This window comes from Arvicola amphibius, chromosome 3, assembly GCF_903992535.2.
Source record: "Arvicola amphibius chromosome 3, mArvAmp1.2, whole genome shotgun sequence".
NCBI classification, from domain to species: Eukaryota; Metazoa; Chordata; class Mammalia; order Rodentia; family Cricetidae; genus Arvicola; species Arvicola amphibius.
The window spans coordinates 126,468,734-126,538,731 of record NC_052049.1 but is presented as its reverse complement, the minus strand read 5'-3'; the positions used below and the strand labels follow the sequence as shown (position 1 = coordinate 126,538,731).

Sequence of the window (69,998 nt, the reverse complement as noted above, 5' to 3'; positions counted from 1 at the left end):
CATTTCACCGGGTTTAATGAAGCTGCAGAAAGAAGGCTTAGTGTGGGGCTCACTGCAGACCACAGGCTTTGGAGACTTTGGAGGGGACAGCTCCAGCTGAGGGAACAGATGGGGTAAGGGAAGCATGCTCTATGCCCTCTGGAGAAGCAAAACAGGGTCCTGAAAGCACGCATTTATAAAATCTGTAGGCTTTTTACCGAGCCCCATTCGTACCTTAGCTTTCTGGAGCCTACACAGGTTTAGAAGATAGAGTTTGCTAGGGGAGAACAGAAAGCTGTGGCGTAAAGGACCCCTCTTCAACCTTGACTTTTGCAGGAGTCGTGATGGATCCCTTCGGAGCCCTGTGTTTGGCCTGGGCTTTGCTAGGAGTGGCCAGAGCCTGTCCTGAGCCTTGCGCCTGTATAGACAAGTACGCCCACCAATTCGCAGACTGTGCCTACAAGGAGCTGCGCGAGGTCCCGGAAGGACTGCCAGCCAACGTGACCACGCTTAGTCTGTCCGCCAACAAGATTACGGTGCTAAGGCGGGGGGCCTTCGTCAACGTCACGCAGGTCACTTCGCTGTGGCTGGCTCACAGTGAGGTGCGCACCGTGGAGTCAGGGGCATTGGCGGTGCTGAGTCAGCTCAAGAACCTCGACCTAAGCCACAACCTCATATCCAACTTCCCTTGGAGCGACCTTCGTAACTTGAGCGCCCTGCAGCTGCTGAAAATGAACCACAACCGCCTGGGATCGCTGCCCCGGGATGCACTCGGCTCGCTGCCCGACCTGCGCTCTCTGCGCATCAACAACAACCGGTTGCGTACCCTGGAGCCTGGCACGTTCGACGCACTGAGCGCGCTGTCTCACCTGCAACTCTATCACAACCCTTTCCACTGCAGCTGTGGTCTCCTGTGGCTGCAGGCCTGGGCGGCGAGCACCCGGGTCTCCTTACCCGAGCCAGATTCTATTGCGTGCGCCTCGCCTCCTGAGCTGCAGGGCGTGCCGGTCCACCGCCTGCCTGCCCTGCCCTGCGCACCTCCCAGCGTGCGTCTGAGCACGGAGCCGTCGCCTGAGGCGCCTGGAACCCCTCTGCGTGCAGGCTTGGCTTTCACGTTACACTGCGTCGCCGAAGGCCACCCCACACCCCGCCTGCAATGGCAACTTCAGATCCCGGGTGGCACTGTAGTCTTAGAGTCACCGGTTCTCAGCAAGGAAGAAGATGGAGGAGAGAAGGCAGAGGATGGGGAGAGTGATGGAGATGAGGACCCGCCTACACAGACTGAACCACCAACCCCGACTCCAGCACCTGCTTGGCCAGCGCCTCCAGCCACCCCGCGCTTCCTGGCCCTCGCAAACGGTTCTCTGTTGGTGCCCATCCTGAGTGCCAAGGAGGCAGGCGTCTATACATGCCGTGCACACAATGAGCTGGGTACCAACTCAACGTCAGTACGGGTGAGCGTGGCTGCAGCGGGGCCGCCAAAACACGCTCCTGGAACAGGGGGAGAACCTGACGCGCAGGCCCCGACCTCGGAGCGCAAGACCACTATTAAGGGCCGTAGCAACAGTGTCCTGCCCTACAAGCCTGAGGGCAAAACCAAAGGCCAAGGTCTGGCCCGGGTCAGCGTCCTCGGGGAAATCGAGGCGGAGCTGGAGGAGACGGATGAAGGAGAGCAGGTGGGAGGTCAGATGCCTACAGATCCCAAGGGGGAGAAGCACTGTGGCCATGGGGACCCCTCTCGGTATGTGTCTAACCATGCATTCAATCAGAGCTCAGAGCTCAAGTCGCACGTTTTTGAGCTGGGTGTCATCGCGTTGGATGTAGCTGAGCGTGAAGCTCGGGTGCAGCTGACGCCCCTTGCTGCGCGCTGGAGCCCTGGGCCAGATGGTGCTACCGGAGCTCGGCGGCCTGGAAGGCGGCCCCTGCGCCTACTCTATCTGTGCCCTGCGGGTGGTGGCGCGGCAGTACAGTGGTCACGCGTTGAGGAAGGGGTCAATGCCTACTGGTTTCGCGGCCTGCGGCCTGGCACCAACTACTCTGTGTGTCTGGCACTGGCGGGCGAGGCGTGCCACGTGCAAGTGGTGTTTTCCACCAAAAAAGAGCTGCCATCCCTGCTGGTTATCGTGACAGTGAGCGTATTTCTCCTGGTGTTGGCCACCGTGCCCCTGCTGGGCGCCGCCTGCTGCCATCTACTGGCCAAACACCCAGGCAAACCCTATCGCTTAATACTGAGACCTCAGGCCCCCGACCCTATGGAGAAGCGCATCGCCGCCGACTTTGACCCGCGTGCCTCCTACCTTGAGTCTGAGAAAAGCTACCCTGCCCGTGGCGAGGCCGGAGGTGAGGAACCGGAGGAGGCCCCGGAGGAGGGCCTCGATGAAGACGTGGAGCAGGGGGACCCAAGTGATGACCTGCAGAGAGAAGAAAGCCTGGTGGGTTGCTCGTTGGTGGAGTCTCAGTCCAAGGCCAACCAAGAAGAGTTCGAGGCTGGCTCTGAGTACAGCGACCGGTTGCCCCTGGGAGCAGAGGCCGTCAACATCGCCCAGGAGATAAACGGCAACTACAGGCAGACTGCAGGCTGAGCCCCCAGCACGCCTGGCCTGCCCACCTCTACCTTGGGTACCTTGTAGCCTAGGGACGGCAGGACTTTATCATCCTCACGGGACCCCACCCCACCCCCAAGCCTCCTCCTCAGCCCTCCCTAGGCGTCACTACTAAGGATTTCCAGGAGTGGGCCGAATTCAGTGGTCTCTCGCTAGTCACCGTCATCCTCTTGGCGGGTATGAATCCCCACCCCTCCCCACAAAGCACAGAGACAGGCGCCTACTTCCTCTCAGACACCACCCACAGACAGCGAAAACCGTCTATGCCTTCCATTCCACCGCGACGATGATGATCAACGAAACCCACCTCTCACCCCCTGGGTGGAGGCAAGGGGACCGCGCTAGTCGTTGGCTACATCTGCTGATAATAATGGGGTTTGTTCTGGGCTTTCCCGCGATCCCCAGGACAGGTTCCCAGCGTGGAGCGCTGTGGCTCTCACCTTGACCCCACTCCGCCTTTTCAAGGTTGCATGTGCCAGAAGCCGGCTAATTTTTAGTCTCAAAGTACCTTCCCTACAATGATCCAAATCCTTGCCTCCCTCCATCCCTACCCTCTGCCTGCCCCATTTCTGTACAGTTGGAGCCAAGGTGGGGGTTCTGGGACGCCTTTCAACTTAGCGCACTGATTTTCTTATTTTCATTGTTATCAAAGACAGCGACATTCATGGGTCTGGTGCTAACACAACCTTCCCAATGTCTGGGAAACTGGGTGTAAGTGTGTCCGGTGTGAGAGTCGGAATCCGTTTTCTTCTGTCTTTCTCCTAATTTCAAGCGCTGCGGGGCCGCGCACCCCTTTTCCTCGCAGGGTGCGGGCTTGGTCCCCAGCCAGTTTCGTTGTCAATGTCTTGCAGGTGCCAGGGGCTGGTGAGCGGCGCGTCACAGTGGCTCTTGCAACTCCAGGGGGTCCAGAGCCCTTAGAAACGTGCTGGGAGCGAGGGAGCTAAGTGAGACTCCCCGGGCACATATTACGAATTCCGAGGTTGCCTGACTGGGGCCAGAGCGCGGGCAGCAGCGGGTGCGGAGTGGAGGAGGGAGCCCCTGGGTCCCCTCCTCCCAGGAGAAGTGAGTTTGCCCAGCGTGTAGTCCCCACCGAGCGTGGGCTGTAGAAGTCGGTGTCCTGTAAAGCGTGAGGATGTAGTGTAGGGGGGCCGGGAGGGCGGGCGGGAGGTGGGCGAGAAAGGTGGGAGGGTGAGGGTGGGAGTGGCGCCGGGACTCGGGCGGGATCAGTTTTTAGTTCTAGGAAAGTGTCGCGCGCGGGGGAGGGGGGCAGAAGGGAAGGGGTGGCGGAAGGGGAGGGGTGTGTTTCAGGCGTCTGGACCTGAGCTCTGGCTCTGGGCGAAGTGCAGCACAAGCGTGGGTGGCCCCGGGAGGAGTTGACTCCGGAGCCCACGTCCTTTTCTAAATACTTCTGTATGTAAACTGTCAATAAAGTAATCAATTTGAACAGGATTCGTTGACTTATTTTGTGTCGGGGGAGGGGGAGATCGGAGTCCGGTGGGAAGTTAGGGGACAACAAAGGAAGGCGGCTGGGGATTGAAGAAGGAAGCCACAGAAGCCGCCCTTTGGGTCTCCTTTTGTTTTGACCGATGGCCAAGCGATTTTGCCAGGTGTTTGCTCCCGGCCCCTGCTGTGGGAGCGTCCAGCTTCTGGGTGGAAAAGTGAAAGCACATGGGGTAGGAGGGAGCTGTGAGAGGACGGCTTTCAAGGAGTGAGAGGCTGGCATCTGTGTGTGTGCACGCGCTCTTGCGCTGGAGTAAGCACGCTGTTCTCTTGGAGTTAAGGCTGTTAGTGTACTGGGATCTCTCTGTCTCAGTCTCCCCACCCTCCTCCCCCGTGTTTTCTGTTTCTCAGCACTAGCCTTTGAGTTCTCTGGAGAGATGGGGGGATGAGCAAGGAAAAGAAGAGGAATTCATAGAGTTAGGACTGCTGTGGTTTGCAGAGGGAAGTCACACCACACATTTCAGAGCAAGCAGATGACCCCAGAAAACGGGGGGGGGGGGCGGAGGAGGCTGTCTAAATCTCATTCCACAGAACAAGCTGAAGTCAGTGCAGGTGCATGTGTGTGTGTTTCTGGGGTGGGTGGGGGTGCTCAACCAGTGCTGGGCAGCTGCTAGGGGTTGCTGAGGTGCACGACAGAATCAGGCCTGAAACCACACCGACTTCCCTGTTGTACAAATGGAGCCTGGGAGACAAGGAGCAGTCAAGACTGGGTGCCACACTCCTGCTCAGCCAGTGCTGGGTTTGGGCTTCCTATGGGTTCAGTGGTGCCTGGAAAGGGCAGGATGTTGTTGGGAAGGGAGGTGGAAGAGAAGACAAACGACATGTGAGGAGAAGATAAAACTTCCATCCTTCCTAAACCTCTTTGCTTCCTTAGGTACCAATCTTCTGCTTGGACCAGTGTAGAATGCAGCACAGGCCCAGATCAGACACCAAGCATTGCATCCTAGCCCCAGGCTCCACTTTGACTTCCTACTGAACCCTTGCCCTGCAGCCCACTCAATGCCAAGCATGCTGTTTTTTAAGAAGGCTAGTTCCTTGTCCAGGTAAGGAGAAGGACTGGCTTAGTTCCCAGGACTGGTTCAATGATCAGCACAAAGGATCACACCTGCATACAGGTCTACTTGGGCCAGCGAGTGCACAATGTTTTGGTCTTTCCACATCCTCTGGCCATGTGTCTGCAGTGGGAAAGATCTACTTCCTCTTCCTCCCTGTCCCATGGATTGTTTAGGTGTTCTCTGAAGTCCTCCAGAAAGCCTGAGTGCTCAGTGGAGAAGGAACAGAGGGAGTTCAGATTTCAATCCTTTGTCTGGATCAAGCTTCCAATCAGATGAACAGACACTACTCAGCTAGGCTTAGTTCTCCCTAGGTGGAAGGCCTGCAGGCTCTGCCCCTGGAACCAAATAGATAGGTGCTGAGGCCAGGCGTCAGGATACTGGGCTTTTTGCTGGCTCTGCACATAGATAGGGCCCTCGCAGGAGCTCCCTGTTTTCTGTTTAAATGTTTGCATGTGCGTAGAACAGTCCTTAGCGTCTGCCTTCCCGCTAAAGCTCCATATCAGTTTTATTCTATTGCTGGCACCTCCTCGTTCCCCTTGCTCTCTCACAGGTTGTTCTAATTCAGTCGCCACTTCAGGTTTAACTTGTGGATCCACCTGTCCTTATCCAGCGCTCACCATTTAGCCACCACAGCCACCCATGAGCCAGTTTTTGAGCAGCCTTTAAAGTGTGTCTATGCGGCCACCCATCTAACTTGACTTCGCCACTGACTTTGCCCCTGAGAGGACTTGTCGGGGAGGGGGCTTTGAGATGCAGTCTTCTCCTCTATTCCCCATTCCAGAGTGCCACAGCACCTCAGTCAGTTTATTGTCTTTGAGCACCTCTGTGTGCTTGGGGAGCTGGGGTAACTTTGGTTCCCCTAGGGTGTGTGGTCATAATATGTATAAGGATATCACGTGAGGATGGAGTCTGATGAGTTGGAAGGCTGTGTGTGTGTATGTGTGTGCGCTCACACGTGGGGTTTTGTATGGAGGGACCTGGAAAGTGGTCAGAAAATGCAATATGACAGCAGTGGCCTCAGAACTCAGAACATCATGTCAGGAGCAATAATTCTTTGCGCTATAGAAACCAGACGCCCAGGATGTGGCCTTGAATCCAATCAGAAACCTGTCTGCAGAAGGTGATTTGAAAGGAGGCCCCCACAAGTGTTTCCTGGGGATCAGCCAGAATGAAAGCCATCCCGAGGACCTTCAGTATGAAGGCACAAAGGAAGGCAGGGCCCAGATCCGTGTCCAGGGCGTGCAGCCCTCCATCCATGATAGCTGATGACAACCAGAGCTGAATTCATGTCTTGACAAACAGAGGAGGCCAGAGTGTGGAGGTCGTTACTTCCTGACACTAGTGAGAAATTTAATTTCCCTTTTTAGTTCTCAGAGAAATGCTTTTCGGTAGGGTGGACTGTGTGTGTGGGGGGGGGGGACAACTTGCTGTGGCTCTCACTCAAGCTTTTCTTAACCAGAGAGCTCGGGTGTGGCACTCTCCAGAGAAAGAGGGCAGAAGGCATGACTTGCAGTCGCCAGGGGCAGGGGATGCCACGCCAGCATCAGCACTGAGCAGGGAAACTGGGTGGTTCTGACTCAGAAACTAAGTGCATATTGGGGGAAAGCTATGCCCGGGTGTCAGGACAGAACAAAGGCTCCATGAAGAGACAAGACTTTGCCACATTTAATCTAATAGCTGCCTTTCTCTTCTCTATCAGCAACATAAAGATATTGACAGACCAAGCTGGAAAACTGGGAGCGGAGGAGACAGGGCCATTCCATTTGTGACGCGTCAATTAATCGATTGTGTCTGAAACACACCCACCTCCACCTGTACATTTTGTGATGCGATTTTCCCTCAGGGCTCCATGGGGACTAGTGTCGCACTGGAAATGGGAAGATCTACTGTGACTGGCCTGGAGTAGACAAATTGCGTTACAAAATGTCCTGCAGTGTTAACGTGTAGTTCAAAATATGCCCAGCATTCTTAAGAAGACTTGACATTTAAAAAACCATTCGAATACCCCATGCTGAGTAGGAAAAAAAATGGAATGAATTGGGTTGAGTCAGTCAGGAAGGTTTTAGTCACCCGTTGGGAAAGTGAGCAGTTTGAAGGTGAGCTGCTTTTGAAACTGTGCTTAGTGGGTGTTCTTTGTTCGGACGAGTGAATGTAAGGTTAATAATTAGGTAGTCCATATGGAGCAAAGAGAATAGAAATGCCTATATTTTTATCAACCATTTATGATTTGAACTTTCTCCCTTGTGTAGGGAGCAATTTGGTTTTGGCAAACGAGATGCATTTTCTCTTAGAAACAGTCTATTGACCTGGCTCTCAGATTGAGTCTAGAATCCATCCAAAGTGTCCACTTGAGGGAAGAACTGCCAGGGTCACAGAAACGAGGGAAGAACTGATCAGTGTTGAAGTGGAGAGAGGTAAGGGCAGGGACTTGATTTCCAGATGTGTTTTAATTTCGGTGACTTGCTAAGTGTTCAGACTGGATAGTCTAGCCGTCTTTATCTACTATCAAATAATAATAATAATGCCATTAATTGCCAAAGCTGGCTGAATGGTCACCATATTTCCACATTCCAGGCCCATATTCTGCTTTGCAATAACATTTTCTTAATCCTTACAGCAATCCTATTATTCCAGTAGGTGTACAAAGAAACCAGAGAACAGAGAGGGTTAGTAATTTGTTGAAGGTCACACAGCTGGTGATGTTCAGGGTTGAGGTTTGTCTGGTTCTCTGATCTGTCAAGTCAAACCACTCATGATTCCTCTACTAACTGAATTTTACAAAAGATACTATGCTCTATATGTTGTTAGATTTACTGGTAGTTATGGAGTTAGCCTAGGAAAGAAGTTTGTCTTTCATTTCTCAAAATAGCATTCTATCCCTGATAATAAAAGCAATGCCCAATGTCCACTTAAGTCCAAGGCAAGAGGATTATAATTTTTGAGGCCATCCTAGGATACGTATTATATTTTAGGCTAGTCTGCGTGACATAGCAAGGCCTTGTCTACACAGCACAGCAAGACCTTGTCTACACAGCACAAAACAAACACTTCAAAAGCAACTCCTTCTCAGGCTGCTGTTGCTGCTCCTGATTTCCCACTGTAGCTTGATGGTAGAACCCTATTGCTGAAGACAAGATGCAGCACAGAGGGGAATAACCTGGAAATTTCTTCCATATTGACCACCGTGATACCAAACTTGATGTTCCAGGTCTATGGGGAGAAAAGTTCCCAGTGGACTCAGTGGTGCACTTATGAATGCACAACAGGTGTGGTGACTTACACAAGCTCTGGCTAAATAAATAAATAAAGAAATTTATTCCCTGGCAATGCTGAAGCTTGCATGGGCAACCCGTATGTGGTGGTTCTGTTGAACTTATCCACATTGTGTTTCATGGTCTAAGTTGATGAGGACGACTGACCAGGTCTCTTCCTCAAGAAGACACCAGATCTCATTACAGATGGCTGTGAGCCACCATGTGGCTGCTGAGAATTGATCTCAGGACCTTTGGAAAGGGCAGGCAGTGATCTTAACCACTGAACCATCTCTCCAGCTCAGTTAAAAATCAAGCCAGTCAGTAATTTCAGAATGAGTGGAGGAGCAATTTATGAGACTCCATCCATAGCTGAGGAGTTATTGGCATTTGATGGATGCTGGGGGGGGTCATTTTTCCTTGGGGGGATGCCAGCACTAACTGGACTCAGTGTATGATGATAAAGAAGAGGAGGAGACGCTGGGGGAAGTGCAGGGTAAAGGAAGGGGGTAGTTGGTGTGGATATTGTCAAAGAACGAATATAAAATAGTCTTTAAAAAGACAAATATGCAGTTTCTGCTTGATCTAGAACCCTTGTGTTGTTACTGAGAATGGGATGGTCGCCTCTTAGGAAATTGCTTGGCAGCATACAGAAGTTAAAGAAACCTTACAACCTAACGTACCAGTTTCACTCTTGAATATACGCCCAACAGATAGGACTAGTTAATGTCCGCCAAAAGAAGAGCCTTTGGTGTACATAAACACACTAGTGACTTTCTTTGAAATAGTCCCAAACAGTAGAGAAGAGAAGATAGCCTATCATCTACAGTGGAATGCTACTCAAACGTGGAAAAGATTAGCTGTGGCTGTGCGTAGCAGTGATGTCATCATGCCGAATGAAGGGGCCAACCACAAAGGAGAAAGCAATGCATGGTGTCACTCACAGCCAATTTTAAAGCAGGTAAGGTCGGTGGAAGAAAAATAATGTTGGAAGTCATTAGGAGGGACTCCGAAGGGATTTCTGAGGTTCCAGAAGTGTTGCAAGTCTTGATCTAAATGACAGTTGCCCGTCAAGTTACACGTTAGATGTATGCCTTCCACTGTATTTATTGTATGACAATTTTAGCATGTGTATGTGTGCATGCATATTTACATGTGTATGGTGCATATGCACATGCAGAAGAACAAAGTTCAAGTCTGGTTCTTCCTCTATTACTCTCTACTTTATTCACTGGGACAGGATCTTCAGATTGAGCCCAGAGTTTACAGCTAGACTAGTCACCCAGTTTTTTCCAGTTAGTTCCTGTGTTTACATGTGCTGGGGTTACTGGAGGCCACCACTCTTGCCCAACTATTTTTTGTTTTTTTTTTTTTTTTTTTTTTTTTTGTTTTTTTTTTTTTTTTTTTTTTTTTTTTCGAGACAGGGTTTCTCTGTAGCTTTGGAGCCTGTCCTGGAACTAGCTCTTGTAGACCAGGCTGGTCTCAAACTCACAGAGATCCGCCTGCCTCTGCCTCCCGAGTGCTGGGATTAAAGGCGTGCGCCACCACCGCCCGGCTCTTGCCCAACTATTTATGTGGGTTCAGGAGATTGATCCCGAGCCCCCATACCTCAAGTTTCCATTGAGCCTTCTCCCCAGCCCCTATATCTCAAGTTTTAAAAAAGTAAAAATAATACCTTGGGACTGAATGTGGTGGCACATGCCTTTGATAAATCCCAGCACTTGGGAGGCAGAGGCAGGCAGATCTTTGTGAGTTTGAGGTCAATCTGGTCTACCCATCAAGTTCTAGGCAATCCTGAGCTACATAGTGAAACCCTGTCTTGACAAAAAAAAAAAACAAAACAAAACAAAACAAATCAAAACAACTAAACAAACAAACACACCCTTGGGAATGTGGCAACAAAGTCCCTTGTGCTCCCTTCTGATCTGCCCTGTCCAATGCAGCACCACCAGCCACGGGAGGCTGTTTTAGCGTGTAGTCAGTTAAAATGGAGTAATCAAAATGTCAAGTGCTTCACTCACGCCAGACACACCTCAAGTGCTCACCAGCTACATGAAGCCAGCAGCTACTATGATTTAGACCGAAGCGATAGAGAAAACTGCTGAAATATACAGAAATGTCTTGAAGATAAAGTATGACTTCCCCAGCCAATGAAAGCCAGAGATAACACTTCATTTCCTCTAGACCCTTTCTAAGGCACTGTATCATATTGCATGAGTAGCCTCTGAATGCAGTTTGTCATAATACGGTAAACACCATCACCGCACTCGGGGAGCTCCCACGCAGTTCTGTTCAGTCTCCCCGAGTGCACCCCAAAGCATCCCCACCTCACCAGATTTCTAGGGCTTCTTCTCTCTTCGTCATCTCTAGCTACAGTGGCCCTAGGATACTGTAAGACAAACCAGATGGTGACCAAACACAGCACTGACAGGTGCCTCTTTCACTGAGTGTCCCCAGAGCAAGGTACCAGCTGGGGATCCAGCAGAGCTGTTTTGTTTGTCTTGTGGCCTTTTTTTCCTTCTTCCTTATTTTTTTTTTTTCTGTTTTGAGACAAGATCTCACTAGGTAGCCCAGCCTAGCCTCAAGATTTCTACTTCTGCTTCCTGAAGGCTGAGCTCGCAGGCATGCACACCCATGCTTTGCCCCAGCAGTCCTTACTCTGTGAAGACTCTATGGGAAAGGCGCCTAGGGCCCAGGGTCAGACTGAAAATAAGCCCCCGCAAGGGGGAATGTAGGAGGCGTGCAGGCTCAGCGAGCTCTTACTCCAAGGTCTTTGGCTACCTTCATGAGTGCCACCGAAGAATTCTGGAGGCTGCTGGCTCCTGTAGTGCCATGTGGCAATTCTCTCTGTGGTTGGTACATAGATTAACTGACTGTCCGGTCACTTCATCCTCCTCCCCATGTTTACCTTTTGAGTTCAGTTCCTAATTCATGAATTTTTAAGCTTTCGTCATCTGAATATACATGTGTCTAGCTATTAGTGCCTCTTAAGTACTAATCCTACAGGCCTCTGAGTCTTGATAGCTACTGTTTGCGTTGTCACTTAGTCTTAAATATTTCATTCCTACAAGATTTGTTCTGGGGTTCGTGAATAATTTAGATACATGCTTTTACAATTTTAAATGTATAGTTTTCTGTCATTTTAAAATCATGTCTTTAATACTAATTTCAGTGCCTCATTGTCATGGAATGGAGGTTGTATATTGCTCACTGTTTGGTGATTGTTAGAACATGTTCCAAGGAACAATACATAGCCGATTTCTGTAAATGCTCATTCATGTTTGAAAAGAATGTTTGTCTTGGTCCTGGGAAGATGGCTAAGTCACTAAAATGTTTGGTGTGCAAACATGCATACCTGAGTTTGTTCCCAGAGACCACAAACAAAAGCCAGGCATGCCGGCGTGCCTTTGTGATCCAATGCTGGGTGGGCAGAGATGAGCTGGTCCTTGGGGCTCAGTGGACAGCTATCCTCCAAAGCAGCGAGAGACCCTGTAGCCAAAAAACCAACAAAGCAGAAGAAAAACTACTGAGGAACAGTATCCCAGGTGGCCCTCTGGCCTCCACATGCACACATGTGCCTGCAAACCTGTGCACACAAGAGAACATTTACCATGACCTTTTGAATTCATGACTTTCATATATTCACTAGGTTTGTTATGTTATTGATTGCTTGTTCTCTAATTTTTAGTGTGGTGTGCTTGCTCTACCCGTGTCTGGGGCAAGTATTTTAGAATTTCATTCGATTTCCTTAACGACTTTGTGGATGTTGCACTGTATGTTCTCGAGGTCCTATCGTAAGAGGCATTGTTCCTTAACCAGCATAATGTACAAAAGACCCACGGCCACTAAGAGAAACACTTGCTCAGCCTTCGCCCAGACCAACAGACATAAGACGACCAGCCCCCAGCCACTGCCTCCTCTTCTTTGATCTGCTTCCCTCCCCCACAGGTCCTTCGCCGGAACTGGAACTTTGTGTAGTGGAATGGCACACTCTGTGTCCAGCTTCCGTCGCCCCTCATTCATGTCCGTGGGATTCACAGGGGTCATCCATTCTTGCTGTTGTCATTCCCTCATCCTATGGCTGACGGACATTTGTGCTGTGTCCTGTTTGGTGCTATTACAAATGACACTGTAATTAATGTTCCCCTTGTGTCTTTTGGGAAATTTATGCATTTCTGCAGGAGCGGGATTTTAAAGCTATCTGATGTGTCTATGCTCAGCTTTGGTAGAAACTCTTAGAGTTTTCCAGAATACATCGTTTTAACTTGCATCAGCCTTGAGGGTCCTAACTGTGGCTCCTGTCTGCTTTGAGCTTTAGGAGTTCTGTTGGGATGGTAGTAGCACTGTGTCTTGGTTTTAACTGCCATTATTAGCTGATGACTAATGAATTGTGGGTGTTTACTGTCCAGCCTGTATATAAAATGCCCACTGTAACTTCAAGACCAGTCAGGACTACTTATGGTGATTTTTGTCTCCAAAACACAAAATTAAAAAAAAATAAAATAAAAAGTGTCTTTCTTCCTTTTTTATTTGGTTGTATCCGTATTTTCTTTTCCTTTAATTTTTTTACTCTTGTTTAGCACACGCATGCTTCACAGCTCATACTGGTGTCGGAAGGCATGTGGGAGGCATGTCTCTACTTCCCATGAGAATTCTGAGAGTCAAGGCAGGCCATCATGCTTGGCTACACACAAGGTCTTCTCTGCCATCTGAGCCATCTTTCCAGTTCCCTCTTCCCTTTTCTTTTTAGGAGGGGTTCCATGTATTATAGGCTATAGGCTGGCCTCCAGCTCCGTATGCATCCAGGGATGGCCTGGCAGTTCTGATCAACCTGCCTCCACCTCCCAAGTACTAGGACTGCAGGCATGGACCACCATACCCTATTGGTGCTGAGGATAAAGCTGGCTTTTATGCACAGGGCTTTGTGCACCCTGGGAAAACACTCTACTTTCCTTGCTATATACCCAGCCTGGTTATCTTGTTCTTACTGTAGGAGTCAATTACATACTCTGGTTATGAATCCTTTGTATTTAAAATGTCTTTTCCTTGTCTCCGGTTTCTTTTTTTAATTTTTAAATGATGTCTTTTTATGGAGCTGGCTTTCATTATAGTGTATTTCAATTTGTCAGTTTTTCCTCCCATGGCTAGTACTTTTTCAGCCTGTGTTTAGGAAATTTTTGCCTAAGGTCTTCAAAATATTCTCTTATTTTGTCCTAAAAGCATTATTTGGCATTCATATTTGCAGCCCATCTGAAAGTAATTTGCTGTGTGTAGTGAATGGAGCCAGTTTTCCCCCATGAGAATCTTAAGGTGGCCCCCTTTTTTTTTTTTTTTTTTAATCACAAAGATTATCTTTTCCTGATCTGGACCCTTTAACCCTTTGTCTTTAGGTAGGCAGCGTCTGCATGAGCTTCTCCTGCTCCCTCCAGCCCTGCTTCTGATGCCACAGCCATTCTCTGATGCTCTCTTCTGCATCCCTCTCATACTCACGAGAATCCTGTGATTATGCTGAGCGCTGAACAATTTCCTACTTAAAAACCAACTGGCAAGCCTCTTTGCAACCTCAGTTTTACCCTTTGTCATGTAACTTAACACTTTCTTGTATTTTGGGATACACATCTTTGCTTGCTTGCTGCTTGTTGAGAAAGGGCGTCCTGTACCACTTTTAAGCTTAGGATGGCTTTGAACTAACTTCTGATTCTCTTGCCTCTGCCTCCCAAATGCTGAGATCACAGGCATGTGCCACCATGCTTGTTGGCTTATGTTTGTTTGTTTGTTTTTTTTTTTTTTGAGCCATGATCTCACTGTGTAGCCTAGGCTGACCAAGAAATCACTGTGTAACCCAGGCTTGCCTCAGACTTGTGATCTTCCTGAATTCTGAGATTACAGGTATGAGTCACCACACTTGATTAAGACGTGTATCTTTGGAGGGTCCTTGTCACACTTATTACAGTGAGTGTGATCCAGTTTCTCTGAATCATCACTAGCACTTGGGGCTGTTGCTATTTTTAGTAGGTGTGTACCAGTACCTCGTGGTGGTTTTAACTTTCCTATCCCTAGTGGGTCAAGATGTTGGGCATCTTTTTGGTGTTGTGGTATGTGCTTATAATTCCTAGCACTCAGGAGGCTTAGGCAGGAGAACCTTGAGTTCAAGGCCAGCCTAAGCTATGAAAAAAGACCCTGGCTCAAAGACCAGGTGCCCAAAGAGGCCAGAGGTATTGGATTCCCTGGATCTGGGGTTACAGGCGGATATAAATTGCCTGATGTGGGTGCTTGGAATCCAACTCAGGACCTCTGGAGAAGCAGCAAGTACTTCTAACTTCTGACCTCCATACACATTAATTAATTTTAAAAAATAAAGACCTTGCTGTGTGTATCTGATGAATGTCTGTTTCTCTGTGTGAGTGTGTGTGCACAGGCACACGTCATGGCGTGTGTGTGAGGGTCAGAGAACAACTCTCAGGAACTGGTTCTGTCTTTCCTGTGGGTCCCAGTTCAGCTTGTCAGGCTTGCCATGGAAGAGCTGGACTCAGTGAGCCATCTTGCTGGCTCAAAAGACCGATCCTAAAATAAAGCCTTCTCAAGCCTGCGGTCATTTCTAATGGGGTTGTTTATGATGTGTTCAGCATTGAACTTGGAGAGTGTCTTACAAATCCTGACCACACAGCAGCTGGGCACTTGGTTTGCAAATATCTTGTCCCATTCAGCAGCTTGCCTTTTGATCCCTTTGCCCAATCTTTCACAGGATAAGTCCTTTTGATTTTTATGAGATTAAATTGACCAAGTTTCCTTATTTTTGATGTCAGGTCTAAGAAGTCTTTGTCTAGCTCTAGATCCTAAAGATTTCCCGTCTGTGGTTTTTTTTTTTCCATTAAAGATTTAAAGTTATAGATTTTATCTACATTTCTGATCCATTTTCAGTTGATTTTTGTGGAAGGCCTGCGGTATGGTGGGAAGCGCTGCTCATTGGAAAGCTGTCTGTCCTTCTCTGAGCTCCTTTGTGTCATTGCTAGAAATCAGTTGGGCAGGTGTGGGTGGGCCAGCTTCCGGGTTCTCCAGTCTGTGCCACGGAGCTCTGAATGTGATCCTCCACACTGTATTGATTGCCTTAGAAAGTAAACCCAAATGTCAGGTGCCGCGATGCCTCCCACTTTATTTTGCCTACCACGAGGCTATTTTAGCTACTCTGAAGGCAGTGTCTGCCTTTATATATTGTAGAATAAGCAGTCTGTTTACAGAAGGGCTTGCTGAGCTTTGCATAGAGCTGTGTTAACCCACAGACATCTTTACTAATGTGAACCTCAGAATCCATAAGCATGATATTGGTTTTCCATTTATTGAAGTCAACTTTGATTTTGTAATATTTTTCATTATAGAGTATATAAAGTTTTAGTGTGTACATATATATGTGTATGTATATATGCATATATAATATGTATATTATACACACACACACATATATAAAATTTCCTTTGGGAGTGATTATAAAATGTATTGGAACTTCAGCCCTGGGGGACTCCATACCTCTGGCTTTCAAGGACATCCAAACACAGGCACATATCCACACACAAGCACAAAATTAAACAAACTACAACCTAAAAATAATCTTGGCTTCAAGAGGAAACTCAAACTAAGATGACCACTTTTTGTAGTAAAACATGCATAAGATAATTTTCCAGATATTGTGCTTTATTTAGAACCAGAGTCCAAATCACTAACGTCAGATTGTTTTAAATGCTCATTGGAGTTTCTAGCAGTGAGCATTGCATATCAAGTAAAGATGGAGCTCGCAGGAACACGCCTGCCTCTGCCTCTGGAGCGCTGGGATTAGAGGTGTGCACCACCACTGCCCAGCAAAACTTTTAATCTTTTGATATATGGCTTGAGGGTTTATGAAGGTACCATGTGGTATTTTTTTTTTGGTGTGTTTTGAGTGATTGCTTTTGTGAACCAGTTTGTTTGTTTGTTTGTTTGTTTGTTTTAATTTCAGGTGTTTAAAGAGAATACTTACTTTCTGTTGGGTAAACTATTTTAGACGACCTTTAAGATCAAGCCACTTAATTACTCCCGAATCATGCCTATATTTGCTTATTTCCTGTCTGATGTATGGACTTCTGGGAGACTTATTGAAAATCTCCCACTTTGGCCATCAGGGTGGTGCAGACCCCCAAATCCTAGCTCCTTATGAGGCTGAGACAGGAGGATCTCAAATTCAAGGTCACCTGAGCTACAGAACAAGTTCAAAGGCAACTTGGGTAAAATAAAACGGGTTTTTGGTTTTTTTTTTAATATTAAAAAACTGGGGAGACGACTCAGTTGGTACAGTGCTTACTGTAGAAACACAAAGACCTGAGTCTGATCCACACAACCCAAGTAAAAATATGCAGTGTGGTGACATGTGCTGGTAACCCTGGTGCTGGGGAGAAGGGCACACTCTAGCCTACTCATCCAGCTCAGGGCATTGAGAAACCCTGTTTCAAGGAAGTTAAAATAGAAAAGGAAAGGAGAGGCGCTGCAGAGGCAGCCCAGCGGTTAGGAGCTCTTGCTCTGGCAAGGACCAACGTTAAGATACCAACACGCACAAGGCGGTACAACAGTCTGCAACTCCTGTTCCAGGGACCCAACACCTCTTCTAGTCTCTGTGAGCATGTGGTGTGTGCGATCCCCCCCCCATACACATACACACACACTATACACACGCACACTGCAAGTGCATGGGAGAACATTAATACAAATAAAATAAAAATGAATACATTTTATAAGAAAAGCTTTAAGAGGAAAAGGAGGATAGCAGCTGAGGAGGCCCTGAAGTTGTCTCATCCAGGAGCCTGCACAATACATACAGACCTCTTACTGGGCTTGCAGATTTGTTTTCTCTTACATTTCTGCATTTCAAAGCTCTATTGTGTGAATACCTAGGCCTGTGACATCCCAGGGGGCCACAGTGTCTGCTCACACCTTCTGCTGTGTGTGATTTTACCATAAATCTGTTCTTTTTTTCTAATGTTAAGATTGCAATTTTCATTTTCTTTGTTTTATAATGTATGCCTAATATATCCTTTTTTATTATTAAAATTTATTTTTAATCAAATATTTCTCTAAGGAAAAGTTCAGCTCTTGTGCCTCTCCTCTGATTCCAGTTCCCCAGGGCAACCATTCTCAACTTTCCCTACCTCTGCTATTTCCTACCTTATTAAAAAAGACATGCTTTCCTGGATTTTTTTTTTAAGTTTTGAATTTGAGATATTGACTTCCTGTGGAGGTCAAGAATTAACAATCTCTCTCTCTCTCTCTCTCTCTCTCTCTCTCTCTCTCTCTCTCTCTCTCTCTCCCCCTCCCCCCACACTGAACATCTCCCTCCCTCCTTCTAGTATAGTTACATCGCAATTATTGCTGCAATCGATGGTCAAGGTTGCCATTATGATAATTAAGCAAACATTATTCACAGCTGGTCTGCGCATAGATCTACACTCCTGTTTCTTTTTATACAACCTTCTGTTCTTGAAGTTGATAATTACCTCATTCTTCTTGCTTGCTTATATTTTTTATTTCTATTACTGTCTCCAATTTGCTGCAGAAGTAAAAATATCGGGGTGCTGGATGTTTGATAAACTCCCATCTTCACGGTTACCAGGCAAGTACATTATCCACTGAGCCATTGCTTCAGCCCGCACTCTGTCTTTTAATGAAGCAGGTAAGGATTCTGATTTGTAAGACTTAGAATAAATGTATGTAATCAAAATGTAGAAAATTATGTATCACAGACAGAAATGTCTTTAATCTGAGAAAAGAAATAACAACAGATTGCATGTTTTGAATATTTACAATGAATACAAATTACAAATTTGTTAATTTAGAAAATTAACATTAAATTGCATGACACACATTTATAATAATTTATAATTTTTCCTGTGTCTTAGAAACTGTATTTTTAATGGTCTCGTTGTTAGTCAAGGTTCAATTAGAAGCAGATCCCACCAGGTGAACATATTTCTGTCTGTCTATCATCTACCTATTTATCCATCCATATATCTGTCTCCAGGCTCTGACAACTCCAAATCATGGAAGCTGCTTCAGTGTGCATTGCAGGGCTCTCATGCTGGAGTTTGGTGTATGCAGAGTGTGAAAGGAGACGCAAATGTAAACTAAAGAGAATAAGGATTAGCTGGAACCCAAGAGCACACACTGGGACCCCCAAGGATAGATGAGAACTCTCTCTGGCTTTGATAATGCAGGCTTCTTGCTGGAGAACCTGGTGCCAATTTCACATAGCTAATGCACACCTGGCCCAGGTGTCAGGGACACCAACGAAGATCTTAGGGGAAATTGATCGTTTTCAGATTTGCTGCACCAAGGAGGTGATCGGGCAAGAAAGCACCCAGACAGGCTGCTACCTCTCTTCCAAGGCCTTCCAAAATATCTCTGCCCACTCCAACTAAAATTATTCCAGAAGAGGAACTCTGAGAAACAGCTCAGCTCAGCTCAGCCTAGTAAGCTGGCAAATGGCAATGACTGTTCTGTTTTGTTCTTGTTTTCCTTCTCAGTCCTAGGGGTTGTTCCTGGCGTCTCAAGCATGCTGGATGGTGCTCCATCACCGCGCGGCATCGCCAGACCCCACCCTGCAGCACTTTCCATAGACTAGCAAACATAAGAGACTGAGTCAGGCTTCTCTTTAGCATGTTTGATCAAGACCCGTTATTATTAGTAGAGATTCTTAAGATGCGTGTCATCGTACCTGTCAACGTGAAGGTTTTTTGTGTTTGCAGATTTTGTTTTTGTTTCATATAGCCCAGTCTCAGACACCCCAGAGAACCAAGGATGACCTGGAACTCCTGATCCTACTGCCTCCATCCCCTGCATGCAGAGACTCCAGATGTGTGTTTTACTCAAGACTGTAGCCTTGGTTGGTCTAGAACTCAGTGTAGACCCAGCTGGCCTCAAACTTGCAGTGATCTTTTCCTATCTGTCTCTCAAGTGCTGGAGTTACAGGTGTATGCCACCACACCCAGGCACTGCTTGAAAGGTTTTGTGTGTTTTAGGTTATTATTTACTTTTATGCGTATGAATGTTTTGCCTACATGTATGTATTTGTATGTACCACATGTGTGCCTGGTACCTACAGAGGTACCAGAAGACAATGAGACAATGTTGGGTCTCCTGGAGTTACAAACAGCTCTAAGACATTTTTGGGACCTCAGGTCCTCTGCAAGAGCACCAGTTCTTTTTTCTTTTTTCTTTTTAGATTTATTTATTTATTATGCATACAGTAGTCTCAGTATTCTGCCTGCATGTCTGCCTGCAGGCCAGAAGAGGGCACCAGATCTCATTACAGATGGTTGTGAGCCACCATGTGGTTGCTGGGAATTGAACTCAGGACCTTTGGAAGAGCAAGCAGTGCTCTTAACCTCTGAGCCATCTCTCCAGCCCAAAATGAGCCATTTCTCCAGCCACCCCCCACCCCGGTGTGTGTGTGTGTTGTTTGTTTCTTGCTTTTTGCTTCTGTTTTGAGACAGGGTCTCACTATGTAGAGCAGGGTGGCCTTGAACCCTCAGAGCTCTGCCTGCCTCTGCCTCTGCCTCCCAAGTTCTGGGAGGGAAGGTGTGTGCCGGCACGAGTTGTGTTTTTACTAGCTACAGTGCTGTGTCCCGTACACACGGAGATTCTGACCAATACTATTTCATGGGATTTCCACTTAAGAAGCACCCTCAGTTTTAATTAATGGTGTTGCTGGGCTTGGAATTCTAGATTTGAGGTCGTGCTCCCTTGGTATCTTAAGGTGTTTGCTTCTTTAGCAATCCAGCATACATTTTTGATAGCGCAAGGCTTGGCTTGACTAAGCCTCAGTGAGAACGGAGCACTTTCTGACACACTGGCATACCAGGATGAAGGTGAGAAGACAAATTCTCTTCATGCTAGATTTTGTCTCTGTGCCTCAGACTACACACATTGATGCCCACTGAGTTGATCCAATGGGCAGGGGAACGCTCCCGGGCATCATTTGATAAGAGACCAAGACACTCATTACCAACAGCCAGCCATGAACTGAGGACACCTGAGACTCTCTGGTCCACTGAGTGGTCAACTGACAGCAACATTATGGCCAGCCTAGCAAGGCCAGCAGTATTGCCTGGATGGCCAAACCCATAGAATTTCAAAAAGTAGTAAACAAATCATTTCCATCTAAACACCAAGCTTTGGGAGTGTTTGTCACGTGGTAATATAGAAGGAAATACTTGTGAAGCATAGCTAATTGGATTTTAGAAATGCAGGAGGAATGCCTTTCTCTCCTTGGATAACAATGGGGTTATAATTTACTATGCTTAAAGATGTGTGTGGATGGATTTGGAACACTTTGAGTTTTCTGTCTACCATGCCCCTCCCACCTTTTTAAAACATATGATTGCGCCTCCCCACCCCCACCCCGTCATGATCTGTATCGCAACACACCCTGTGTCTGTTCTTTTGGCCCTTTCTTATTCAAGAAACAAAGGAAGATGCTGGAACTGGTTTCCTCATTTTTCTCTGACTACTGGATGTGCTTCGGATATAATTAGGTTCATTTTCCCCTCCACCATAAGGGAACCTCTGCTGAACGGCCCAGAAAACCAGGAAATACAGAAGAAAGCAATCAGAATCTCGGCAGGAAGGGAGCCCCGTGGGCCTGTCTGGACGTGGGTGTGTGAAAGGAGGGTTCCTAGAATGAGGTTGAGGACCATAATGCTTCAGCAGTCACTTTGTCTAATCAGCTACTCATCCGACGCTTGTGGCGAGCGTCAGTTCCCAAGGTGACCGCCGTCCACAGCAGCCTGCTTCTCACCCGCTTTGCCTGGCTCTGACCGGTCTGCTGACTATGTGCAGGCTCCTCTCACCCAGGCCCCCAAGCCCGGCTTTCTTCAAGCCAAGACAGAACACAGCGGAATGTGACCCCTTATCAGTTTCTCCTCGGAACTGGTGGCCACAGCTGGGGGCCCCTGTTGTTTTCTCTTGCTTCTTCAGCTTCCCTCCAAAGATTTTTGTTCCTTTCTGCTCACCCCTTCTTCACCCTAAAAGAGCAACATCTTTTTCTTATTCGATTCTGAGACTTCTCAGATTTCTTAGATGGGAGTGTCTCTCTTTCTAATAATGTCTTCCTCTTTAAGCACAGAATTGTTTTTAAGTTGACAAATGGTGTTACAGTCACTGTTTTCTAGGAATGAAAATGGATAACTTCAGAAAGCAGCGGTGTCGGAGCCTTATGGCCAGAGCACCATAGGTTCCCTGTTCTTTCCTGAACTTAACCGTAGCCAGTGTTTAAGGTGTCTTGAAGAAATGAAGCAATGAATGAAAGGAGGGAGGGAGGGAGGGAGTCAGGGAGGGAGGAAGGAAAGAAGGGTTTTCTGGATTTAATAGACAGAGAAGGAAGCTGGGAGAACTGGTGCCTGGTCCATCCTTGCCCCAGTTTGCAGCTGTCACTGCTAAAGATTCTGGAAATTTATCCTGCTGCAGTAGATACAAATGCAGTCACTAGGAGCCCAATGTTGGCAAATTGAAGTGACTTCTGAGACAGTCATCCCCTTAGAACTCTCTCTCTCTCTCTCTCTCTCTCTCTCTCTCTCTCTTTCTCTCTCTCTCTCTCTCATACCAGGGACAGAATGAGTATGAAAGCCTTGCATATGCTAGACACTGAGCTACACCCCCAGTGAGCTTGTTAAATTTTACTTCAAAACAGTCTAGCTAAGTCACCCAGGATGGTGGCCCCGAACTCACACTGCAGCCCAGGTAGGGCTTTGAACTTTCCTCCTCCTACTCCTTTGAGTAGCTGGAATTACAGGCCCAGCTGAAGCGGAGCTCTCAGACTTTGCTGCTACAGCAGTTGGTGACTGGTTGACAGTAACTGAGTCCATATGGCTAACTGTGATAGCATCACATGAAGCCAAAATAACTGCTCAGAAATAAAAGAGATATATTTGCCAGTGACTCAAGTCCTTGCCTGCTCTTGTCTTGCCTTTTCCATATTAACTACCTCATCCAGGTTCTTGCCACAGTGTGTGTGTGTGTGTGTGTGGGGGTGTGAGAGAGAGAGAGCGAGAGAGAGAGAGAGAGAGAGAGAGAGAGAGAGAGAGAGTTTCAGCACTTGGCTCATCCTGGTAACAGGCAGGAAGTTGAGCTAAGCCTTAGCATTCTTGAAAAAGCTAAGTCAACGAAAATCTTCACTTCCCCCTCCATCCCCTCTCTCCTCCCAGTCCCAGCAAGCAGACTGTTCGCAGCCCTGGCAGCTTAGCTGTATCTTTTCTCTTTATCACTCCTGACCAGCTCTGCACTATTTCTGGATTCATACCTGCCCTTTAACAAGCCAGGCATCTCTGCTAGCTTCCCGATCCCTAATTCTGCTCTAGAAGCATGGGAAAATGACATTGCTCAACAGAACCAATGCTGTGGGACAAAGGTCTTTTATCCTGTCACTTGTATTATTTTAATAAAAAACTGATTGGTCAGTAGCCAGGCAGGAAGTATAGGTGGGGCGACCAAGCAGGAAGTAGAGGTGGGACGACAAAAACAGAAGAATTCTGGGAAGAGAAAAGAATCAGTCTGCAGTCCTTACCCAGATGTAGAGGACGCAGATGAGAATGCCTTGCTGATGAAAGGTACCAAGCCACGTGGCTAACACAGACAAGAATTATGGGTTAAGAGGTAAGAATTAATTAATAAGAAGCCTAAGCTAATAGGCCAACCAGTTTATGATTAATGTAGACCTCTGTGTATTTCTTTGGGACTGAATGACTTCAGGACCTGGTGGGACAGAAACCTCTGCCAACAAACCAACATCCCACTTTTGGCAAAATGATAATAATAATAATAATAATAATAATAACCAGACTGGGCAAAGCAAATTGGGTGCCTGTGAATGCCACTAGCCTCATGTATCACATGATCTTCCCCACTAAAGTAACTTAGTCTTTTTGGGAAGCTATTGCAAGCTTGTGTGCATTCTTTAAGTATTGCTGTGGTCATATTTTCTTAATATCAATGAGCGCCTCTCCCCTTTGGTTAAGAAATCATTTAAGCCCATTTTTATCTGATTACCCCTTCTCTGTCAATGCAATTCTCCAGCAAAGGAAGGCACTTCCCTTTCAGCCAGGTGATCTTTGGGGTTGGGCTACAGGCCAAAGATGTCTAATATCCCACTGGCCTTACTGTGGCTAACCTATGGATTGATGGCCTGTCTTTCCCAGCAAAATTTTTCAAATACTTGCTTCTGCCTGTTTGTTCCAGGCTGGCACATGGCACAGCACCAAGACAAGCCAGGGAACTAAACAGAACACTTACAACAGAGTCATCAGATCTGTGTGCCCAACAGGATCCCTCTGCATGAGGTAGGCTGCCTCTTAGGAGTGGTCTCTGCTTGCCTTCCCTACCCCCATCCACCCCCAGCAGGGAGTTTTGTGCTGGTGGAACCCCAAGATCAGGCACAGCCTCCAGGACCCTTTCTCTCAGTCACGTGTGAAGCCAGGACCAGCATGGTGATTACATCAGCTCCTACTTCCCCATTTGCATGGCTGAATAGCTGAGCACCAGTCTGGAAAAGTCACCCTGAGAGCTAGCTGCGGCTTAGGGAGGCAATGTACTCCTGCTGTGCCCCAAGAGATGCTTGTCTGCCCTTCTTGAGGAGGGAGGGGTGGAGTACAACCTGGCTGTGCGCTGCAGCCCTGCCGCTGGCAGGGAGAGGTCTGTTCACTGATAAGGAAGTGAAACTCTGTCATCTAGGCTGAGATAGTTACATCAGTCAAATAGGTGAACTAGAATCCATCAGGGGTTTTGGAGGTTTGTCAATAAGAATGGCACTAATGCCCTGTTGAAAATGGCGGCCTCTGTACCCGAGCACATCACACCAAGGGCCTCTCCTTACCGTGTTGCTTCTTTGATGCTCTGTAAACCGGAGTAAAAGTCAAAGAATTCACAGCTGCAACTAAAACACGCATGCTCTAGCCTAGTTAGCCATGGGTTCAGTTATGGCAATAAAGACTTGTTTACCATAGCCCCTAGGTGTTTTCATCTGAAAAGTTGAAAGTTTATGCTGCTTAGCATTTATCAAGCTGTTACAAACTGAAGTCAACTGGGAAGTTTGGCCTATGGGTCTGTCTGTAGGGCATTTTCTTAATTGTTGGCTGGTGTGATTCAGGCTACTGCTCTCTGTGGGTGGTTGTGTCCCTAGGGAGGTGGGTCTGGGTTGTTTAAGAAAGCAGGCTAGACAAGAACAAGGCAGTAAAGAGCATTCCTCCATGCCTTGCTCAGTTTCTCCTCCATGTTCCTGCCCTGACTTCTGATGATGACTACAAAGTGGTCAATGAGACAAACCATTTCCTACCCCAAGTGGCTTCTGGTGAGTGTTTTACCCCAGCACCTGGACACTGCAAAAACTGTAAGCCATGGCACAGCACCCGTGATCTCAGCGCTTGCTGGGTGGAGGCAGGAGCATCAGGAGTTCAAGGCTGCCCTCTGCTACCCAGCAAGTTTGAGACCAACCCGAGCTACATAGGACCCTGTTTAAGAAAAATAAAATAAAAAAATAATTGGCAACTTGTCCTAATTCAAGCTAGAATTTGCTCAGCTATCTGGATTTTTGGCAAGGGGTATAAATATAAACTGAAAAACTCTGCTCAGTCTATAGAATGCGATCCAAGAAAAGTTTAAAACTCACCTGCTAACTGTTTCTACTCCAATTACATAATACCAAAAAGATATGTGATTTTATTCTCTGTGAGATGATGCTTTCACGATGTGGTCTGTGCTCACTTTTCAGCTTGCCCAAAGCATGCAGAAGCTCTGGGTGAGATTTTTTTTATTTATGGAAATAGAATGACATAGCTTTCGGAGACATATGAACACGAGATGTCTTATAGGAAAGATGCTAAAACACGGGCCCCCTGAGAGTCAGCTTTTCAAAGTGTAGGCTAAGGGAAATGTCCTTCTCTAGTGTGGAAACACATGGGGGCGAGGCTGAAGGGAAAGGTCACTGCCAAATGGAAGTGATGTGCTGTTTCTTCAAGACTGTTTTGTGGTCTGAGAGCCCAAGGGAGGAACTGACAAAAACTCTGTTGGGAGAGAGAGAGAGAGAGAGAGAGAGAGAGAGAGAGAGAGAGAGAGAGAGAGAGAGAGAGAGAGAGACTCTTAGAAATAAGACTCCTTTTGAACCAAATAGAAACAAAATCACCAGAGAAGGACAGCTATGCTAATAGGACTTTTTCAACTTCTTTAGAAAATCTGTCATTTTATTTATTTATTTATTTTTTAAAAATCAGGTTGCAATGCTAGACACCATCATGGCATTTTTAACACTATATTTTTGTGACTCTCCTCCTGCCCCATCTCCCTCAGGCCCTGTTACCCCTGTCCCTCTCATAGCTGATGCCCAACTGTCCCCGTTTGAGTCCCATGTGCCCTTTGGCTCTCCTGCCATCCTTCCCCACTAAGCCGTACTTCCCTCTCTCGGCTGAGTGTCTAGATTTTCTGCCTTAGGCTTCACCTAGGCTCACACCTGTTTAAATATATGTGTTGTAGGCTGAGATCCACATATGATGGTGAGCACTCAGGTTTTGTCTTTCTGAGTTTGGGCCACCACATGCGGTGGTTGGAATGAGATGCACCCCATAAGGCTAGGGCATTGGAGTACTTAGTCCCCAGTTGGTGGCTTTTTGGGGAGGATTAGGAGGTGTGGCCTTGTTGGAGGTGGTGTGTCACTGGGAGCAGGGTCTGAGCTTTCAAAGGGCTCACACCACTTTGAGTAGCTTCTCTGCACCCTGCTCGTGGTGTGAGATGTGAGTTCTCAGCTGTTTCTGCTTCCTCCATGCCTTCATTCCACCCTCATGGACTCCAACCCTCTGGAACCGTAAGTCCAACTAAGCACTTTCTTTTATAAGTTACCTTGGTCATGGTGTTTTATCATAGCGATAAAAAGTAGTTAAGATACGTCATTTAAATTTACATTTCCCAGATCTATCCATTTTTCTTCAAGTTTCATTTTTCTTTACAACAGAATGAAATTCGATTATGCGCGTTTACTAGATTTTCATTGCTCGTCCATCTGTTGGGAGGCACATATGGTGGTCCCATTTCCTTGTTGCCCTGAGCATGGGAACAATAAACCTGGACGCGCAAGTGTTTCTGTGGTGGGTATGGAACTCTTTGGCATCCCAGGAGTGGTACACCCAGGTCATATGGCAGGTCTAGTTTTGATTTTTTGAGAAACCTTCATACTGATTTCCATAATGGATGCACTAATACACACTCCCACTAGCAGCAAATAAGGATTCCTCTTTCCCCACATCCTCGCCAATATTTTTTTTTTGTCAAAAGTTGCCTGCAACTTATTTATAATCCAGTTTCAGTTTCACACTGGATGATTTCACATTTTTCATCCATCTTCCTGAATCAAGAGGCTTACCTTAGATGACACCAAGTGTCCTTGAGGCACTTTGGGATGATGGACAGTTTCGACACAGATAGATAGATAGATAGCTTGGATGATGAATTTATGGATTTGGAAAAAAAATCCAATTGACAAGCAACTGGTCAATGAATGAAGCTGGTCTAAAACAAGCTTTCAGCGACAAAGAAAATGGGCATCCTCTATGGAGAGATGGCCACACGTCTAAGAGCTTGGTAGGCAAAATCCTGGAAGTCCCTGCTCAGGTGCTCTTGTCAAGAGGACATTAGTTTGATGTCATCACACAGGACGCAGGAATCAGAGCTACACACAATAGTGAATTTTACATTTACCTCTATTTGTGTTGTCTACAAAGTGAGTTTCAGGACAGCCAGGACTGTTACACAGAGAAACCCTGTCTGGATAAACCAAAAGAAAAGAAAAAGAAAATAATTAGTTCATAAAATTTAAACAACCAGGAGTTATAAGGAGATTGCTACAGAGAGTAGAAGCCATACCAAAACACAATATTTTTCTGGGCTGGAGAGATGACTCAAGCAGTTAACTGCACTGACGGCTCGTGCAGAGGACCTGGGTTTGGATCCCAGCACTTATATGATGGCCCATAAGTATTTGTAACTTTAGCTCCAGGGGATCCAATGCCCTCTTCTGGTCTCTGAAGGCACCAGGCATTCATTTCATACATATGCATATATGCAGGTAAAACACTCATACACAGAAATAAAGATAAATAAGTCTTCTTAAAAGAAATGGTCTTTTCTCAAATATATTATTCATCTAGCTGTATTTTTTTTAAATATTTATTTATTTATTTATTATGTATACAATATTCTGTCTGTATGCCTGCACGCCAGAAGAGGGCACCAGACCCCATTACAGATGGTTGTGAGCCACCATGTGGTTGCTGGGAATTGAACTCAGGACCTTTGGAAGAGCAGGCAATGCTCTTAACCTCTGAGCCATCTCTCCAGCCCTCATCTAGCTGTATTAATTACAATTGACAACCACTGTCTGGTCCTATTGCTTTGCTTAAGTAACAGCATGTGTACAATATTATTAATATGTAATAATACATATTATATACCATATTTTTGCTATGTATAGCAAATAATTTTATATTATATAGCAAATAATGTATAATATGTAATTCCAAATCAACACCTATTTTCACATTTTTATGATCAAATTCAAAAATATAGAGAGAGCATGGCATGGATTGTTCTGGATTTTCTTTCTTTGAAGAGACTTCTTTAAGATTTTTTAAAATTGCATTTTAAAAATTTGTGCGCATGTGCACAGATGTTCACTAAATGAGAACTTTTGGGAGTTGGCTCTCCTTTCAGCTTGACGGCTCCAGGGATCAAGCTCAGGTCATCAGGCCCCCCAGCAAGTGCCTTTGCCCATTGGGTCATCTTGCTGGTGGCCCTGCTGTTGTTGAGACAGAGTTTTACTATGCACCGCTCAAATGCTTGGTTACAGACATGTGCCCACCCATGCAAGGCTCTTTGTGGCCTGTCATTTGAAACACGGGTGACCCTGCTCCATGCACCACACCTCTGAGACATCCTCAGGCTGCTGTGCAAGCAGCAGCTTCACCCTTTCTCCATTATTTCTTTTATCTATTTTCTAGGTGATGGATGTTTGTGGTTTCTAGTGTTTGCTAACTAAGAATGTGCTATATTATAAGCATTGTATACAGGTTTTTGTGTATGCGAACACATGTTCTCATTTTTCTTGCATCCTGAGAGTAGACTTAGTGGGTTGCATGGTTAGTATACGTTTTGCTTTGTAAAAGCCTCCCACATTATTTTCTGAGGTAGCTAGAGCTCATTTCTTCCATTCCCACCAGCAATGTACAAGCAGCTCTGGATTCTGCTCATTTCAGAGTTTAAATTCCCTTCAGCTGTTCTTAGAGCCTTACACGGTCATTTTGATGGGCACTCACAACTGTTTGTCTCCCACGGAGCCGAGACATGAAGAAAACAGGGGAAAAGTTATTCCCATGGAGTTGAAGAGCAGGAACAGGTGTGGAGAAGATCCAAGGAATGTGCGTGACATCAGGCAGAGCTGGCTTTGACTGAGCAACAGTGTGGCGGTGACACAGACTCTGTCCTGTCCCCCGGAGCTCCCCAGGAGCCCTGAAAGTTCCCTTGTGCATCAGGAGGAAAGAAGGAAAGGGGCTCTGGGGTGACTCTTGCTAGGGCAGTTCTTCTCAGGGGGTGACAACCGAGCTCTGTGAAGGCAGCCAGCACTCAGCCCCTCCTTTCGGCCAAGAACCCACTGACCTCTTAAGGGCAGCCCAAGGTGCTTGTGAAGTGGACGGAATGAACGGGTCAGCGGACTCGAGTAAGGGGCGGTGTAAGCTGTGTCCCCTTGTCACCTGATGGTGGAAATCACCGTGTTCTTCCTGTCTGGGCAGAGGCCTCTCTGCTCATCCTGCCCCCCCCCCCTGGTCATTTGCTACCACTCCTCACACCTGATCCTCCACAGGCTGCCTTGCCCTTTCGTCTCCGGTACACTCTTCCTGCCTCCTCCATGTGCCTCGCCCCCACTACCATCGCCATTCTCCTCTATCGATTATCTGCCCTGGATGACCGACTCCTAACTCCTCTATCGATTATCTGCCCTGGATGACCGACTCCTAACTCCTAGCTCTTATCCCACACCCAAGAGAAAAGACACCAGACTATCTGGTCTTCCTGCCTTCCAGCTCCCACTGACCCTTTGAAGAGCTCAGGATTTGGATCAAGTGTCTTATGTCTTTGATCCTGCCCTTCCCAGCAGAGACCAATCCTGTCTAGTCTGTATGGGCTCCTCTTCAACATGGAAGGACAAGGACTCGAGAAGAGAGACATGACTTTGGGCTCTGGCCTCCTGCTTCTTTTGTTTAAAAAAAAATAATAGTGTTTTTATTTATTCTTTGAGAATTTCATATGATGTATTGTGTTCATATTCATCCCCTCCCCAACTCCCCCCAGCTCATTCAGTTTCTATTAGCTGACTATGCCTAGATGTGAGGCCTGCCCTGGAGTGTGGTTGATACGCCAGGTGTCTCAGTTACTGCTCCATGGCTGTGATGAGAGACCACGACCAAGGCAACTTTAATTGGGGGCTTGCTTACATGATCATCATGGCAGGGAACAAGGCCCCAGGCAGTCAAGCACGGTGCTAGGGCAGTAGCTGAGAACTCACGTGTGATCCACAAGTTGCTGGCAGGAAGAGAGAGTGAGACTAAGCCTGGTGTGGGCTTTTGAAACCTCAAAGCCCACACCAGTGACAACAAGGCCACACCTCCTAAGCCTGTCCAAATAGTTCCACTAGTTGGGAACGACCACTTTCCACCTATGAGCCTACCATCCCCATTCAAACTTCCACATCTGGTGTTATGCAACCGAAGAAAACTAAATTTCCCTCTTCTGGCAGCAATCAAACGCTGGTAGCCTCAGTGATGGGTGAGATTCACTGGGAGTTTGTCTGGCTTGAGTTGCTCAGGTCTTATGTATGCTAGCATAGACTTTGCGGGGTTCATAGGTGCATCTGTCTTGTTGTGCCTAGAAAACGCAGTTTGAAGTTATACACCGTCTCTGCCTCTGCCATCTTTCCACCTTCTCTTCCACACAGATTCCTGAATTTCGAGGAGAAGGAGGGATGCAATGAAGACCTCAATGTCTTTTATTCTCTGCACACTGACAGCTGTAGATTTCCGGGTTAATTACCATCTACCGCAGGAAGACATGTCTCTGATGAGGGCTGAGAGGCGCACTGATTTATGGGAATAGCGATAAGTCATTACGGGTTTTATCGTTATGTCCGTTTAGCAGAATAACAGCACAAGGTTTTCCTCTCCTGCCCACTAATGCTTTTTTTTTTTCTTTTAAAACACAACAGAAGTTTTGGGGTTCTAGTAGGAGCATCTGAGGGGTTTAATGTTTCACTCCTTACACACACACACACACACACACACACACTCACACTGTTGCCAGCCATAGCTGACCCTGCCCACCATTATACACCCAGTCTTTGGATCTTTTCCTCACCTGTTCTTGTTTAACCTCAAGTTCAAGGCCTCGTTGACAGTGTCAGGTATGGGAACCATAAGGACTTTTGAAAAAAAGTGTGCTGTGCCCTGCTTTTCACTGAGAGGAAGTTAAGGAATTCTTTAACTTGAACCTCATTGTTTTTTTCCTCTAGAATGGACACTTTTACTAAAGTGCTTGCTTTTGTGGTTCTAAATTGTATGTACAAAGACCCTGGCACAAGTTAGATGTGACAGGAACAAGAGATGAGATTTCTGGTAATTCCCACCGTGAGTGATAAAGGACAAAAAGGCTGGGCACGGAGCCCAGTCAGCAGCTGTAAGGTGAACTCAGATCAGGAGGACCTGAGGTTAGATCTACAGAACCCACAAAAAAGGAAACACACACACACAAACCACACACACACAAAAGCTAGGAGTGGTGGCAGGTACTTACAATCCCAGTGCTGGGGAGGCAGAGACAGGCAGATCCTGGATGCTCACTGGCTAACCAACCTAGTGTACTTGACAAGCTCCAGGCCAGGGAGAGACTGTGTCTCAGAAATAAAAACAAGGTGGATAACCATGAGGAGCTATAGCTGAGGTTGTCTTCTGGCTTCCACACACATGCACGTACGAGTGCACGCCCTCCACACATGTGCACGTGCTTACACATGAATATGCACACACAATGATAAATTGTTTTCTAATTCTCTTTTGTCAACATAAACAAACAAACAAACAAACAATCAAATAAACAAAGACAAACCTGAAAGGACTCCTAAGGCTGTTAAAAGAATTGCCACTGGGCCAGCCTAGTGGGTCACACGCTCTAGTGAGAGGGTGGATAAGCAGGCACAGCAGCTTATAATCTTAGTCCTAGGGAGGTAGAGGGAGAAAGATCAGTAGTGCAAGGTCATCCTCAGATAAATATACAATCAGAAGTCTGAATATGAAGTCTAAAGACTGTCAGAGAGAGAGAGGTAGAAACAGACAGGCAGGCAGGCAGGCAGGCAGGCAAGCAGGCAGACAGACAGACAGAGACTGACAGAAAGACAGGCAGACAGAGACAGAGAGACAGACACACATACATGGGAGAGAGAGACAGAGAGAGACAGACAGACAGACACTGGGGTGGGGAAGAGAGTGTGAAAGGGAGGACACACTTGAGATTCTATAACCCTTGAAGGCTTTTAAAAACAACCTTTTGGGGTTTTAAAGCGCTTCCAGTTGCCTGAGATGCAAAAACATTCGTATGTCAATAAGGCAAGCAACCGGGCTATTCTGTACCAGGTGAAGCCAGCACAAGGAACTGCACACAAAGACAGCGCTATTTTTAGCATTTGGCGAAGGCCCACTCATTATCCTCTTGACAATAAGAATAAAGAAAGCAATTAGAACTTCAGGTAGCTCAAAAGCTCTTCCAAAGAAGCCGTAGCCCAAATATAAGGCATAAGAGACCTGCATCCCTCCAAGCAGTTGACGGAACTGAAAGACAACTGAGCAATCTGACCTTGATGGCATCCTAAGACTGGGTCTGGAGGGAAGGGAATGTAATCCTCGGATGGTCTTTGGCTCAGCAGTGGCAATGGACTGTACTCACATGGACACAAGAATGTAATATCAGGTTATTGATTTTTTAAAAAAGCAACCATTAGAGTCTGTGAACAAATGCAACCATTGTACTTGTGACCTCAGAATCATATAAATATTACAGTCCTTTACAATGCACAGGTAAGACTACAAGCGACTTAATTATAGGAGAAAAAAGGGAAAAGAGAAACTCAAGTCTCTTGGAGCAGGAAGCCTTAGGGAGCGCCCCAGCTCTGGAATGGGAAGCTGCACACACCTGTATTGCTTAATGCTCAATGTGACCAACAGGACAATCAAGAATTATTTGCTTATTTGTGTGTATGTTGATGCATGTGTGTTGGGGGGTATGTACTTGCCATCAGGATGGAGATCATAGGATACCTTGCTGGAATCGGTTCTCTCCCTCTACGGGTGTTATGGTGCTTGAACTCAGGTCATCAGGCTTAGCAGCAAGCACCTTTATCTACTAAGCCATTTCACCTGCCCCAAGAATATTTTAAAACTTTCATCATTTTTCATTTTATTTTATGTATATGGGTGTTTTGCCTACATATATGACTGTGTACCACAGACATGCCTGGTACCCTCAGAGGTCAGAAGATGGTGTCTGATCTTCTTTTTTTTTTAAATTTATTTATTTATTTATTTATTTTTAAATATTTATTTATTTATTATGTATACAATATTCTGTCTGTGTGTATGCCTGCAGGCCAGAAGAGGGCACCAGATCTCATTACAGATGGTTGTGAGCCACCATGTGGTTGCTGGGAATTGAACTCAGGACCTTCGGAAGAGCAGGCAATGCTCTTAACCACTGAGCCATCTCTCCAGCCCCAGATTTATTTATTTATTACATATACAGAGTTCTGCTTGCATGTATACTTGCAGGCCAGAAGAGGGCACCAGATCTCACTACAGATGGTTGTGAGCCACCATGTGGTTGCTGGGAATTGAACTCAGGACGTCTGGAAGAGCAGTCAGTGCTCTTAACCTCTGAGCCATCTCTCCAGCCCTGTCTGATCCTCTTGAACTCGAGTCACAGAAAGTTGTGAGCCACCGTGTGGGTGCTGGGAATTGAACCTGAGTCCTCTGAAAGAAGAGCCAGCGCTCTTAACTGGTGAGCCAGCTCTTCAGTCCCCTAACCTCATTTTATTTTAACTAGCAAAATGAGAAGGCTTAGGGAGGGATGAAAGAGGATTATATAAGTGAAATGAAACCTTAATTTTCATAGATTGTTTTCCAGAAGGATAGACCCAAAACTAGGTCACTTAAATGACACAAATGTATTGTATCACAGGCCTGAATGTGAGGGCTATACAGTCAAGAAGTCCTCAGGGCTGGTTTACTCTATGGGCTGTGGCGGGTGGGATCTGCTTCCTGCCTCTCCCTGGGGTCTGCAGGTTGATGGCCACTATAGGGCTTTCTTCCTGCCCTTGTGTCTTCACCCTTTCCTTCTCCATCCAAGCATGCCGGTTTACAAGCACTAACTTTGAGTTTGGTCTTCTAGCTGGGTATTTGTCAAGGAGGGGGAATAAAAGCTACTAGGCAGCTTGCAGGGTAAGTAACATATATTTTTATTCAGAGCATGTGGGTCTCCACCTGTTGCCTTGTCAGAGCCCTGCAGCTTCTCTGTACAGGACTGTGGCATGTGACCACAGTAGAAGTAAATACAGACCCCACGGGACAGTGACTCCCCTGTAGAGCAGCAAGAGGACAGGAAGGAGGAGAAATAAGCCTTGGGGGGGGGGTTCAGTTGTAAGCATCTCTGTTTGATTTCTCTTTTAGCATTAGAATGCTCTACTTCCTTAAAATTTAGAAATATTATTTGAGCTACCATGTGATTTTTATTTGTTTGTTTTACCTTTTACTATTTGGGGGTCCCATCACCCAGGTCCAAAATAAATCACATGGAATCTTATTCTTTCTTATGAATGCCTGGCCTTAGCTTGGCTTATTTCTAGCCATCTTTTCTTAACTTAAATTATCCCATCTACTTTTTGCCTCTGGGCTTTTATCTTTCTCTATATACCTTTCTCTACTTCTTACTCCATGGCTTGCTGTGTAGCTGGGTGACTGACCCCTAGAGTCCTCCTCCTCTTCTCCTTTTCTTATTCTTCGATCTCTCCTCCCAGATTTCTTCTCCTATTACTCTCCCTGCCTGCCAGTTCTACCTATCCTTTCTCCTGCCTAGCTATTGGCTACACAGCTTTTTATTAGACCAATCAGGTGTTTTAGGCAGGCAAAGTAACACAGCTTCACAGAGTTAAACAAATGCAATAGAAAAGAATGCAACACATCTTTGCATCATTAAACAAATGTGCCACAGAATAAACAAATGAAACACATCTTCAATTAATATTCCATGACAACCATGGTCTTCTTTCTCTGAGCTTCGACACACTTATTAGCTGTACAGCCTGCTGTCCTACCTCGGCTGCCACCTTGAAATCTCTGCAGCCAGTGCCACTTCCCCAGGCAGACTAAATACCATCTTTCCTTCTTCAGGGCAAGTTCCCTTGAGCTGAATTCAGCACAGCTTTGCTTCCCTGCCCTCCCCTCTCTCACCCAGCAGCTCGACCACATTTCCCTTCTGCTTCTGTCTCCAGCCTGGCACCCTACTCCCCTCTACCTGTAGAAGAAATACATGATGCCCTGTACCTCCTCGCAGCTCCCTGGGAGAGAAAAACCAAGCTCTGTTTTCAGGAGCGTCTGGTTGCTGATGCAGGAAGCAGTGTTGCATGGAAACAGACTGCAGCCTGACCTGTTAGAGATGAGCATGTGCCAGCTCTGCCACATGGTCCTCTGCTGTTAGTGACAGGTTGGCCTTTCTCGCAGCTGTTCCCAGCCTTTCCCATCACAGGTCTCCATGTTTCTACCTCTCCTGACTCTTACTGTGTCCCCACTCGCCCTCTTCTCCCTCTCTCTGCACTGCCCCCAAGCCTCTATCCATCAAGTTCATTCCTTTCTCCCAGCCCAGCAGATGGTCTGTTCCTACTCTCCCATTCCAGGCTTGGCTTTGCCACAGAGCTAAACTGTTGCTCTCACCCACATGTAATCCTGGCATACCCCTCACAGACCCATGTAAAGGTCAGGAGATAAATGGCAGGCGCCAGCTCTCTCCTTCCACCATGTGGTCCTGGAGCTCAAATTCAGGTTGTCATGTTTGAGGGCGGGCATCTTTATCTTCTGAGCCATCTTGCAGGCCACTGGGTCTGTATTCTTGAAATCTTTAGGACCAGTATGGATGTCTTAGTTAAGGTTTCTGTTGCTGTGATAAACACCGTGACTGCAAACAACTTGGGGAGAAAAGCGTTATTTCAGCTTATAGCTGTCAGGTCACATGCCATCACTGAGGGAAGTCAGAGCAGGAACTTAAACAGGGCAGGAATATGGAGTCAGGCACTGATATAGAGGCCATGGAGGGGTCCCGCCTTGCTCCTTGTGGCTTCCTCAGGCTGCTTTCGTACAGAACCCAAGATCCCCAGCCCAGAGGTGGCACCACCCATAGTGCACTGGGCTCTTCCGCACCAAACATCAACCAAGAAAACACCCCCACATGATTACCCAAAGGCCAAGCTGGGGGAGGCATTTTCTCAATTGAGGTCCCCTCTAACTTGTGTCAAATTGACATAAAACTAGCCAGGACAGTAGGGAAGACCAAAACGACTCTTGTGAAATGTGTCCCTGTGAGTTCTACTGCTCAGAACACCCCTGAGGAAAGAAGAGAAGATTAGAAGCCAGCGAGGGTGGGCCAGGAACAGGCAGTGACAAGGAGGCCATTGGCACAAAAGAACTGGGTTGAGGAGTTCTTGGTGATAGAAGATACCTGGGTAAAGGCTTTCCACTAGAGGCCGGGTGAGTCTTCATTCTGTCACACAGCGACTACTGAGCATCTACTGAATGCCAGGCCCTGGGGGACAGCAGTAAACAGAATCATGTCCCCACCCATGTGGGGCTCACACTTAGATTGGAGAGATAGACAAGAAATATTTAGAAAAGATTAGTGGGGAAGGGTGGGAAGGGACAGATGAAGCCCAGCGACAGAAGGCTGTGTGTACAAGGTGGTCTGACAGGCCCTTTCTGGGAGCCTTTGAACAAATCTCAAAAGGCAAGACGTGAGTAAGCCTTGTAATAGACGTGTACAAGGACTGAGAGTGGCAGTGAATGAGCAGTAGCCAGGAGCTGGCCAGACACAGGCCCACAGTTTCCGAGGTCAGAGATCCCAAAACAGGAAACACTCCTACTTGAGCGGTGGGGAGAGTCCGTGGAAGGTGAAGAGGAAACGGGTAAGTCTGTCCCCTGTACATGGCCTGGCTAGAATAGGGCCAGTGGGGGCCTCCAGGTAGAGACAGACACAGTAGAGAAAACTGAGTGTGCCCTGCGTCCCCCATCCATACTCTTGAATGTGCACACCATGGGCTCATGCTGGCTCCAGTGCACACACTCACACACATGTACATAGGAGCAAGCAGATGCAGAAAGTCTGCACAGGCTCACCTTTGGCAAGCATGCCATGTCATGGGCAGCCCAGGGCTCCCCATACCCCATCTCTTCTCCCACTGGTGACAGGAATATCAGTGGGAGTGAGCTAGCTTCCTTCCAGGGATCCTTCCAAGCTGTTTGGAGGGCATTTGGTGTGGGTCAGAGATCAGCTCTGCCCTTCAATGGGGCAGTTTTACACGGACTTCTTTTTCAGACTCCAGCCCTTTCCATCTCTTCCCAGGCCTGCCTCCTCCTGGTTTCTTTTCTCCCTGGGTCACCCCAGCCCCCAGACACCCCATGCCTCAGGCTGGCGGTGACTTTCTGTTAACCTTTCTCTAAGACATTTCCATTCCTGTTTCTGTTTCTCTCCCTGCTGGCTCTGACCCATTCCCCACCCCCTCTCCATACCTCCATTTTCTCTTTGGGATCTTTTTTGCTGCCTTCCAGGAAAAGCTGATGTGGTCTGGCACGGTTCTGAGGCCCCTACAGGCCTCTCTGGGCCAGGGGCTTCCCGCTGAGCAGCCACAGCTGGTGTGGGACTGGCCGCTTTAGTTGGAGGTGGCAGGACAGGAGGGAAGGGGGAGGGGGAGGAGGAAGAGAAGGCCGAGCCTGCAGAAGGGAAAAGGGGGACTGAGAGCCAACCAACTGTCACCATCTACTGAGGCTGTTTAGATGTAGCAGTGACAATCTTGCATCTTAGAAAGGCCAGCAAGCAAACCAGAGCTGACCACTCTGCAAGCTGCCAGAGAACCCTGGGAGCTGGGACGGGGGCTGGCAGGAGGGGATCGTTCCTCCCTCTCCTTTCCTCCAAGCCTCTCCTTTGAGGGCTGCCAAAGACTAAGATGGCACAGAGGGCTTTCGGATCTGAGGAAGGTTCTCCAACGTTGTGCCTCTGGGCGACTATCAAGGTTTCACGTGTATCTTCTTAGGGCCACTCCCACCTGATGGCCCCAGTGGTGGGCAGGAAGCTAGCAACAGGCTGGGAGGAGAATGGGGCCTACTGCGTTGTATCCTCTGCTGCGGCCTTGGCAGGAAGAGCTTCATCTGGGATCATCAGTGGGGCAGGAAACAGTTACTTGAAGAGGTTGTGTACTGGAACAGCTATGAACTACCCCCAGTGCCCCGCTGGGGGCGCTCTACAAACCCCACTATGTAAATACACAGAAGGTCCATTTGGGGTCTGACCAGTCGCCCTTTGATGGCAGAGGAGGCACTGTTCTACCCGGATGGCCTTAGATGTACCTGGGTTAAGGCAGAGTTACCAGTGACCACATATGGTCTCTTCTGCTGGGGAGAGCCATTTCCACTTGCTTCTCCTGCCCTCAGCCTCCAGGGCTGTTCTGAAATGGAATTCTGGGGACTGGTGTTTGGCTACCACCAAGAGCTTTCCTGGTGGGGAATGAGGAGGCCAGGATTGCTGTTCCTGGGACAGTTAGTGTTGGGCCCCCTTGCCTGAAAAGTGTGGTTTCCTCGCGTTCTATACAGCTTTTCCTGAAATGCCTTCGTTGTAAGGAACTTTCCCTGGGCATGTTCCTCCTCCCTTCGGCCTAGAGTCCCATTTGTGCCACCAAGAAGAGAACAGATGAACCCTAAAATACTTTATTTTGTGATATCTGATGACCCACCAACTCATTAATTTACCCAAGGGTTTCTGGGTACCATGTTCAATAACAGCCTGCAAGACAAGGCGCCTCCCCATGGCAGAACAAATAACTGCAGCTCGGAGCAGGGGTGGGAAAGGCAGGCCACAGAGTCAGTGAGGACAGCTAGTGAGGAGAGCACGCCAGACTTGTCTTTTTTTCTGCTTTTATTGTTTTGTTTGATTTATTTTTTGAGACAGAGTCTCTCTCTATGCAGCCCTGGCTGTCCTGGAACTATGCAGACAAGGCTGGCTGCAAACACACAGAGATCCACCTGCCTCAGCCTCCTGAGTGCTGGGATTAAAGACAGGCACCACTTGATTTCTCTTGTCTGTGCCAGAAGGAAGCAGTCCCAGGAGGGGTCAAGGATGGGGATGGTGGTTAATCTGTGCTTAGGTACGTAGGATGGGGACTGGGAGCTTCTTGGGGGGGGGACCTACAGGTGAGGCTGATGGCATGAGCTTTGTTCTGTGTCAGTGTGTGCAGCTGTGTTCTAGGAAACCTAGGGAAGCCTTAGTCACTGGGAAGTTGCCCCTGACAGATGCCGAAGTCACAGACTCCCCTCCTTTGTTAAATCTGGATACATAGGCCTCTACTCTGCTTATTCCACCCAATTCAGGACTTGCCCAAAACCCTTCCACAAAATAAGCAAGGTGAAAGGAAGGGCTTCCTGGGGGCAGGGCAGAGAAGTGCACATCTAAAGGAGTCTACAGTAGCATCCTAGCTTCAGACTTGGTGTTTACAGGCAGCACTCTGGGGTCTTCAGCGGTTTCATAGCAGGGAGGGAGTATGAGGAGCTGGGATGTGGCTCCTTATATACTTTCAGTCAGTGGCAATTCCCAGTTCCTCTTGGCCTTGCTGAGAGGGTAAACTGAGTCACAGCAGACTCTATCAGGTTAACAGACGGGAAGAGGAAGCATGGGAGAGGATATGGGGGAGATGGAGGTTATATGCTGTAGAGGGCTGAGCGGTCCATGCTAGGAATTTATTTTCTGTCTCCTTGTCTTCTTCTTCCACTGCAGATCCTTTGGCTTGGGCTCTTCCTTGCTTCATTCCTGTCCCTTTCCTTCCTGTTTAGAGAGAAAGGTCTTATTCCCTCCCCACAAGACAGAGCTGCCCCCCTTCACACAGTGTAAGATGGTGGATCCCACAAGTGGCAAAGCTGATCACACTGTCTGGCATTTATGACAGGTCTTGAACACTGTGGGGACTGAGCCAGAGACTATTCCTGAAGTGAGGTCCCTCAACATTGCTCAGAGTGCTGGGTCCTGGACCATGGAACCTCTTTGCAGGCCAGGGTGTTCAGAATCTCCAGCCAGGGACACCTCTGCCAAGACTGAGCTGATTTCTGCTTTCTGTCAGGCATGCTGTCATCCCTGTCATTCTGCCTGCACACACACCCACTCAGTGTGGGGCTGAGCTGGGGCCTTGGGAGTTCCCTGCCCAACAACCTCAGCCTACAGGATATATTTACTTAGAAAAGAAAAAAGAACCCAGGGGCTAGAGCCTGGTGGCTGTTCCCTACACTTTGGCTCTTACGGTTTTTCATAGAGACACCCCAGCACACACATACACACACACACACACAGAGAGAGAGAGAGAGAGAGAGAGAGAGAGAGAGAGAGAAAGAGAGAGAGAGAGAGAAAGAGAGAGAGAGAGAGAGAGACTCTTCCACACACAGCACACACTTAACTGCACACACAAACAGCAGCAGGGCCAGGAGGGGAGGAAGGGGTTGCTGCTTGCTGCTTTTTCCTTCTTGGAGGCAAGGTTAGAAATTTCCCACTTTCTATGAGATCTAGTTTCTCACCCTTCCCCCATTAAAAAAAAAAAAAAAAAGGACCCTTTCTGGCTTCATCTTTTCTTGGGTCCTGCCCAGATAGTGCTGTGACTTTAAGGAAGTTGGAGCGTGTGTGTGTGTGTGTGTGTGTGTGTGTGTGTGTGTGTGTGTGTGAGAGAGAGAGAGAGAGAGAGAGAGAGAGAGAGAGGGTGAGCACATATAAATAACCCAAAATTTGGCCCCCTTTCCCCTTCAGTTCTGGTGTCATTTTTGAAGCAGGGTGCCTGTTGCTGAAGCTCATTTTTGTTTTGTTTAAAGGAGTCCACGCTACACAGTCTTCCCTGCAGTCCCTGCTCGGTACTGTCCCTGCACCCTGGTCAGCAGGGTGTACAAAGCAGGCAGCCCCCTCCTACAGCATCCTGGTCCTGCCCTGGCAGTCCTGGCCTTGTGGACTTCCAGGCAATCCAGTCCTTTGGAGCTTCAGTTCCATCTTAAAGGAGCCTCGGCTTGCCTTCGGAAGAGCAGTTTGGAGGTAAGTCAGGGAAGAAGGGGCCCCCACTGCTGGGGGTAAGGGAGTCAGGGTGGAGGTCTGGGCTGGTTTGTTCTTCAACCCCTGTGGGTTTGACGGACTTGGAACAGGTCCTTTCTCAGAGCCATCTAGACAGCATCTGCTTGGACAATCTCAACCCCAGAGCTCCCAGCTGCATTGGGATGAGCCTCTGGCCCCCTGCCTTAGTTGAGAAGTCCTGGCTGGTTTGTTTAGGCAGCTGCCTCGGGTAGTTTGAACAGAACAGGCCACGGAGTGGGAGGGGTGGAGGGGTGTGTGTGTGTGCATTGCACAAGGAGCCTTGTCTGGACCAGGGCAGCAAAACATACCTATGGGGGGCTCCAGTGGGAGGGGCTGGAGCCAGGATGTGGGAGGGCAGAAGGGAGGTCCTGTGAAGTGCTGGGGGAGGGGGTGGCTGGAAAACAGATTTCAAGTCATAAAGTCAGCTAGGAACAGGCCGAGGCAGAAAGAGCTCTGTGCAGAGGAGAAGCTGGGGTCCACTTCCATCCTGTCTTCGCCTTGTCTGCCTACACGACCTTGGCAAGTCCAAGCCCTCCTATGGGCCTCAGTTTCTCTCTCCTATGGAGTGAGGGTGGTGGGTTAGGTGGTGCTGGATTCTGGCTGGGTTCTGCAGGGTCTTCTAGTGGTTGGGATCTGAGGAGGAACAGGTCCATTCTGTGAATCCTTAGGCTCACTCACTTGGGTGGCATGTCCTTCCCCGTAGGAGGTACCATGCAGGCACTGTGCCTGCTTTGCTGGGCTGTTCTCCTGAACCTGGTGCAAGCTTGTCCGGAGTCCTGTGACTGTGGCGAGAAGTATGGCTTCCAGATTGCAGACTGTGCCTATCGTGACCTAGAGGCTGTGCCACCAGGCTTCCCAGCCAATGTGACCACACTGAGTCTGTCAGCCAACAGGCTGCCAGGCCTGCCGGAGGGAGCTTTTAAGGAGGTGCCCCTACTGCAGTCGCTGTGGCTGGCACACAATGAGATCCGCTCGGTGGCTGCTGGTGCCCTGGCCTCTCTGGGCCATCTCAAGAGTCTGGACCTCAGCCACAATCTCATCTCTGAGTTTGCCTGGGGCGACTTGTACAACCTCAGCGCTCTGCAGTTGCTCAAGATGGACAGCAATGAGCTGGCCTTTATCCCTCGGGATGCCTTTCGCAGCCTCCGTGCCCTGCGCTCCCTGCAGCTCAATCATAACCGCCTGCACTCTTTGGCTGAGGGCACCTTTGCGCCCCTCACCGCGCTGTCTCACTTGCAGATCAATGACAACCCTTTTGACTGCACCTGCGGCATTGTGTGGTTCAAGACATGGGCCCTGGCTACAGCAGTGTCTATTCCGGAACAGGACAACATTGCCTGTACTTCACCACATGTGCTGAAGGGCACCCCACTGAGCCGTCTGCCACCCCTGCCCTGCTCAGCACCCTCCGTGCAGCTAAGCTACCAGCCCAGCCAGGATGGAGCAGAGCTGCGGCCTGGCTTTGTACTGGCACTCCACTGTGACGTGGATGGACAGCCAGTCCCCCAGCTTCACTGGCATATCCACACCCCTGGTGGCACAGTGGAGATCGCCAGTCCCAATGTAGGCACCGACGGACGTACCCTACCTGGTGCCCTTGCAGCCAGCGGGCGGCCACGCTTCCAGGCCTTTGCCAACGGTAGTCTACTTATCCCTGACTTTGGCAAGCTGGAGGAGGGCACCTATAGCTGTCTGGCCACCAACGAGCTAGGCAGTGCTGAGAGCTCTGTGAATGTGGCACTGGCCACTCCCGGCGAGGGGGGAGAGGATACACTGGGACGCAGGTTCCATGGCAAAACAGTGGAGGGCAAAGGCTGCTACACGGTCGACAATGAGGTACAGCCGTCTGGACCCGAGGACAATGTGGTTATCATTTACCTCAGCCGTGCAGGGGCCCCGGAGGCTGCAGTAGCAGCAGAAGCGACGGCTGCACAGCAGCTCTCGGGCCTGCTTCTGCTGAGCCAAAGCTTGCTTGTTCTCTCCCTTGCCTGCTTCTAACCACACCCTGTCCCAGCTGGCTGGAGCAGCCCCAGGGCCTTTCCAGCTCCTCCTGACCCTGCCAAAGTTCCTTCTAAGTACTGAGGTCTGGGGCTGGTGAGGCCTGAGGTTGGCCTGGGGACTTCATATTTTCCTACCTCCCTTTCTAAGCTCTTCCAGGCCACTCATTGCTCCAACTTGTAGATCTGCTCAGAGCTAGCAGCTAGGATAGAACCATATCCCAGAACTCATCGTCTCTGGTGCTAATTGCTGCTAACAGCATTGCCTATGCTCCTGTCAGGGGCAGCATGCTAACAGGGCACCAATAATGCCCTAACCCTGGCCCACTTTATGCACTGAGGTAAGGAGCTTGGGGAGGCCACCCAGGTGGGTACTGGGGCCAGGTTGGAGGGGAACCTGGAGTGGCCAGTACAGGATCTGGAAAGGGAGTACTACAGGAAGGGCTGGGGAGGCTGAACTCTCTCCCTGTCTTCTTAATGTCCTCTGGTGAAATGTGGCAACTATCCCTGGCTGGGCCTCTCTCTCCTCTCGCCCCAAATCCCACAGCCTGTGCCTGCTCCTTGAGACTCTTGCCCCTCCTTTATTTCCAAGTGTGTACCAGTAACCTGCCTCTCCAAAGAAGCTAGCCAGTCTGGGGTAGCCGGGGGAAAAAAAATAAACAGCATTTCTGATGCCCCCTTTCGTCTGCCTGGAATTCTGTTGGGATCAAAGAGTCCTTGTGAGAGGATGGGATGGCCACATGGAAGAGTTGTGCCAACACAAGGCAGGGACCCACAGGATATATGTGCAGGGTATTTCGGGTAACATGGGAGGGGAGCCCAGACTCATCACTGGGCCTTAAGATGAGCCAAATTATATATATTTTTTTCTCCAAACTAACTCATGGGACAGGTGGGATGGGAACCTGAGCATTGCTTTCTGCATTTTGGGAGGGGGTTAGGTGAAAGACATGTGTTGTAGACCCAGGAAGAGTGTTAGGAATAGAGTTGGCGACAGATGGGGCAAGAGCAAGGAATGAGACTGAAGGATGGGGAAGTAGGAGACAAAGGACAAAGAAGGAATTGAAGACAGCCTGAAGGAAAGGGACAGGGAATAATGCCATCCTCAGGCTCTCTCTAGTACGTGGAAATGGCCCCCCAAGGGATGCTCCAATGGAGTAGAAACCTCTAACCTAAGGGAAGACTGGGAGTTGGGGGTTAGACACAGTGGTGCGGTTGTAGATAGGTCTGCCAGCAGAGAGAGACCCTGAAGAGCTCCAGGCCTGTGCTGGGCCAGGGGTGTCTCCCTATTCCCCACCTTTAAAGGGTGGATATGTGCACACAGGAACGGTGACCTTCAGGGGAAGGCCTACCCCTCTCTGCAGAGCCCCAGGACTGCTGAACTCAGCAGAATGAAGGCAGGGGGTTGAGGAGTCTGGAGGAGCAGCTGTGAGTTTGGCAGCTGGCCAGCCCCTCCCCCACACTGGGGTCCCCATGTAGGACTTGCTTTCCTTCTCCCTCATCCGTCTCTGACCTGTGGCTCCTGTTGAGTCCTTGTTAGCCATCAGCCAGCCAGGGTCAAGAACGTCTTCACATCTGAGCAAAAGCACCAGGATGGAGCCATATCCTTTATGCTGTTCCTTTGGGTAAGTTTATGCCTATCTCCGGGTTTCAAGTGTGTCAAGAAATCAAATCACAGAGGACTGGCAATGTAGCTGAGCTGGCAAGAGGGCTTGCCTGGCATGCTTGAGGCCTTAGAGTAATAGTGCATGCCTTTAATCTTGACTCTCAGGAGGTGGGCACTCAGGAAATAAAGTCAGGAAGACCAGATGCTTATGCAACACAGCAAATTTGAGGCCAGCCTGAGCTGCATGAGATCCCATCTCCCAAGGTAGTGTCTAAAAGTCCAGTTGATTGGCTGACTAGACCTGACAGTCCTGACATGGAGCCCAGCATCCCTGCTCCACATGCCACTAAGCAGGACGGACATCTTAAAAGTCCATACACCTGTCATTTACCACCTAGGGCAGAATAACGTGGGAACTCCTGTGTCCAAGTGAACTAGCTACTCCTTTGCTTTGGTTTTTTGTGGCTTCCACTGTCCTTAGTGTATAGCAGGAATTCCCAGCCAGCCATGGACCCTCTGACTGGCTCCACCCCCATCTGCATCTTCTTACAAGGCCTGTGAAGAAGCTGCATCTCTACATACCCTCTGCTCACCTCTCCCCCAATACACCCTTTTCCTGGTCTTCAACTGGCTGAATCAGTTTCCAACATCACCTCCTCCCAGATGTTTTCTTAGATCTTCTCTCACCTGGTGTGAACCAGGCCCCTTCCTTCGACCCCCCCCCCTTGTCTTGTGATTCAGCCAGATTATATTCTCTTGTGACGGTCTCCTTGGTAATGGCAGAAGCAGAATCTGAGTCGTCCTCCTGTGACCATGTGAGTTATTGACACACCACATTGAAGAAGTTTTGCAGTAGACTGAGGGGGACTTAGAGCATGCTTTCTTTGGCCCCTGGGCAGCCCGGATCATGGGTTTGAAGGCCAGGAGGTACCTCTGGTGAGTTGTGTATGTGTTTGATCTATAGTTGGAAATAAACAGACATGATTTTGAGGCTCCCTGACCCAAACAGGGTGGGGAGGCACAGTGAACCACATCTAGAGCGTCTCTCTGATTTATGTATCTTCCATCTTCTACAGGACCCCAATGTGTCTGCATCTCTACTGTCCCTCTGCATCCTTGGTCCACTGCCTTTAGCCTTCTCTACTCTGAATGACACCTCTCTCCCCTTCGTGTCTTTGTTTATTTCTTTAGAGTCTGTACCGTTCCTGCAGCTTCCTAGCCCCAGATCCTGCTCATCTTATAAAACCTGCAAGTCCCGGAACAGCGTCGTAGGGACCCCAGGCATCATCACCCAGTGTCCATCCCAGCACCCCAAGAGCCCCCAATACTTCCCCAAATCAAGCTCAGATAATGCTTACTGACAGTGTAGGTGGTTCCCCTGAGAGCCCTCCCCCATGAGGAGGAATGTTCCTCAGGGGCACATTTATTACCTGGAGCACACTAACTTCTTTCATGACAGCTAACGGCATTAAAACTACAAAAATATGTAGCTCTTGGAATGGGCAGCTCAGTGGGGCCTCTTGGAGTCTGACTTGGCTGCACAGGAAAGGGTGGCCGGAAGAGAGAGGAAGGAGAAAGAAGCCCGCACAGGCTCCACCTTCATGGTGGGAGGGCTGGGACTGAGGTCGGGCCAGCTGGGATGGGAGATATCCAGACCTTTCATCACCAGCAGGGAGCAAGGGGGGGCCTCACTGAGGCCCGGCAGGCTGATGGCAGAACCAGTGTGGAGAGAGAGGCCTAAGTGTGGCTACCCCTGCTCTGCCAGTTCCAGGACTAAGAGCCCACCAGCTGTTTTCTCCAGAGCCCTAGCTGGTAGCCTGGCGGACAAGCACAGACCAAAGTCCTCTTGAGGCTGGTGGTGTAGACACAGTGACTCCAGTTCTCTGATCCCACAGGGATCTGCAGGCTTGGCAGAGCTGCCGCTGGGGGAGGGGAGTGCTGGCATGGATGGGAGGGAGGCTGGGAGGCTGGGATGTGCCTCAGCACATGAGCAGGGCCCTGTGGTTTTCCTCACCCTCAGGGCTGGGTGCCATTGGCCTTGGCACCACTTAGGGCTGCCTTCCGCAAGGCCTGCAGGCTTGGGTTGTGTAACAGCGTGTAAGCCAGGCCCCAGCGGGCCCTACTCCGACTGCCTTTGGGTCCTGCTCCCTTGGCCATCAGGTCCTTGGTCTGTAATAGTTGCATCCCTGAGAGAGACAGAGAGGGAGGAAAGAAAGGAGGAAGGGAGAGAGAGAGAGAGAGAGAGAGAGAGAGAGAGAGAGAGAGAGAGAGAGAGAGAGAGAGAGAGAGAGAGAGAAACCTTTTATGAGTTCCAGCCAAGTTTCCACAGTCCCCAGACCTAAGAAGGGTCTGAAACCTCCAGGCACAGCCAGGGTTCCAGTTACCAAATGGGGGAATGGCAGAAGGCTGGGCTGCAGAAGTATGTTACCCTTCTGGTGGAAGAGGAGGGAGAGGATGAGGTCTGTCAACTAGAAGCCTCAGACTTGACAGCAGCAGGTGGGGGTCAGGGAAGTAAGGGCAGGCCTATGCGACCCTACCATAGACCTCCTGGGCAAAGAAGGAGGGGGTATCTCATTCCAGGAGGAAGCCGGGGAGGAGAACCAGTACAGCCGTTCTAGACACTCTGCACACACAATGTGCAAGTCCATATTAGAGAAAAAAATTACCCCAGCTAGGAGGGTGACAACAGGAAGCTGGAGGACAGAGCGTGGGAGACTTCCTGCTGCTCACTATTTTAGAGAGGCCTCCTGTGACTCCTCCCTGAGAAGCTGGGAGTCTATACCCCCAGCCCAGGTGAAGAAGTACCTTCTTCTTCCTCTGCTGGTCTGAGGCTGTCCTGGGGGGCCAATGGGGGCCGGAGACGTGGACTTGGCGCATGAAGGAGCAGAGTACAGAAGGCTATGACCGCTGGATGCGACTGGCTGGCCTCAATCCTCAGGAAGTTTCGGTAGGTGTGATAGCCTAGGATAGGTTGGAGACAGAAAGCTAAGACATGAGGAGCCCATGGCAGACTAGAAGTACCCAGAAACAGCAAGAGGCATCCAGGGAGATGTGTACACACTGGCATCCAACCAAGCATGGCACACACACACTGCATACAGGTTCTGGCACGCCTGTTAGAATACACCACACCCACCCCGCTGCACGTGACTGTCTAGCACCAAACAGCTCTGCCATTTCTGTGCACACACTCGTGGAACCCTGGCAGCACACACACACTGCACATACATGGCCTTACACCATGGAGCCTTGGGAATGCTCACCACCTGCTGCACACAAGAAGCCTATATGCACAGATCAGCTCAGAGGTCAGGGTGGGGCAGCTGCTTGGACAGCTCAGCCCCCAGTCCCTGCCTAGGAACCTTACCTGGATCCAGGGAGGCAGCTCTTGGTGGCAGCAGGCTGAGGTCCATCTGGCCCAGGTGAACAGCGTTGTAGAGGGAAGAAAGGAGCACCCGCCAGATGGCCGCGACAGCTCCCACCAGCATGTTGATAGGGAAGAGAAGAAAAGTGGCTACGCAGAGCATGCGCCTGGGGAAGGGAGGAGAAAGGCTGAGGCAGGCCTCCTCCAGGGTCCTGTGCTGGGCCAGCGCCACAGCTCCATGCCCACTGGCACTGTTGCCATCCAGTGACTGACATTTTCTGGGTGTACTTTTGTACCTCCCAGGAAAACCAAAGTTTACTAATAAGCGTCTTCCTCTCTTGCTCTCTACCTTGGCTTTGAGGCAGGATCTCTTACTCCACATGGAGCTCACTGATTCAGCAGGACTAAGTGGGCCAGCAAGCCGCGGGGATTCTCCATGAGTGTGCCACCATCATGTGGGGGCTGAGGATCAACTGGACTGAGGTCCTCATGATAGCTTTACCAACTGAGTCATCTCCTCAGCCCTCCGCCTGTTTCTATACAACCCTGATGTTCCCGCCTTCCTCCTCCGAGCTCCCCCCACCCCTCCACAAACTCCAGGTTCCTCTTTGGATCCAAGATTTTTCCCACACCATCGCTCCAACGTGTAGAGGAGTTTGTGGGGAAGAGAATATCAGTGACCCTCAAAGCCAGAAAGGCTGCAGGCAGAGCTGGACTCAGTGGTCGAGTGTGTGTCTACCACGAACTAGGCCCTGGGTTTGCAAGGGTATGAGTTCTCATCACCCCGAAATCTCCTGGGAGAAGATTGGCTCTGTGACAGATAGGAAAGAGGCATTTTAGAAGGTAAAATCTACAGAAAGAGAGAAGAGTCTGAGACCTGAGGGAACCATAAACTTGGGGGCCATCTTACTGGTTGGTCAGTTGTGGGTAACCATGGTGAGTCTCCAGGAAGATCCAGTGGGCTGCTATGTTCTGCAGGATTACAGCCAAGGCCAGAGTCAGCCAGAAGGGCCTGTATGTAGGTAGGACGAGGGAAGGGTGCTGTCAGAGGGCCCTTTGGAAAGTCCAAGAGCCCTGATCTTTGCCTTACTCACCATGTAGATTCCAGGGATCGGAGGAGCAGAAGGTTCCTGCCGTGGAGCAAAGGCACAAACACCAGGAAGGCCAGGACTGTGGTGCCCAAGAAGAAGATGACCTGCTGCACCAGGAGCCCTGCAGGGGGCAGAAGGGACAAGGGGACAGACGGGAGGTTCCCTGGGAGCCAGCTTATCCTTGTATTCTCAGAAGTTTCTGTGGCTACCTCCATCCCATGTCATTGCCTGGGCCCTGGATTCTTTTATAAAATAGGGATAATAGTTCCTGCCTTAGAGGGCTGTTATAAGACTCCAGTAGCCTCAGAATCCACGGTGTTGCTCCCAACTGGATCCTGAGTTTTCAGGCACGAATTACCTTTTAAATGAGTGTGTGTGTGCCTGTGAATCAGAGCTTAGTAGCTGTAGGTGCTGGGTGTGGCTATGGAAACCATCGGGCCACACATTCGCCTGGGATGATGTATAAGAGATGTATAAGAGGGCTTGGGAGGTCTACGGTGGACGAAGATGAGGAACACGACTTTTAGTTCTGTTCTTTCCTCTGTCTTGCGTCACCTTCCCTCTTCCCCTGGGTGGGAACGGGGGATCTCAAGGCCAGGTCTGGCCTTTGGACTTGCAGGAGGGGCCAAGTCCCTCGCAGTTCCTAAGGGGAGAACTTAAGACATGGTCTGGAACTTGAGGGTTATCTGACCAGATTCTCTCAGGTGACACGCTATACAGCTGTCCCATGTTCGTGGAACGTTACTTGCATCCCCAGGAATGAGGAACTCTTCACCTTGAGGCAGCCCATTAAGGCCAGTCTTCCCTTACAGAAGCAACCATGGGCCACATCCAGACCCAGGTTCATCGTGCCCACAATTACCCAGGTATACCTTCATGTGAAGGGCTCCCCTTTCAGGGGGCTCCTACACTGTCATCCAGAGCAAGCTTCCTGAACACATGCACAGGAGGGGGGATGGGAGGATATGTTCCTCCTACTGCTCTTGCCCTACCCAGCCTAGGATCATGGCAAGGGGGCTCACCAAGGCAGCAGAAGGCTGTCTGGTAGGCGCTGAAGCTCATCCAGCAGACGATGGCTTGGCGAGAGGGGTGAGCACTCTGAAGCGGGGGACCCAGGTCCAGGCTAGCCCCTCGGTGCAGTGCTTGAAGATTAGCCCTGGGTTGAGAAAAGTGACCTCGGGGAATAATATAGTTCCTCTAAATGGTAGCCCAGGGTGAGCCTCTGGCCACCAGCAGGGAACCTTTGGGTGGCAGGCACCTGGAGATTAATAGTCTGGAAGCGGTCTTCCAGTAAAGCTAAGTCTGGGTAGCCTTAGGAGACCCCGGACAGAGGCACAACCGGATCACTGGGAACTGTAACCCAGGTGGACCACCAGGAGGAAGGCAAGGCAGAGGGCCTCAAATGCCAGGGCAAGTAGGGCCAACTTTGTGGTCTAAGTCCCTGAGTCAGAACTCTGAGGCCTGCCGAGTACCCAGAAACGGTGGATCAGTTCTCTGCATTGCTCATTTCTAGGAACAACTTCCCAACGCCCCTCCACTTTCCAGGGTTTCCTCTCCCGCTCCATTCTTCCACTTCTCTGCCCTTTCTCATGCGGTCACTCTGCCTTTGATACCCTTCTCCCTCAGTCCCATGCTCTTGGACCATTGGAACTGGATTCTTCTTTACCAGCCCTCCCAGGGCACCTTCTCACAAGCAAACTCCCTGACAATGTGTTGTGCCCTGTACCACTCCCAGATCTCAAAGACAGCCACACATGTCCCTGGGGCAGGTGAGAGCCACCTTCTCCTCCCACCACATACAGTCAATGGTGGTGGAGGGGTGCCCTATGGCAGCCTGGCCTACAGAGGCTTTGCTCTCCCTCCTGGACTGGGATTCCTCAAGTGCTCAGGACTTGGAGACCTGCCCTACCTCTGTCCTGGAGTGTCAGGGCTTGTCACTGACCTGTGAGTCCCCAGGGAGCGGAGCAGGAGCAGGAAGTTTAATGAGCAGGACAAAACCAGAGCCGAGATGTAACATGCTGGATGGGAGAGAGAGCCGGGGAGGACAGGGGATGAAGGATCTTGCACAGCTTTTGACCCCTATACCTCACTCTAAGGGGAAGCTGCTGAGCCCCGGCTCCAGTTCTTAGGTCCAGCACCAGCTGATACTCTCTACAGTCCCGTCCTGTCCAGTAACATATGATAGCTAAGAATGAGAAAGGGAAGCTTGAACCACAGATATGGCCTTCACCTTGGTTTTCTTGCTTCCATTGCTATGACTCCTGCAGTGAGAGATTCCTACCTGGCATCTAGCTGCAGCTCCCCTCTTCCTGCTCACAGGGCTGGACATTAAGAGGTCCTTGTGACTATCACAAGCTTCACTGATGGCCATGCTGAGTGGGGCCCCTCTGTTAACTCTCTCCCACATACCCCTGACCTCACACACAGACATTGAGACAGCCAGGTCCACAGTCTCTGTAACAGTAACGGTAGATAGAAAGCTCTGAAGGCATGTGTAAGAATGTAATGGATGCAGCTGACATGTTTCTCAACCCACATGCCAGCCGACCTCACTCTAGACCCTCACAGCAAGCCCACAAGGAATTGTCCAGGGAGGGCTTGGCAGTCCATGGCCCCATATACTCCCCATTCTCTACCCTACACTATCAGCATGCCCTGGGATGGTGTCAAGAAAACAGGCAAAGCAGCCACACCCCCATCTGCAATGTTAGCCGCCTAAGTTCCAGCCATTGCTTGTTAATCCCCCAAAGCCAGAAGGCCCATTTCAACAAGGGAGCCCCACGTGGACTAGTGGCACAAGTTCCATGAGTCACGACTGTCAGGCCTTATGACAGGGTGGAAAGGAGCCCTCACTTGGACGTCAAGAAACCTACCTCCTATCTACTGTGCCTGGCTGTACAACCTGAGGCTGGCTCCTCCCCATGTGTCCCCACAAAGCGACTGGGAGAGAGCAGGGGGTAGGTAGGAAGGTAGCTGTAAGCTATATCGGACCACTGAAGGGGCAGCTGGTGTGGTTTCCTGCCTAGAGACTTGTCTCCTGGGCAGCAGGGAGAGAGGGGTTGTCCAGATAGACAAGGATTTGGGAAGAGAAAACAGGTGCTCTGTCAGGTGCAGCCCAAGCTAAGAGGATTGCCTATAAATCCCAGACCCCATCCCACATACATGGCTTTTCCTCCCTTCCCACCCCGAAGTCACACAGAAGCCAAGACACCTACTCTGTCACTATAGCTAGAGAACTAGTTGGTCAAAGACACTGGAATGGAGGAGAGGAAGATGTCACACAGGTCGATAAGGATCCTAGGCTGCAGAGCTACGGAAGCTCCAACTGCCCCCGTTTTGAGATGAGGAGCAGAGACCCAGAGCAGGAAGGAGCATGACCAAAGGCAGCCTGTTTGTTCATGGTAGGCTCTCACCAGGTCCAGTAGCCTGTCTCCTGTCCCCACTAGGACCGTTAGGGACACCAGGCAAGCTCACCTTCTACAGCCCATAGGTGATGCTTCACCAGCTCTACCACCTCCTGCCGGTCCTCAGAGAGCACGATCCCAAAGCCAGCCAGCAGGTAGGAGACATCCGTGGTGATCCCTGCCCTTACCTTCTGCATAGTGGGCACTACGCTTACCAGCAGCAGCAGGGCCACCTGGAAAAGCCCCACCATGAGGTCGGGGTGAGGGACCAGCTGTGCGCATATCAGGCCCTGCCACCCTAAAAAAGCCTACTAGAGGAGACTGTACCAAGCTGCAGCCACATGCTCCGAACTGTCCTGATAGTGGGTCCTTCTGCCTTCAAACAGAATGTGACTTGAAGGTATAACTTTAGCCCCAGAAGGCCAAGGGTAGGCCTCTACACAGCTGTCTCTATTTATTTCCCTCTACTTGTCTATCTAGCTAAGATTCAGAATACAAACGTTTCCAACTTTGGGCTGGGGTGATAGTTCAGCCAGTTAAGTGCCTGGTGCACTTTACTGCATTTGATTAGCATAAACCTGAATTTGAATTTCCAGAACCCATATGAAAAGCAAGGCAAGGTGGCTCCTGCTTATAATCCCAGTGCTAGGGAGGCAGAGACAGGCAGGTCCCTGGTGCTTGCTAACCAACCAGTCTAGACTAATTGGCAAGCGCCAGGCCAGTGAGAGATCTGTCTCAAAATATAAAGTGAATGGCAGCTAAGGAATGATACTGGGAGCTGTCCTTTGGCCTACACACATACACACACACACACACACACACACACATACACAAACACACACACACATACACAAACACACACACACATACACAAACACACACACACACACACACTCTCTCTCTCTCTCTCTCACACACACATACAGGGGTAGATGTGAGAGATAGATTTTAAATTTTTCCATGGTTAAAAAAAAACAAAATAGCATTAAAATTAGACAGATTTGGATTCAAATTTTGATTGCCCTGAGATACTAGCTGTAGGAAGTTGGCTGAATCGGGTTCTCCTAGCCTCAATTTCCAGTTCATAAAATGGAAAGAAACCAGACCTCTGTCATCCCAGCAGCTTTTTTTTTTTTTTTTTTTTTTTTTTTTGGTTTTTCGAGACAGGGTTTCTCTGTGGCTTTGGAGCCTGTCCTGGAACTAGCTCTTGTAGACCAGGCTGGTCTCGAACTCACAGAGATCCACCTGCCTCTGCCTCCCGAGTGCTGGGATTAAAGGCGTGCGCCACCACCGCCCGGCCCCAGCAGCTTTTTTATTGTTGTTTATTTGTTTGTGTTTTGAGACAGGATCGCCTCTAGTCCAAGCTGGCCTCAAACTTACTTTGTAGCTGGGGAGGATCTTGGACTTCTGAGTCTCCTGCCTCTACCTCCTTCGTGCTGGGATTACAGGCGTGTGTTTCCATCACGCTGGGGACTAAGCCAGGGCTTTATATATGTATGCAGGCACGCTACCAACTAAGCCACAGCCCGAGTCCCTGGCAGCTTGTCACTGAGAGTTATGATAAAGGTGGTGGTGATTTATCCAACATGGCAACTCACAAAATCTTCCCAATGTAGAAACGTGCTTTTATTTCTTCTATGTTATAGATGAGTTAATAGGTTCAGGGAGATGGAGAAAATTGGCAAGGTCACCCAAGAGGTCAACAATGGAGGTACAGTTTGAATCCTTGTTTATGTGGACTTTGAAACTTGTGAATCTTTCTGTGAATCTGCTGAGGGCTGTCATCCCTCCCGCTGGCAGGAGGTACAGTGCAGCTGACTGGGTGAGGGAGCACACCTAGGGATCTGACTGGGACCTGAGCTGTCCCAGGTTTGGGGGCTAAGGACAGAGGCTTGGGGACAGAGGGCACTGCAAACTGCAAGACACACCTGGTAAGTGGCTGCTCCTGTCAGAGTGGCCGAGATCACCAGCTTCAAGGGCAGACGGAATCCTACAGTCCCCGGAAGAAGGCATGAGGAGAGCAAAGTGGCCCAGCCTCTGGCCCCATCCCTTCCAGGCCAGGCCAGTGTTTCCCCTGTCCAGGACTGGCAGCTGTGCCCACATATGAGGAATGGGCTGCCCCTTCCCACCAGCTTCTCCGAGCAAAGGCTCAGCCTAACCCTGGGCCTCCGCTGCACCACATACCTGGCTGTGGAGTGTAGATGGAGTGTTGGGAGCAGGCCCAGGCCCGAGACAGGAGGCTGTGCTTGAAGGTGGGGCCGGAGCTGCAGACAGATCCAGGTAGGTGGAGCCTCAGGAGAAGCCCTCTGCTCCAAGGCCACATCTAAGTTGGGCAATTCTTTCCCAGCGCCATGCCACTAACAGGAACCTCCTCCACGGCACTCACCCAATCCCATCTTCCCACACATGGCTCCCAGAACCTCATCTTCTTGCCTGCTGAGGTATGCCCAGACCTTACCAGCTGCCCAGCTTCTTTGGGTAGAGGAGGGTCCTCAGATACTTCTCAGAATAGCTGGTCTGCATACCCTGTGAGGACAAACGTTGGAATGGCTGACCTCTGCCACCAGCTGTCCCTGGAGCCCTGGTCAAGGATACTGGATGGATGGATGGACACCAAGTGGCTTTGTAATGCTTCCTAATTAGGACAGGGGTGGTGGAGTGTGGGGAGGCTGACCTGTGTCTCATGGGGACAAGGGCCATTCCCTGGAAAGCAACATTCTCCACAAATAAAGATCTCCTACCACAGAGCCTGCAACCTGGAACATTCTTCCCAAGATTCACTCTTAGTCACGTCTTGGTTTCCTGGCCTCTTCTAGGCAGTATTGGAGCCAAGGGAAGCCTGGGCCCCATGGGCTCATTGCTGCTCAGGACATAAGATGGTGCCAGTCTAGAGCATATGCCCTACATTCTTCTCCTGCTACTGCTTACTGTGGTCTGGGGAGATCACAGGGCCATGGGATTTACCTACACCACATTCCAGGACTTAAGCTGCCTGCACAGTGACCCATGGAAGGGTGGGGTGAACCTCTGCTTGGATCAGCGAGAGAACATGGGCAATGGTCACCCATTGCCATAGCAACCTGGGACCCCAGGGTAGGAGGGGGTCCGCTCAAAGCTTGACTGAGTCTCTTGTGGCTTAAATCTTTCTGGCTAACATCCAAAATAGGGCTTAATTCTCTGAAATTTAGAGGAGAGGGTTGCCATGGAAAGGAGGAGGGACAGAGGAAAGCCTGGGAGGTGGTAGGAATCTATTAAGTACATGAACCCAGGCCACCGTGTCCTGTGGGGGACCACAGGCTTTGCACAGAGAATATAAACATCAGGAAGGCAGAAGTGGTGAGCACTTAGGGTCCAGCTGTGTGTGGGCAGCAGACCTGGAACCTATCCGAGAGTCAGGGACCTCCTGCACCAGATAGGCCTCCTGAGGTCACAGGCTTCCCCTCTCCTCTAGGCGTCTCATCAGCTCAGTGCCAGTCTGTAACCCAAGCAGAGTGTACCCAAGAGAATGTCACCCTGGGTGGTACTGCTCCTCAGCTTCCTGCTCTAGCTCAGCTGGGGGCGGCCTGGAGGGGGGCTGTGTTGTTCAAGTCCATGCTTGTGCCAGAGATACTCAGCCAGGCGGAGGTTGCAGCTGGATTCTCCCCCATCTTTTTGCTCCCCCCAACCATCTGTGCCTTACTCAACACATCTGGGTCCTCACCTTGGCCTCTCCACTCCACAAGAGGACTCATGACCTCTGCATCTACATTCCTATGGCTACAGACTCAACTCATCACTGTCTGGGCTTGCTGTGGTACCCATCTCATGGCACTACCTTCAGGAAATCCAAGTCAGTAAATCCTGAAGTCCCAAATTCCAACTGGCACCTGACTCAGGGGAGGGTCTTAGAAGCTTCTAGATAAGTTCTTAGTATCTTTCAATAATGCTGTCTTGTCATGAGGTATTCATCTATTGCATTCAACCCTTCAAACAATTCAACAATGTTTTCTTTTTTTTTTTTTAAAGATAACCCCCGCTTTTCTCTTGTTGTTGTTGTTGTTTGGTTGATTGGTTTTTGTTTGTTTGTTTTGTTTTCAAGATAGACTTTCTATGTGTAGCCATGGCTGTCCAGGAACTCGCTCTGTAGACCAGGCTGGCCTCGAACTCGAAGATCCACCCACCTCTGCCTCCCGAGAGCTGGGGTTAAAGGCATGAACAACCACAGCCGGGCCAAGACAATATCTCTTATATCCTAGGTTGGCCTTGAACTTCTGGTTCTCCTGTCTCTACCCCCTCTACCTCCCAACCTCTGGGAGCAGTCATACCCCATTTACTTGGTGCTCAGGATCAAACCCAGGGCTTCATGGTTGCTAGGCAAACATTCTCCCAACAGATAAAACCTCAACCTTGTGGAGTATCTCTTATGTGCTGCTGTCTGCCCTAGCACAGGCCGACCCCTTCCTCCAGCTCTGTATTTGTCTGTTCTTCTCCCACTCCTGCTCCTCCCTGTCCTTCAGACTCACTGAATTCTGCCTCCTCCAGGAAGCCCCTACCACCAATCACCCCCTGCCTTGCATCTAACGTCATCAACAGTTCAGCTCAGTCCGAATGAGCTTCCTGAAGCAGTCCAACATCCACAGAACTCTGCAGAGTCACAGGACTTTTAGAGAGCACATTGCTCCAACTGTACCCTCAAGGGTTTCAAAGACAGAACTATGAACCCATGGATTCAGTTCTGCTTTGCTGAGTCCCTGCTCGGCACAGAGCCCAGGGTCCTGGGGACCCTGGGGACCTTCAAGAGCCTGACCCAGCCTCTGTCCTCTGCCTGGAGACAGGGATAGAGGACAGCACAAAACAGTTATTCTGAAAAGAAATTGTTTATGGGCTGGCAGTGAGTAACCTGAGTTTGAGACCCAGGACCCACACTGTGGAAGAAGAGAACTCGCGAAAGTTACCCTCTGACTCTGGTCACACTCTGCACACCCTCCTCCCCATGACTCTCTCTCATACATATGTGCATACATGTACAGGTGCATAGAAAAAAGATGCAGTTTTAAAACACAGGGGTCACAGACCTGAGAAGGCAGGTATAAGGGAAGCCCTGGTCCACACTTTACCTGGGAGCCTGCTTACCTGGGAGCCTGCTCCCATCCGGTACCGGACATTCTGCACCAGTTGCACTGGGTACCAAAGGCTCAGGAACCCGAGGCCCAGAAACAGAGGCAAGGAGGCCAGCAAGGAGTAGTACTTGTAGATCTGGACAGACAGACACACACACACAATCAGACCTACCTTCTGCCTTCTTCCCAGGATCCATGTCCCTTCCCACCCCACACAGGGCCCTGGGGATGGTCCAGTATCCATGGTAAGCCTTCTGGTTCTAGGACCACCAAACTGGCTCACCTCCTGACTTGGGGCCCTAATAGCTTAAACAGAATCCAGAGAAGGTGACACAATCCTTTCCTAAACTCCCACGGCTTCAGTGAGGCTTGCAACCAGTCACCCAGTCTCTCAGTTTCTGTGCTCCTAGAACATTAGGACACACACTACTAAAAACTATTCCACAGAAGGGGCTGGAGAGATGGCTCAGAGGTTAAGAGCACTGGCTGCTCTTCCAAGGGGCTCAGATTTGGTTCCAAGCACCCACATGGCGGTTCACAACTGTCTGAACTCTGGTTCTGAGGGTTTGGTGCTCTCTCCTGGCCTCCACAGGCACTACAAGCATGTGGTACACATGCATACATGCAAACAAAAACACTCATCCACACTTAAAAAATGGAAATTAAATAAATAAAAACCTAGACAAAGACCCATTTTTTTTCTAGTACAGTTTGTCTAGTACACGACTCAGCACCCATGTGAGACCTCCCTGGGTCTGCTCCTTCCACACTCATTTCTTTGACTTTCAAGTCAGTGGTTTTCCTGAGAGCATAGCATGTACCAAGCCCTAAGTGGTGAACAATACCCAAGTGCCTTAGCAGAAAAGCTTCTTAGCTTTAGTGTTTGGGGTCTTTGTTTTCTATTTTGAGACAAGATCTTGCTACGTAGCCCAAGCTGGCCTCAAATTAGTAATCCTCCTGCCTCAGCTTCCCAAGAACTGTAATTAGAAGTGATCCTTAAAATTTTTTTTTAAGATTTATTTATTATGTATACAACATTCTGCCTTGATGTATGCCCACACGCCAGAGGAGGGCGCCAGATCTCAGTACAGATGGTTGTGAGCCACCATATGGTTGCTGGGAATTGAACTCGGGACCTCTGGAAGAGCAGCCAGTGCTCTTAACCTCTGAGCCATCTCTCCAGCCCCCTGATCCTTAAATTTTTAAACATTTCCTAATCTTCGCTTTCCTGGAGAGATGGGTGTTGCCAGCTCCGTCGACAGGTGGGGAAACTGAGTCTCAGACGAGTGACTCTGTTCCCTGAGCACTCAGCCCTAGGTGGTGTCACCTTACTTGTTTGTGCACTGTGTCTCTTCCTCTGGAAGGGCAACTCCTAGAAGGCCAGGGACTTACTTTATTTTGTCCACATGGATATTTCGAGGCCTGAAATGTCTGTCAAATGACTAGAGCAGCGGCTGAATAAGTGAAGCGGTGCCTGGAAAACGAGTGTGGCGAAGCCGTGGAGCTGGGATGTCTGGCTAGAAAGCCGATGCACCTGCACCGCTGAGCTAGTGATGCTGTTCTGGGGTTCTAGAATTCTTCTTTGGGCCTCTAGGCTATCTCCCCACTCATCACTGCTTGCCTCTGTCTATTCATTCTGCCCCCCAAAAGACTCGGAAATCAGGGGAAGGGTGCTGTGGGCTCCCTCGTTCTCATTCTGCCCTCCTAGGCAGAAAGCTGCCGGGGACACAGCCCAGATCCCCACCCCAGGCCTCAGCCCCAGAGCAGCCAAGCTTGGCCACAGATGTGGGTTGACACGCAGGAGAGTCTAAGAATAATGGGGAGGGGGGAGCAGGAAAGCCCAGAGTGTGGGCAGAGGTGAGAAGAGACAAGCAGGTGCATTCATCTCCCCTAGGCCACTGTGAGACAGGCTTACCTTGGGATCCTGAGGACACTCAGCTCTCTGCCAGACCTGAACTCCAAAATGGGCCCAGGATAGCACTGTGCCCAATAAGTATGCCATTCGGTGCCCCGCCGTGGCACAGGCAGCCAGAGGGTAATAAAGGACCGGATAGTAGAGCAGGGCCAGTAGCTTCCAGGGCTCTGGAAAGGGAAACAAATGAGAGACACTAACAGAGAGAAAGACTGAGGGCCAGGACCATACCCACCGAAGCCTCTTCCCTGTCTATCTTCCAAGCCCCTCAGCTTCTTCAGTGGGTAAGAGCTCACTTTGCTTGGGTTCGAGCAAAAGCTATGATCTTAGCCAAGTTACCTCGTAGTGTTTCCGTCTCCCCGTCTGCAAAAAAAAAAAAGAAAGAAGCACAACATTTTAGCAAAGGCGAACCGAGGAGTGCTTAGCATGGTGCCTGAGTAAGTACTTGGGAAGCTAAGTACTTTTGATCACCGCTTTCTTCTCTGACCCTTAGTTCTCTCTAAACTAGAGCTATTACTATTGTCCACCCTTTGTGGAGATTGTTGATCTACAGAGGTCATTCTGCGGTCAGCGTACCCCCTACTGACAGATGTTCCTGTTGCCATCACCTCCCCCAGCCAACCTCAATAAACCAGGACCCCACCCTGCCTTGTCTCAGCAGGCCAGCCTCCCCGAGTCCCTGTGCAAGATACCTGGGGTGGATGGTGCCTTGAGGCTCAAGAAAGGCAGTGGGTTCTCATCAGGCAGCAACAGGCACAGATTGCTGAAGAGGACCACAAAGACAGCAGTGGGCACCGTCCAGGATCGGTCCCCAGCCAAGAAATCCACAGGGCTGCCATGGACAGGGACAGGATAGAAGGAAGGCACTCAGTCCCTTAGCCTCTGCCCCTCCACACTATGCTCCCTGAACTGTGAAGTAGTCAGTCTACCATCCAAAGGGAAGAACGGAGGTCTCTCTTCACTGTTCATTCACTCACTAGCAACATGTTTGTGGAGGGCCTCGCACCCATCCTCAGCTGGGCACTGAGGCGAAAGGCGGGTGGGAACAAGTTCTTGGTGCTCCACCGGCCAGGGGAGCTGCAGGAAACAGCCGCCTCCATGGGAGTAGATCTGTCTGTCTGGGCTGGCAGGCCTTCAGAGAACACAGCGAGTCATAACATCCTTGTGCAACGACCGCCTCCTTGCACTGGGTGTGGACCAGGGCAGAGGGCAGACAGCGGGCATAGCAGTCTCAGGCTTTTGGTCTCTGCTTCTCTACTCCAGTTTGTCCTGGTTTTCTGGGAGCCCCATCCTCTTTCCTTGTACTCCCCAGCAAAGCAGGCTTCTCCCTGCCCTGACATATCAGGCTGCTCCCACAGAAGTCCCCAGTTCCCACAGGACTTGCACCTGCTATCTTTCCTAACTTTCACTGTCTCCTTCTTCAGCCCAGTCCTGTGTCCTCAGAATGTCCCCTGCCTCACTCTCTGAAGTGAGTTACACAGCCAAAGGAAAAGGGAAAAAGAAAGTGGCAGCCATGGGGGCTGAAGGGCAGTCGCTCACAGATTGTGATCCCAGGATGTTCTCAAGGGAAGAGACTGAGATGACATCAGGGGGTGATGGTCACTCTAGGCCACTCTAAGTCAGAGGGCTTCCAACCAGGGCCTTCCATTCCCATATCCTGAACACTCAAGCAGGTGGATGGAGCAGCCTCTCCACCTCCTTCTGTTATACCCTCCCGCCTAAGCCAAGAACTCTGGGAGGAGCGGGCTCCAGACTGAGAGAGACAGGGGTGTCTCTGTAGTCAGAGCTGGCTTTAAAGCACTTAAGAAGTTACCCACCCTCCCAGAGGAACCTTGTCAGCTGGGCCTCAAGTTGGGCTTCCCAGAGCCTAGCACCAACCTGGGAAGTCCGGGCCCGCGATGACCACACCGTGGCCAAAGCCTGCGGCGCCTCACCAGCAAGGCCAGCAACAGCAGAGCCAGGAGCTGGAAGAGAGCAGAAGAGGGCTTGGGTGTCAGGCTTCCCGGAGGTCTGAGTTCCAAGACTTGTCCCTGTAGGTCTCAAAAGGTTCCTCACCCACCCAATGCATGCTCAGGTGACATCTTGGGGACTGGCTAAAAGATGACAGAGTCTGTGAGAGATTGGACTTGGTCAGTCTGTCTGGTTGGGGGGGGGCACTAGGTCCTCAGCACCGTCCCAAATAAGAACACAAATCCCTCTGCCTTGACTGGCAGCAGTTGGCGAGGCAGGCTGGACTTACTGACAGTGAGGCCAGGCCGGCATGGTGCAGGGCAGGTGGTACACTGGGCTGGCAGGGTGGCTTCACCCTACGGAAAAAACGATCCGTAGGTTTAGCTGGATCTAGGGTCCGAGGAGGTCTCACCAGCATCTCCCTCCCTCTACCCCGACCCCAAGCTGCCTAGTTCTGCTCTTCAGCGTCAGTCTGGATCCCCATGCCCCTGTATTTGCTGGTCCTGTGCCATGCTATAGGGTTAGAGACAAGAGACTCCTGAGAAGCACAGTAGTGAAGCTTGGTCTGAATATCTATTTTTGGTCACCCCAATAGTTCCTGTCCTCCAAGGTTGTCATCATCCATTACCCTTTAGAGGATTCCTGACTGCTCCCAGACCCACAGACCTACAGAGGTTGAGCCTATACGACCTGAATCAAGTAGTCTAATTGTAATCAATTTAGTCCTGTCTGATTTGCTTCTGATGCCTGAAGGATCTAGAACCAGAAGGGTCCTTTCTCTTTCCCCATTCAATCTCATTAGAGGCTTTGGGGTGCAGCAAAACAGATTGTATTATTGCACAAGGACACGACTCAGAAATCCAGGTTATACAGTTCTCCATGCTCTGTGCCTGCTGAGCTGAACACACTAAATGAAGGGTCCCTTTTCCTAATCACCACAGAGGCTCCCTGGAGGCTGGCAGAGGTCCTGCCCTGAAGCACAGCAAGAAGCCCATGGAAATAAAAGGCTCAAGGAGGACCGGCCATGGCTGAGTCACGTGACAGAGAAAACTTCAACTAAAGTCAGGTAAGAAGGCAGGCTGGGTACCAGGGCTGGGATAGTTTTCTAGAATGCCCAGCTTACATCTGAGAGCCAGAGGGAGGTTTCTAATGTTAGAGAGATCTGGGAAGATGGGGTTATGGCATGTGTGGGATGGGGAGGTGGGGGAGAAGAAGAAGGAGTTGGGAAGGGGGAGGGGCAGGGGATGGAGCTAAAAGGCATCTGCTATGGCTTGGATTTGTTGGTCAGGAGGCTAGACCACCCTCTTCGACACCTGCCTGCTGAGTGGCAAAGAAGAGCAAACAGGTGTGCTGAGCCCTGGGACCATCTGCTGAGTTGGCCTCCCACCTCCACCTGGTTTTCTCTTGGGGACTTCTTGAGATCATCATTGAGGTGGAGGGGTCAAATGGGTCTTTAATGTGCCATTTCTAGCCACAGCAAAGCTACTCCCATAAGCAACATGCCTGTCATGCAGGGCATAGGGGATGGATAGCCACTGCCTGAGCCTGGGTCTTGTTTTTTTGTTTTGTTTTTTTGTTTTATGAGGCAGGGTTTCTCTGTAGCTTTGGAACTTATCCTGGAATTCAATCTGTAGACCAGGCTGGCCTCAAACTCACAGAATCCCGAGTGCTGGGATTAGAGGCATGCACCACCACCGCTGGGCTTGAGCTTGAGTCTTGTAGCCTCTCACTCCCAAGTGCAATGTGACCAGCCTTGGAGCCTCGGGAGCAGCACTCAAGTCCCTAAACCCTTCTCTGTGTCTAGTCCTGCTCAGTCCTGTGCTTCTAGTCTTGCCGGGACAGGGATGCAGTGCTCTGTTCCTTGAGCAACTTGGTCACTTTCTCATGAGCCCACATCCAACTAAAAGCCACCTCAACCCTGGAAACCTTATTTAAAGCCCTATCTGGCGAAACTCTGGTCCTTATTGAACGCAACATTCCTGACACCTTAGTCTAGTTGTTCACTGGGAATGCGTGGGGACTCAGGCTTTGTGTGATTGATCAGACAGGATAACACAGATGTTACCATGGAGAGGGCAAGGAACTATCCCTCTGGTACTGAAGAGTATAGAGGGGAGAGAAAGTTCTACCAGGCTTCTGAGAAGATGGCTGAGAGGCTCCAAACTGGATCACAGCCATAAAAATGTAACCTTTACAGAGCTTTGGGACTTGAGCTGAACAGAGGTTGGCATCTCCTCAGGAAAAGAAGGAAAGAGGCAACGCTGGGGTGCAGAAAGAGCTTGAGTAGGGAGAAGACACTGGCACTAGACAATCCTCTCAGCTTGTGGCCCAGAGGGAGGACAGGGCAAGGTTAAAGCCGGTGTGGGAGGCACTGGGAAGCCTGCCTGTGCAAGGCAGAGGCCCCAAGCCTAGAAGTCTGTGACTGAGTCCATCCTGACCCTGGGACCCCACCCTAGCTCTATCCTACGGTGCAGGGCACACTAAGGTACAGAGTCTGCATCCTGGAGCTTTGATGTAGCACACCCCTGGGGTGTCTGACTCACATAGTCAGAGGTGAACTCAAGTTCATCTCCTAGGGAATCCCCTGTATTCCCAGCTCTCAGTTCTCATCTTTGGCGGTGGGGGTAGGGGTGAGGGAGATGTGGAGTTGTGTCTAGACTTGCTATGTTTTGTTTTCTGAATAAGAAGGTTGCAACAATCCCCTTCACTCTACAGACCCACCTCTCCGCAGACCCATTGCCCATCATGCACACAGAGCCCCAGCAACAGAGCTAGTCGCAGGCACCTGGCTTCCAGCTCATGCCCAGCCTGGTCCCTGACACTCACAAGGACACAGTTTCTGATTGGGTCCTCACCTCAAGTTTGGAGCTTAGTGTCCTTGGAGAGCCTAGGCCCCTCCTCTAGCCCATGCCTACGTGGCAGAGCTGGGGAAACTGGGGGAGTGAGGGTCACGAGGGCCTTGCTGACCACAGACTTCTTCTGCAGGTGGCCAGAACCCTAAGTTCTCTGAACAACAGCACCTTCCCTCGGGCCTGGGTGGGGCCTCAGTCCCTGCTGGGTGACCCCAACCAAGCCTTGCAGCAGCCATAGCCTCTGGGGAAACACTTGAGCATTTTTCCTTCTCCAGTTTCAAATTTTAATGGGGAACAGATGTGCACACATCTGGCTTAGTACCTCCCCTCCACCCCATCCCACTCCACCCCCACCTCTCACCTCACCTTTCCAGTTCTTCAAAAACCCTCAGAAGGAGCAGGGGCCAGGAGCAATGCAGGGAGAACAGAGCTCAGGGTGCCATGGAGGCAGACGGTCTTAGGGGAAAGGAGTGTCATGCCACAGAAAATCTCAGTGCCCAGACTAAGCAGATAGGAAGGGTCAAGGCCAAGAATTCTCAGGACACCCGTGGGATGAGGGTGAGTTGGACTGCATGCGTACCTTCCCTGGGCTAGCCTGTGTACTTGCTGCTAAAACCAGACCTCCTCTCCTTCCGTACCTTTCTAAACCCCACTCAGCATGGAACAGAGATGAGCCACAGGTTGCCTCAGTGACTCCCCAGGTTTTCCTTCTAGGGTTTCTGACTCTCCCATGCTTGTAAAGCCCCAGGTACAAACCATATACCAGTCACCACGAGGGCTGGGGCAGTCACACCGCTCCCACCTTGGCTGGCTACAGGCCAGATGGCCTCAAGCCCTTCTTAAGAACTCAAGAACAGTTGTTCTCAGGCATTAGAGACAGCCTGAAGCTGTGACCTGCCTGGTGTCACACCACAAATAAATGGGAGAGCCAATCTTAAACACTGGTCCAGGGTCTCTCTGCCTCCATTTTGGCAACTTCTCCACTATGCCCGTTCTAATGGCTGATTGAGCCAAATGCTACACTTACCCCTCTGGCTGCACCTCCTCAGGCCCTAGAGGCTCCTCAATGTACCAGCTGCTGTAGTCATCAGTCATCCCGGAGGAGGTCTGGTTCCCATCCTCTGCTGCGTGGGACGCCATGCTCCAGCCCTTCTTCCTTGAACCCAGAAAAGGGAGTGACAGAAAGGAAAGAAAAGGGGGGCATACAAATGTGAAAAGAGGCTTAAAAGAAAAAAAAGAAAGAAAGAAAACCAGAAACAAAGGAGCGTTTCTTCTTAATCCCAAAGGTTACTTTCTTGCTTTTAGCTCTCTGGGAAAAGCCATCTGGGACTTCAGGTCAGGGAAGGGCTGGTGGGATGGGGGTGGAGGGGAGTGGGGGAGCATTCAGGAGTCTCCTCTTGTCTTTTCCTACCCTTTTGGTTGTTCTGACAGTCCTTTCCTGCACCCCTCGAGTTCCAGGCTCTTGCTGGAGCACCTAGTGGGCCAACTGACCTGCTACCAGCTGGTCCACTTTCAAAGATTTCCCTAGTGCCCGCACAGACCCCTTCCTTCCCCGCCCCAAGCCCACCCAGATGGACCCACAGACAGAGTAGAAAGGGGGGACCAAGGAGGAAGGAGCTGCAGAGATGAAAGGGTGGGCGGGCTGTGGCCGGCACCACTTGGTCTGTCCCACAGCTGGGCTCCCCACCCCTCCTGCTCTGGGGTCCAGCCTAAGCCCTCCCCCCTTTGCCAAACTCCCCTGACACCATCCCCCAGTGTCTGCTTGCCCCTGGTCAGTCCCTTTACCTTTACAGCCTCAGTGCTGGGAACACACCATGATTCTTGATGAGCCCCCTCCCTGTCCCCGCCGATGGATGTGCAAGCCTACCTACCTCCAGCACCTGCCCCCAGCAAGCTCTCCCCGCTAGGCACAGCCCCTCTGCAGAGCCCAGTATCGTGGCATCTTAGGACAACACCCTACTGAGGCCAGCCACAGAGGCAGGGAGGAACCTATCCACATGGTCTCCTGAGTATATATGAGGGAGAACACACGTGTTACACTAGTCAAACCTTTTTGTTCTTACGACTTGATTTCACAAGAAGATAACTCACCCCCACAGGCGGAAATGAGTCCTTCAAAACTCAAACCAGACCTGCGAGAAGATGAACCTCGTCTGCCTGCTGCTGTGCTTGTTCCAGCCCCGGTGAAGGGGTGAGAGTTTCCTATCCTCCCAGAGGAGCTGGACCCCTGGCTACCCCCTCCCTTCCCTGGCCCGGTCTGTGGGGAGGAGCAAGAGGCAGACAAAGCAAAGGGCTGTTCTCAGCTGGGACCCAACACTCTGCGGCTCCCAGCCCTTCAGTGTGCCACAATTCTCCCAGCACTGATGCTGAAAGACTTTGGGCCGTGACCTTGTCCAGACAGGCTTTAAAAGCATTTTTATTACATTTATCTAATGGGTGGGTGTGTAGTTTTTTTGGGGGGGCAGCACGTGCCATGGCAAGGAATGACATATAGGAATTGACTTTCTCCATCACGTGGGACAGAGCACAGGTCACTGGGTCCTGGTGGCAAACATCTTTTCCCACAGAGACATCTGATACCCCCCTTTAAAAAACATTTATTCATTTATTCTTTCAACAGAAACCTACTGGCCACCTACTATGTGCCAGGACTGTTCTGGACGTTGAGACTATAGGGATCACAGTTTAGGAACCTATCCTACCAACATACATTAAATAACCCCCAAATCCTGAAGGCTGCCATGAGAAGCCAAAGGGTGTCCTGATCAGTCCCCCGGGGACTGTTTTTGGCCAAAGAGCAGTGGGAGTGAGGAGGGTTTGTGAGGAAAATCACCTTTGGGTAGAACTCTGCAGGACACCAGCTGGCCAGAGGCTCAGACAGAGCTGTAGAGGGCTCCAGGGCAAATGCTCAGAGTGAGAGGAGTTCCCCATAGAGGGAAGCTCTGGGCAAAAGCTCAGAGTGGATAGGCTTCAGTCTCACCAAGTCACCTCCCACTGCTAGCCAGACCCATTAAGCCAGATGGGGACCTGAGCCCTATGAGCCATCTCTGCCTCCTTCCCCCAAAGGACCTGTCTTCCAGGAAGATGACTCTGACTTCCCCTCTGATTCCACAGAAGAATTGCTAAGACGGAGTTTTCTCAGACACAGTGCAGGAGCCAACACCAGGCCCATCTGGTCTCAGGGTTCAGGCGAAACCAGCCCTTAGACATACTGTTGGCTCTCTGGGGACAGGGCAATGCTTCTCTGTCCCTGACTCTCTTTACCTTAGGACTTTACCTGGCTTTAAGATCACAGAGACTTTAGAAACAGTCTGGCAGAAAGGTTCCTTGTTTCAGTGGCCCTTCTCCAATCATGGGCCTATATCATAAGGTTGCAATGTCCCAAGCTTGCTGGAGCCCCTTACCTCTCAAGGTAACAGACACTCAACATAGAGTAATCAGCCCCTACTGATTTTAACCCTGCCTCCTGTGATACCTGCAACAAAGAGTTTAGTCCTAGACAGTAGCCAGCTGCCTGAACAGGACAGACACTCCTGGTTGAAAGCCTCTGTCTGTCAACCTTGTCCTGTCTTAGAGGGATTCACTGCTACCTCCCAAGCCTTGTTCATTCATTCATTCATTCCAAATATCTTATGTGGCAGTCATGTCTCCACCTGCTGATGGCACAGGGTCATCCCATGAGACTTAGCATATAGGGAGGTAGAGAGGGACAGCTCACTGTGAGCCGTCAGAACTGAGGGGGAAATACAGTAGGGGATAAGACAGGTAGCGTGGAATCAGCTCTTTTAGGAAGACTGGTGTGCAAAAGCCTCACTGGGCAGGTGATATGGAGCCTAGACATGAGGGGAGGGAGGAAGGAACCTTATCAGGCTGCCTGAAGGAGCCTCTGTTCACTCAAGGGTGAAGTCATATAGATAGCTCCTTGCCAAGGCCAGACATGGCCACTACCCCACCTCCCTGTACCAAATCTGCTCCCCTAGAAGAGATTCCTATAAATGCTGCCCCAGATCCCAAGATACCACCTCCTTATTCTCTAGGGAGATGTAGCAGCCACCTTGATGGCAGCCCTACCTCCCTGGCAGGGATAGGAAAGTATAAAATTTGTTTTGCTCTGTTGGCATGGACTCAGAAGCAGCCTTGGGTCTAGTGCTTTGGGCAGGGCAGCACTGGCAGGGAAAGCAAGACAGGTTCCCACATGGCAGTGGATAGGAACATTTAGGGAGAGGCAGGCTCCCTGTGCCTGAGTGTTGGTTCTGCCCTGCAGCCTTGAGTGACTCCTTACTCCAGTCAGGTCTCAGCCCCGCCTCCATGGCATCCAGCCTACACATTCTTCTATTGTGGCTTCTCCCCCAAGACTGCCTTCAGTGACTTCAGGCCCTAAGAATGCGGGGGCACCGCACCAGACCTTGTTGTAGCAAGCATATCAAAGCATATCAAAGCCACAAAGCCTGGCTATGGCTATGCCCGTCTCCCCCGACCCATGGCTTCTACCTACTCTCCGATTCCCCATCCACTCTGGTGGGACCCGGGGGAAGATCCATGAGTAATGGGTAAACCATGTTCCAGCAGACAAACCTACTTCTTAATGCCCAGGTTCTTCCTCAGCCTGAAACAAGGACAGCGTGATCCTCCCACCCACAAACCAGAGGACTAGCTCTGAGAGGATGGGAATAAATCGCCTAGCCATTTGGGCAAGTCGGTAAGGAGAAAAGTTGGGGTCCAGAAATGCTAAGATGTGCCCTTGAAGGATTTCTGTAAAGTCCTGGGCAGCAGGCCCAGCCTGCCCCTAGAAGCTGGCTCCATAGAGGCCCATGTACCCAGAACAGCAGGTGGGTTCTGCCCTCAGGATGGGGTGCTGCAAAGGAGAGGCAACTGCGAGAAAGAACAGTAGAGACCCAAGGAAAGTGGAGGGCAAGGGAGGAAAAACAATCTTGGGGACTTCCTGGCAGGGTATGGAACAGGATCCTGAGGTCAGAAAGTCTAGGCAGGGCCACAAGAAGCGACGTGTCTTAGGAAGCTAAGAGGGGGAATACAAGAAGCCAAGAGAACACGGAGCAAGGGAGGGTAGGGCTGCCTCCCACTCTAGCCAGTGTGAGCTCTGGTGACTGAGGTGAGGCTGGTCTTGGCTGACCAAAGTGCCAAGGCCTCCTCAGGCTAAGGCCATTGGCTATCTGGGCTCAATAGGGAGAAACCTTGTCCCTTGGAATGAAGCTGGTCCTTAAAAGCTTTGGAATAGGGCTTCCTTCCTCTCGGTGTTTTTGTTCAAGTTGATTAAACCTGAGGAATGTTTGTGTCCCGGAATAGAGGCCCACGTGTGTGCCTGTGGTTATCAAAATCTTCAAAGGGCAAAGTGCTAAGCTCAGAAGGAGCCAATAGCAACCTGCCAGGAGTGAGGGGAGCAAGCACCTCCAGAACCTCAGAAGGCCTCTCAGCAGTACCCCCATATGTTAGTAATTCCAAGAGAACTCCCAGAACATCAGTGCTTCCCCTGAGGCCCCTCAGAACTCCACAAGCACACTCACTCACTCAAAAACCCCAGGATTTCAGCCTGGGGAGAGGGAAAAAGAAGGCTCAAATCCCGGGGAGCAACAGGCAGAGCCCACAGATCCCCATCTCTTTCCACCCTCCTACCCCAGCCTTGGACTCTAAGTCCAGCAGTACACCCCAAATCACACAGCATCAAAAACTTAGCTATACCCCAACCCCAGAAAGATACAGAGCTCATTGGGTGCTTTCGTTCACTGTGGGGCTGGGTGGTAGCCACCCCAGAGATCATGCAGCCAAACAGAAAGACAGCATCAGTTCCAAGAAGGCAGACAGTTGGGAGTCTGCT

The 69,998-nt window shown here is 49.7% G+C and overlaps 3 protein-coding genes across 4 annotated transcripts in view; 2 read left to right on the top strand and 1 right to left on the bottom strand.

Moving 5' to 3' along the window:
- Positions 1–2,642, top strand: part of Islr2 (immunoglobulin superfamily containing leucine rich repeat 2) — a 3,740-nt gene extending 1,098 nt beyond the window's left edge. Inside the window, exon 2 of the mRNA XM_038324075.1 lies at positions 316–2,642. Coding sequence (XP_038180003.1) covers positions 324–2,561 — 2,238 coding nt within the window. The 5' untranslated portion in view covers positions 316–323 and the 3' untranslated portion in view covers positions 2,562–2,642. The remainder of the gene's footprint in view (positions 1–315) is intronic.
- Positions 2,643–40,598: 37,956 nt separating this feature from the next.
- Islr (immunoglobulin superfamily containing leucine rich repeat) lies at positions 40,599–43,564 on the top strand. Of its 2 annotated transcripts, none has more exons than XM_038323304.1 (2): positions 40,599–40,854; positions 41,594–43,564. In XM_038323304.1, the coding sequence occupies exon 2, from the start codon at positions 41,602–41,604 to the stop codon at positions 42,886–42,888; it is 1,287 nt and encodes a 428-aa protein (XP_038179232.1). In that variant the 5' UTR covers positions 40,599–40,854; positions 41,594–41,601; the 3' UTR covers positions 42,889–43,564. The 2 variants fall into 2 exon arrangements, with proteins under 2 accessions (XP_038179232.1, XP_038179231.1); XM_038323303.1 differs by lacking the exon at positions 40,599–40,854 and adding an exon at positions 41,266–41,409.
- A 2,287-nt stretch (positions 43,565–45,851) lies between these two features.
- On the bottom strand, positions 45,852–65,314 carry Stra6 (signaling receptor and transporter of retinol STRA6). The gene is made up of 18 exons (XM_038323325.1): positions 65,193–65,314; positions 61,603–61,669; positions 61,242–61,327; positions 60,056–60,195; positions 59,703–59,726; positions 59,367–59,533; positions 57,465–57,587; positions 54,811–54,878; positions 54,537–54,616; positions 54,281–54,342; positions 52,423–52,585; positions 50,891–50,966; positions 49,971–50,104; positions 48,952–49,069; positions 48,768–48,869; positions 47,861–48,024; positions 47,299–47,454; positions 45,852–46,679 (listed from the first exon to the last, which is right to left on the bottom strand). Exons 1-18 carry the CDS (start codon positions 65,303–65,305, stop codon positions 46,510–46,512), a joined length of 2,013 nt encoding a protein of 670 aa, XP_038179253.1. The 5' UTR covers positions 65,306–65,314; the 3' UTR covers positions 45,852–46,509.
- Between the last annotated feature and the right edge of the window lie 4,684 nt (positions 65,315–69,998).

Coding starts and splice junctions, on each gene's coding strand:
- Stra6 (XM_038323325.1), bottom strand. CDS start 65,305: ATGGCGTCCCACGCAGCAGAGGATGGGAACCAGACCTCCTCCGGGATG. Junction 54,343..54,536: donor CATCTACACTCCACAGCCAG/GTATGTGGTGCA, acceptor CGGGGACTGTAG/GATTCCGTCTGCCCTTGAAG. Junction 52,586..54,280: donor CAGGAGCAGCCACTTACCAG/GTGTGTCTTGCA, acceptor GGGCTTTTCCAG/GTGGCCCTGCTGCTGCTGGT.
- Islr (XM_038323304.1), top strand. CDS start 41,602: ATGCAGGCACTGTGCCTGCTTTGCTGGGCTGTTCTCCTGAACCTGGTG.